At 53.9% G+C, this 72,089-nt stretch overlaps 1 protein-coding gene across 1 annotated transcript; it reads left to right on the forward strand.

The window, feature by feature from the left end:
* Nucleotides 1–3,920: 3,920 nt before the first annotated feature.
* LOC133358826 (probable helicase with zinc finger domain) lies at nucleotides 3,921–52,714 on the forward strand (the record flags this gene model as incomplete). Its single annotated transcript, XM_061577273.1, has 20 exons — nucleotides 3,921–4,233; nucleotides 7,696–7,722; nucleotides 10,881–10,917; nucleotides 17,666–17,741; nucleotides 19,323–19,548; nucleotides 22,037–22,144; nucleotides 22,827–23,283; nucleotides 23,721–24,027; nucleotides 25,718–26,309; nucleotides 27,757–27,887; nucleotides 29,457–29,636; nucleotides 30,126–30,227; nucleotides 31,293–31,471; nucleotides 32,669–32,787; nucleotides 38,843–38,988; nucleotides 42,338–42,485; nucleotides 48,725–48,908; nucleotides 50,661–50,940; nucleotides 52,452–52,664; nucleotide 52,714. Coding segments are annotated over exons 1-20 (3,774 nt in total), but the record flags the coding sequence as incomplete, so codon positions are not given.
* Between the last annotated feature and the right edge of the window lie 19,375 nt (nucleotides 52,715–72,089).

Genomic DNA, 72,089 nt, shown 5'->3' on the forward strand with positions numbered 1-72,089 from the left:
ATAAAATTATAACTTAAAGCACCTAATGACACTAACTTAAACTTCACGTGTTTACTTAAAGGCCACGTTACTCGACGCCTTTACACCACGTTACGCGCCGTCCGGCGACATCAGCTGATGTGGGGCATACTCTTTTTTGGTAAAGTCACGTAGGTAAAAATTAAAATTAATAAAAGTAAAATAAAAATAAAATAAAAATCACGACGTTTCGGAGGCAACACAAGCTTCCGTCTTCAGGTGGAACCGTCACAGCACGATAGCTGTATCAAGTACATCTTTACCGAAAAAACCTAACAATTATGAATCCTTGCAGTCGCGAAAGCTTCAAATCTAGAATTGATGTGGGTCACTTCACCGCTGACAGCGGTGTCTGCAGAAGAATATCCAGAGGCGGTGAAGTCACTGGCACTGGGGGCTCAATGCTGGTAGAACGCGGCTTAGGCCTGGGTGGCGGGGGCACGACTAGCCGCTCTCACGCGTTAATGCCGAAATTGGCCTGTTCGGTACAGAAATTCGGATTATGAATGCGCCGTGCAAGCCGAAAGCGCAGCCCTGTCGAATTAGCCCCGGTTACGAGGTGATCAAATACCGGCATAACGCGGTGTTTTACTCTGTATGCCTACTCACGCCCTACGTGAGGCTGAGCCCAGATTTCTTCGTAGGCTAGGGGCTACGATGAGGCGGCCGAAATTCTGGGTAACACGAAAAAACTGCACGCCGCAATGAAATCCAGCGCAAAGAATGGTAATCGATAACATATGCCACCACGTTCGTGGCCGCGCGGACCGTCGCACATATACGGGCCCTTGTGTCAATCACTGCTGGATGAGCGCCTCCCCGTGTGCGTGGCGGGTAGCGGGGGTTGTTTCGACCATACTTCACCACGCCGTGTTCCGTGCAAGCTGGCGAGAGCACACATCGTAGACCCGGAAACAGAGCCACAATGCACCTGGTTTGTACTCTGCTCGTGTTGTCTCTGTGTCTCTACTGTTGTCGCGTTTGTGTCTCTGCGCTGGTCGCGAAAAACTTCGCGACCTATAAACGTCGCCGTCGGGGTGAACTTGCGTGCGCGGGACGACCCGCCGGGAGCAGGGGGTGGGTGGGGTGCTCTTTAAACCTACCCGGCGCCCCCTTCCTTCCGTGCGTGCCCCGGCCGTGACCACCCATCGCCGGGCTGGTGGGGGGGGGTGGGCGGTGGTGGTGGCGGGGACGGGAGGTTTCGGTAAGGGGCGGGAGCCCGGTGGCTTGCGTGCGTTCCGGTGCAGCCTATTCGAACCGTTCAAAAGTTCACACTTTCTGCTGATGGTGTGGTTGGCCCTGTCGGCGGCGGGAGGCGGCGTTTCCTCCAAACTTTAAAAGCCTCGGGACCGGACGGGCTTACATTTTTTGTTTTAAGCTCCGTCAAAACCCACCCGCCCCCACAGCACGAAGCACGCGTGGCCTCTTCCCCGTTAAATCGGTAGGCCAGAAGTGAAATTATAGTTTAGTTTAGTTTTTCTCAGCGGCCCGGACAGTAGACATGAGGCCCGCGTCGTCGTTGAGACTAGTGCTAGTCGCCATTTACACAGCGGTGAAGAGTCCGCTCTTTGTTGGGATGTTCAGACACCGCCAGCGTGGGTTGTTAATGCGCACGTTTTAAAAATTCATCTTCTTGGTTCTTTCGGTAAAGTCACGTAGAAGGGAAATAAAACATAATAAAATACAATTCTCACGACGTTTCGGCCACAACGCAAGCAGCCGTCCTCAGGTGAAGAACAGGGCTGTCGGAAAGACAGCGTCTGAATGAACACCACCAAGCTTGGCAGTGTATATTTAAGCTGGGTTAGGGGAGGACACCTTTTTACCCAGCTTAAATATACGTTGCCAAGCTTGGTGGTGTTCATTCAGGCGCTGTCTTTCCAACAGACCTGTTCTTCACCTGAGGACGGCTGCTTGCGTTGTGGCCGAAAGGTCGTGAGAATTGTATTTTATTATGTTGCATTTTTTTTAATTATTTTCTTATTTCCCTTCTACGTGACTTTACCGAAAGAACCAAGAAGATGAATCCCTGCAGTCACGAAAGCTTTAAATCGAAATTTTAAAATTGTCAAAAAAAGTTTTTTCGTTAAGTTTGTCACGTGAACAGGACACGCCAGTTGGTTACGAGTACAGCACACCGGTGGGTTGGAGAGCACGTGACAAACCTTACTGGTTGGCTGTGTCGGGTGGTGGCCGGTTAAATGACGTATTTATATTTACGTGATCTAACCCAAAAAAACCGACATTATGCATGATATTGGTCGCGAAAGCCGACGTGTTGAACGTAATTTTCTTTGCCGGTCCCCGCTTTTAATCGGACGAGGATTCCGTTGGTAAATCTCTCGGAGCGGTGCAAAGCCCATCGCGGTTTCGCGAGCGGCCCACTGAAGCGGATATCGCAGAGCCACCTCTCAAGTCACTCCTCCTCCTGCTTCACGACGTGACCTCTGGTTCACACACAGAGTGGAGGGCGGCACTGCCCCACTCACTCTGACCGTCAAGTGAACGGTCGCGCCGATATTTTTAATTCGCGCGCTGGAAATGAGCCAAATTCAGTTGCGGAGCCAAATTTAATTTTGGCGGGTCCATTGCCTGAAGTCAGTCTTTGGTGATTCGGCTGCGACAATTAACTCACCGCATCGAAAACCCAGTTTTAATCACAACTTTGCCCGTGTGGTTCTGCGGATCTCCGCATGAGTGTGTGGGTCTCTGTGTGTCTCTGTGGGTCTCTGTGGGTCTCCGCATGAGTGTGGGTCTCTGTGGGTCTCCGCATGAGTGCGTGGGTCTCCACGTCAGAGGTCGCAAAACGGGTTTTGATTCTTTACCCGTACCCGTACCCGGCCGCACCAGGGTCGCAAACGGGTACCCGTACCCTACCCGATACCCGGCTACCCGTACCCGGCCGGGTATCGGGTAGGGTACGGGATTGCGACCTCTGGGATGAAGCCATGTTGCAGGCGCGGGTGGGTTGATTCTGGGAACTTGAATTGTGAGAAGAGACAAGACGTTGGGAAATGAGTGACAAACAGTTACTCACCAGTGACTCACGACCTACCCGTACCCGGCCGCACCAGGGTCGCAAACGGGTACCCGTACCCGGCCATGTACGGGTAGCCGGGTATCGGGTAGGGTACGGTATCGGGTACCCGATTGCGACCTCTGCTCCACGTCAGTCTATGTGCCTTCGCGAAAACTACGGCTCTCTGTCCGAGTCAACGGTGGCCGGGTTGAGACCTTCATCAGCTCGCTCCACCTGCGGTTACCCCGTTCTAACCACGGGCAGCCGAAAAACCGTGACTTGAATCCTTGATCGCAGTCAGCGGTGGCAGCGGCTCGGCATTGCCTATCTGATTCTCATATTCACAGTCCCACTTGCAGCATGTGCAACGCGTCCAATCAAATGTCAGGGATTATAAGTTAATGCTTCTTGAGCTTGGTGGTGGTTGCCAGGTGGTGGGAGTTTGAGTTTGATCCAAGGCCGCTGCATGCCGCAGTACACCTCTTAATGGACGTGTACGTGTGTCTTTCCACGACGCTGCACACGCACAGCCCCGTGGTCTATCCACTGCTGGGTGAGGGCCTCTCCACGCCTTCCACAACTGCGGGGGGTGGTTTGACCGTTCTCGGATCGCGCAGGGCATTGTGGGCCGTGTGAAATGAACTCGTGGGCCTTGCATGGCCCGTGGGCGATGTGAAATGAATTAATTGGCCTTATCTGGCCCGATGGCCATGTGAAATGAAGTAGTGGGCCTTATCTGGCCCATGGGCTGTATTAAATTATGAAGTATAGGACTTCATCTGGCCCATAGACCATATTAAATGATGAAGTAGTGAACTTGAACTTGAACGTGCTGCCCCCCCACCCTCCCCCACCACCACCCTCCCTGCCTCCCCTCCAGGGTCGCGCGTGTTCGCTTCCGGGGTGGAGGGGCCGGCGTGTGACCCCGCCCCGCGATGGCGCACCGGCTCTCGGCCCGCGCTGGCCGGGCAGCGGCGTGCTGGGGAGACAGCCAGCGGGGGGCCCGGGGACACGGAGGCCACGGGGGCCACGGGGGCTCCGGCGGCGGCGGTGGCGGCGGTAGCGGCGGCGGTAGCCCCCCGCCGCCAGCGTCGCCCGTTCTGTCCTCCGCGGCGGCCGCTTCCCTGGCCTTGATGGCTGCGGACGACAAAGCGATCGTCTTCGACTTCAAGACGATGGCTGGCGGCCACCTGCAGGTTGGTGGGGAGGGGGGTGGGGGGGGTGACGAGTTTGCGCGGCACGACTGGTTACCACCATCGGTTTGGCGCGTCGTAGGCTCTCGCGACCGATGTTATTCACGGTAAACGGTGATTTTTTTCACGATAAACGGTGATTTTTTTCACGATAAACGGTGATTTTTTTCACGATGAAGGTGAATTTTTTTTACAATCAGAATATTTCTTGTACAGCCCATTGGTCAGATAAGGCCCCACTACGTCATTCCATATGTCCCATGGGCCACAAGAGGCCCACGAGTTCGTTTCACACGGCCCACAATGCCCTGTGCGATCGAGTACGTTCAAGCCACCCCCCCCCCCACCGCGGTCATGGAAGATGTCATAGTGCAGGAATCCGATGAGCTATGAAGTTCCTTTTCACAGATGTCCGGTTCGGGGCACGGGGTAAGAATGTTACAACAAGAAACAATAGGAGTGCACAGTACAAGAAATGTGAACAAATCACCCAAACGCATACAAATGCAACACTGAACCATCCCCATCCGCTTAAGAATAAATACGTCAAGTCACTTAGAAGGGAAATAATAAATAAATTAATATAAAATAAATATAAAAACAATAAAAATTCTCCAGCAAGAAAATTTTCTTGCTGTGGATTTTACCTCTTGATGATGATTGCTTGTGTTGCAGTCGAAACGTCGCGAGAATTTGTATTGTTTAATATTAATATTATTTTATTATTTCCCTTCTACGTGATTTTACCGAAAGAACCAAGAATATGAATCCCTGCAGTCACGAAAGCTTTAAATCAAAATATAAATACGTCGCTAAACCCGCCACAATCCGATACGTGCGCAAAACATGCCGATTGGTTATTTCCGCTCACCGGTCGCGTGTTGGTGAGAGTAAATCCACGACATTAACAATTTGAGGACGACGTTTCGCCAATAATTACAGCTGGCATCAGGCGGCAGCCAGACGCGTGGAGTTCTCAAATAACGACACGTTTATATTTACACGATCTCACCCAACAAAAGCCTCTTGATGGATATTGGTCGCGAAAGCCTCCGTGTGAAACTTTACATCCTCGGTTATCGTCAAGGGGCCCATATAAGTCCCAGTGAAGTTATCATTTATCAGCCATGCTCCATCCACTGCTGGATGAAAGGCTGGCGCACCACGTGGTTCAGTATTTGAGCAAACTGGTGTAGGCCAATCAGTTTTAAAGACGATGCGTCATATCTTCTTGGTTCTTTCGGTAAAGTCACGTAGAAGGGAAATAATAAAATAATACAAATAAAACATAATAACATAAAATTCTCACGACGTTTCGGCCACAACGCAAGCAGCCGTCCTCAGGTAAAGAACAGGTCTGTCGGAAAGACAGCGTCTGAATGTCTTTCCGACAGACCTGTTCTTCACCTGAGGATGGCTGCTTGCGTTGTGGCCGAAACGTCGTGAAAATTATTTTATCATGTTTTATTTTTATTATTTTATTACTTCCCTTCTACGTGACTTTACCGAAAGAACCATGAAGATGAATCCCTGCAGTCACGAAAGAAGCTTTAAATCGAGATGCGTCATATGTTGTCTGAGCATGTTTGTGTTTTGCATGTTCACCACTGGTACCGTGTGTGGTTAATGCAGTCACTTGATGCCTCGCAAAAGCTCTCTTATTCGGTGCTTGAACATCTTTACCCGACCTTCTGTTTTATTCCCAGAAAGGGTAAAACTTATTCTTGTTTTTCACGAGATAGACAAACATGATAGACAAACAACTGCTTCACCACCACCGCCACCACCACCGCACGAGAAATCTAAAAGCAGTGCACAGATTTAAATCGGTGATGCGTAATAAGTTCCGTGTGGTGCGGGTTGGCTTGGGCAGACTCATTATTTTTTTCTTTTTAAGGATGATCGTCGTCCCAATTTTAATTCTGGTTATCGGAATGATTAAACGGATACACGGTGACCATTGCACCCGTGCCTGAACGGACACAGATTCATGGCAAAGTCTCGCCCGCAATCGCTCGCGTGGACGTAGGTTGAACATGTTTTTCACCGTGCGTAGCCATCCGCGAGTATCAGAGGTGCTGGGAGGGTAGAAGGTCAACAAACTAAACACAACAAGGAGCTGGGAAGAAATTATTTTTCAATCTAGGCGATTTAAAAGTCCATAGCTCCAGTGGCTTCCTAACAACGCTATAGTGTATAGTAGTTAATCAAAGAGTCGTGTAGTGTACTGGTAGGAACCCACTGGTTCCACCAGCCCACAGGGGATTATTGTGTCCGTCCGTCGTGCAGGGAGGGGCTGGGTGGGGAGGGAGGGGCTGGGTGGGGAGGGGAGGGTGGGGCTGGGTGGGGAGGGTGGGGCTGGGTGGAGGGTGGGAGGGGTGGGGCTGGGTGGGGAGGGTGGGGAGGGGCTGGGTGGGGAGGGTGGGGCTGGGTGGGGTGTGGGAGGGGTGGGGCTGGGTGGGGAGGGGCTGGTCACCCCGTGGTGCCCTTATAAAACTCAACGTTTAACCTACTCACGCCGGCTTGTGCCCGCCCTCACAGTCGGGCATATTTGCGGAATACACCACGCCGCCGTTGACCCTGCAGGCCATTGACCGAGCAACCCAACGTTCCTACCAGCTCCCTCCGCAGGAATGTGTTATAGTGTAGTGTATAATAGTGTAGCGTATAGGAGTTTGCATGTATATCAGACTTCTTTCGCACCGTACGTAGCCAACCGCCCTGATCGGCGGTGCGGGGGAAGGACAACAAACTAAACACAACAACAACAACAAGCAGTTGTAGAGAAATGAGTTCTCGCTCGAGATCAAGGGTCGGAAAACCTGCGACTCGTGATCCGGCGTGGAACCTGTCAGCGACGTGACTGGTTAAGGGACCGCCACCGTCTCCTGTTCACCACGCGGCATCGCGGCTCCTCTCCTGCTGTTGGCTTTTCCGACACGCTGACGTTGACCACCTTGAAAGTGCCGCTGCTCCGGTGGCCTCCTGACGCACGCCGGGAGGCCAGAGCGGCGTTCCAGACGGCCGCGTGGAGCGGCGCGCCGTCTGCCGGCGTGCGGCGTGGCGTGCCCCCCTTCTCCCCCCCCGGCCGGACTGCAGCAGCAGCTGCAGGAGGAGCGTTTGGAGCGAGTGAGATGAGAGCGGCGACGCGAGTCGCCGATGCGTTTACGCCAGAGGTCGCAACCGGGTACCCGATACCCGTACCCTACCCGATACCCGGCTACCCGTACCCAGCCGGGTACGGGTACCCGTTTGCGACCCTGGTGCGGCCGGGTACGGGTAAGGAATCAAAACCCGTTTGCGACCTCTGGTTTACGCCAAAAAAAGCGCCGCTCTAGAATGCGTAGAACCTGGAAGAAACCGGGGGGAGGGGCGCTGGGGGTGGCAAGAAAGAAGTAACCCGTTGTTTACAGTGACCATTTATTTTAAATTAATCGTGTTGTGCTGTCTGTGCTGTCTGTGCAGGTGCTGCATACGGACACGAACATGAAGGTACACAGCACCGCACACTCAGGGCCCCGTTCTTAATCACTCCTCACGGCTCATGGCTGTGGCTCCCGGCTGTAGCTCACGGCTGTGGCTCACTGCTGTGGCTCACTGCTGTGGCTAACGGCTGTGACTCGTGACTGTGGCTCACGGCTGTGGCTCACGACTGTGGCTCGTGACTGTGGCTCACGGCTGTGACTCACTGCTGTCGCTCACTGCTGTGGCTCGTGACTGTGGCTCACGGCTGTGGCTCACGGCTGTGGCTCACGGCTGTGGCTCACTGCTGTGGCTCACGGCTGTGGCTCACGGCTGTGGCTCACGGCTGTGGCTCACTGCTGTCGCTCACTGCTGTGGCTCGTGACTGTGGCTCACGGCTGTGGCTCACGGCTGTGGCTCACGGCTGTGGCTCACTGCTGTGGCTCACGGCTGTGGCTCACGGCTGTGGCTCACGGCTGTGGCCCACTGCTGTGGCTCACGGCTGTGGCTCACGGCTGTGGCTCACGACTGTGGCCCACTGCTGTGGCTCACGGCTGTGGCTCACGGCTGTGGCTTACGGCTCTTGACTGTGGCCCACTGCTGTGGCTCACGGCTGTGGCTCACGGCTGTGGCTCACGGCTGTGGCTCACGGCTGTGGCTCACGGCTGTGGCTCACGGCTCGTGACTGGCTCACGGCTGTGGCTCACGGCTGTGGCTCACGGCTCGTGACTGGCTCACGGCTGTGGCTCACGGCTGTGGCTCACGGCTCGTGACTGTGGCTCACTGCTGTGGCTCACGGCTCTAACCGCAGCCCATGCTCAAGCCCCTCGTTGGCTCCCAAAGGCGCGTGGGGGCAGGGGGTTGGCCGCCCGCGGCTGCTGCGAGAGCCGTGCTTGCGTGCGCCTCCTTAGCAAGGAACCTCTTCGTGACGTCAGTTACTCGAAGCGAACCGCCACCTTTTCGTCGTGTTCACGTCGCACCTTGCGGCTCTTGAGATGTTGAGGTTTTTTCTGGGCGGAATTCGAACACAAACTAATTGGCTCCTCTTGTTGATTTGGTAGCCGATGCCTTTCTAAAGCGGTGGGGGGGGGGGTGCTCGGGTAGAACGCGTCCCGGCAATGGTGGTGGCCAGCGCTAAGCCACGACGGAGGACGTTCACGGTGCGGAGATGGGAGCGATGAAATCGGCAACGTAGCAGTCGCTCGCTCACTCGCTCACACACCGCTCAGTCGCTCGACTCACTCGCTCACACACTCGCTCAGTCGCTCGCTCACACGCTCGCTCACAGACTGCGCTCACACACTCGCCTCAGTCACTCGCTCGCTCACTCGCTCACACACTCGCTCAGTCGCTCGCTCACTCGCTCACACACTCGCTCGGTCGATCGCTCGCCCGCTCGCTCACACGCTCAGACACTCGCTCAGTCACTCGCTCAGTCGCTCACACACTCGCTCGGTCGCTCGCTCACTCGTTCACACACTTGCTCGGTCGCTTGCTCACACGCTCGCTCAGTCGCTCGCTCACACACTCGCACGCTTACTCAGTCTCTCGCTCACACACTCGACTCACACACTTGCTCGGTCGCTCGCTCACTTGCTCATACACTCGCTCGGTCGCTCGCTCACTTGCTCATACACTCGCTCGGTCGCTCGCTCAGACGCTCGCTCAGTCGCTCGCTCGCCACGCTCGCTCACACGCTCGCTCAGTGGCTCGCTCGCACGCTCGTTCTGATGCACGCCCCCTACACGGGCAGCAGCAGAGACATAACTGGGAGTTGACGAATGCTTTTTCTCGACCGAATTCGAACAAAAAATAAATTGTCTCTTCGTGTTATTTTTGGTTGCCGACCATCTGGCCTCATGGATATCCCGAGCATGGCTGGGATGAGGCTTGGAACCGGCTCGGGTTAAGCCTTTCTTGTTCCGATGACTGTACGTGCACGTCGCTCCAGACTTAGAATGAACGTCACGCGTTTAGAGTACAGTGATCCCTCGTTTATCGCGGTTAATGGGGACCGGAACCCCTCGCGATAGGTGAAAATCCGCGAAGTAGGATTGGCCCCCTAGGAATTTCCGTATATGTGTGTGTGGGTAGCAGAATGTTTAAAATATGTATATTTATACTTTATATATATATATTTTACTTAAATCTATTTAATTATAAAACCTTAATATTATACATTCACTCTCTCTCTCATACGATACGTATTATGGTGTTCTACACTCACCAATGACAGTAGTATCTTGAGACTTGACTCCAGTAATGATGACGACGACGATGACGATGACAATGACGACGACGACAGACCTGTGCAGTTCGATGAATGTGATGATGAATGATGATGATGATGGTGTTACTGCACAGGTATAATGAGGCCTTTAAATCAGTTCGAAAAATCCGCGATGCACTGAGGCCGCGAAACCTGAACCGCGAGGTGGCGAGGGATTACTGTATTTGGAAATGACACATTTCCACGTGATCCGCCGCTTCGTCAAGCTGTCATTTGTGATGGGCAGGTGTGAAAGAGAGCTGCTACATAGCTCAGTCGGCCTTTTACCGGTAAAATAAAACATCTTTTTTATTTTTTTTTATTTTTCGTGTTGTGCCGCTCTTTGTTGTTAGGCACGAGTTCTGACCAGCACCGGATTAAGCTAGTTTGGGGCCTGTAGCATGATGTTATAAAGGGGCCCTCAATTAAAACAAGAAACGTTAATATTAAAACACATTTTTTACTTGCATAGCGAAGTAAATGTATTGTTTAATTTGCTTTACAGCCAGATAATACGACAAATTGCCCAGTCGTTCATAAAAGTTGCAGGGCAGTATAGTACTATAGTAATAGAGCAAGTGCAGCATCACTGAACCGGAATTGATAGCTTGTAAGCATTTAGCGCGGGGCCTTTGAAAGTGCGTGGCCAGTAGCTACTACACATGTAGCTACTACACGTGTAGTAGCTACATAAGTAGTAGCTACTACACATGTAGCTACTACACGTGTAGTAGTAGCTACATGTGTAGCTACTTTAGCTACTGGGATCATCCGGCACTGGTTCTGATGTTTCGCGTGCCTGGGTAGCTCCTTCTGTCGGAGCTTCTTTGAGAATTTCCAGGAGAGGTTTTGTTTATTCGAGAAGGATGGTGTCCTCGTCCTAATTAGATGTTTTCTTGTTTTTTTTGTTTTTTTGCAGAAGGATGATTCGAAGTCGGAACTTGACTTTGCAAACAGTGAGTGCCCAATTCATTTCGTCCTTGTAAACGGCGTTACTTCCCGTTGTAGCATTTCGCTTCCGCTCCGAACGCGTTCCCTGTGCGGCCACCTGATCCACAAATGGTGAATCGAGTGTGGCCGCCACTCTCAAACGACCGACCCACGTTGCAAGCACTCCCCTCTCTTTGCTTCTTGCAAGGAGTAACCGGCGAAATCCACCCTGCGTCTGAACAGACAATTGAGTGGATAACAACATCTAAAATTTCCATTTGAAGCTTTCGTGACTGCAGGGATTCATATTCTTGGTTCTTTCGGTAAAGTCACGTAGAAGGGAAATAATAAAATAATAAAACATAATAATAATAATAAAATGATCATCTTCTTCTTTCGTATGGATTCATAGCAGCAGATTAAATACGTCATTTTAGATGCTTCGGTAAAGTCACGTAGAAGGGAAATAAGAAAATGAAAAATTGTAAAATAAAATAAAATCATCTTTTTCTTTCGTATGGATTCAAAGCAGCAGATTAAATGTAATTTTATTATGTTTCATTGTATTATTTTATTATTTCCCTTCTACGTGACTTGACCGAAACATCTAAAATGACGTATTTAATCTGCTGCTATGATTCCATACGAAAGAAAAAGATGATTGCGCTCCCTGCGTCGGACCCCCCCCCCCCCGCAGATCTTCGTTGCGCAAGATTTTATTCGTATTGCCGGGTGTCGCTCGCTTTGCCACGACAAAAACAGCCAACTTCCCCTTCCCGTGCACGGCTGGATGCATCGCAGCTCACAACTCTGTGTCTGTTCAGATTAGCTGACGACGAAACGCCTCCGGTTGACGCGCGCGCCGCCGGATTGTGGAGTGGTTCCCGTCGCCGCTCGGATGATTTCACGGCATTTAGTTCGTGGCTCGGGGCACGTCACGAAACATCGAACAAAGTCGGCGGCCGCATCGCGCGTCTTCAGATGCGCTTCCGTGGCCGGCCGGGACGCTCTTTCCTTACGATGTTAGGGAGCTGAAGCTTTCGTGACTGCAAGGATTCATACTCTTAGGTTTTTTCGGTAAAGTCACGTAGGTAAAAAATTAACCCGTAAAAACAAAGTTTTTCACTATAAATCCTTTATATGCGTGGCGGCTAGAGTCCTCTCGTCCTCTGGCTTGAGATGGCTGCCACCTATGGGTCAGATGATTGCCTGCCACCATTAAGCAATTGGTAATTAAATATAAAAAAAAAATTCCTAAAAAGTGTAAAGTTATGGAAATTTTTTTTCACGAAAATAAATTGTCACGCACAACGAGTCTGTGTGCAAAATGTCAGCTCGATTGGATCACGGGAAGTGGGTTAAAAAATTACCGAAAAATTTGCACGGTCATAAGCGCGCAAGCAAGCAAGTGAACTTAATATAAAGGATTTAAAAAAATTATAATGAAATGTAATAATAATAAATGAAAATAACTCGATTAAATCACGACGTTTCGGAGGCAACACAAGTCTCCGTCTTCAGGTGGGGGACCGTCACAGCCAAATTTACTGTATCAAGTGAAGAGAAATCCAAGAGACAAGATCTTATATATACTGGTTCAGGGGTGGGGGAGGAGCTTACCTCTCCCCCCACGTGACTGCCACATGTAGATAAGCTCCTCCCCCCTCCCCTGAACCATTATATAAGATCTTGTCTCTGGGATTTCTCTTCACTTGCTACAGTAAATTTGGCTGTGACGGTCCCACCTGAAGACGGAGACTTGTGTTGCCTCCGAAACGTCGTGATTTAATCGAGTTATTTTCATTTGTTATTATTTTATTATTTTTTTTTTTACCTACGTGACTTTACCGAAAAAACCTAAGAGGATGTTAGGAATCGACTAAATCATTAGGCCTCCTTTGCTAGTACCAAAATATAATAATAGAGGGTTTTCCACTTTTTTCTCGCAACAAAACTGAAACCTTTTTTTACGAGGATTCATGTCTGCATTAACCACAATACCTGCAGTCAAATGAAAACAAAAAACCCCTATTATTATATTTTGGTACTGGCAAATGAGGCCTAATGATGTAGATGCTCACCCCGAGCCGTCATTACTTTGATAGTGCATCGTCTTTGAGCTGTGGACGCCTTTTGGCGTTCTCTGGTCGAGCACCAATGGGGTCGAGGCTCAAAAGAAAGCCTTCCCTTGGCGTGGACCAATCAGTTTCAAGGACAATGCATATATTATTAAAGTGTGTTTTTGTTTGCATTTTGTCCGCAAGTATTGTGGTTAATGCACATATGAATCCTTGTAAAAAGGTTTACATTTTATTGCCAGAAAAAAGGGGAAAAACCCCCTATTATGTTAGGAAGAGAATTGAGCGATATACTTTTAAATAATCTCGATTGACGAACTAAAATCTTTAGAACCGCTTGTTGTTGTGTTTAGTTTGGTTGTCCTTTCCCCCGCACCTCCGATTATCAGGGTTGGCCACGTACGGTGCGAAAGAAGTCCAACATCCACACTTACAAGAATCTGCCGCGTCCTCTTCCCCCTTAAACGCTGTCGCTCGATTTCGAGTTTTGAGTTGGATTTGTTGAACCGGGTTGGAACTCGAAAGACCAGATAAGATCTCAACAGAAAGAGAGAGGGGCTGCCTTTAGCGTGATAAGGGTTTAGCAGACAACTATGTCTCTCCTGGGCGGGGTTCTAGCCCCAGGGGTGTGGTGTGTTTTCCTTGCGCTAATTAGGACTACCAAATACCTTCGGTAGACAACCAAACGTAAAGACAAAGATCCTCCGTATAGCCGTAACAGATTGTTGGGGCAAGTGCTTGTCGGCGGGCACCTATGAAGGCTGGCAAGGCAGCCTTTGTCTCCTCAGTGGCGATGTCTACGCACTGCACCAGGTACTGATTTGAGGCTGAGTTGACCTAGGGGAGGCCCAGGACCAGTTCAGATAATCACCAGTGTTCACCAGTGAGCATGGTGTGACACACTCACACCATGCACACTCACTCTCAGACTCGCTGACACACTAATATCATGCACACTCACTCGCTCACTCTCAGACTCACTGACACACTCACATCATGCACACTCACTCACTCACTCTCAGACTCACTGACACACACACATCATGCACACTCACTCACTCTCGGGGCTCACTGACACACTCACATCATGCACACTCACTCACTCGCTCACAGACTCACTGACGCACACACATCATGCACACTCACTCACTCACTCTCAGACTCACTGACACACATCATGCACACTCACTCACTCGCTCACAGACTCACTGACACACTCACATCATGCACACTCACTCACTCTCAGACTCACTGACGCACACACATCATGCACACTCACTCACTCTCAGACTCGCTGACACACTCGCATCATGCACACTCACTCACTCACTCTCAGACTCACTGACACACCCACATCATGCACACTCACTCACTCTCAGACTCACTGACACACTCACATCATGCACACTCACTCTCAGACTCACTGACACACTCACATCATGCACACTCACTCACTCACTCTCAGACTCACTGACACACCCACATCATGCACTCTCACTCACTCACAGACTCACTGACACACTCACATCATGCACACTCACTCTCAGACTCACTGACACACTCACATCATGCACACTCACTCACTCACTCTCAGACTCACTGACACACTCACATCATGCACACTCACTCACTCTCAGACTCACTGACACACACATCATGCACACTCACTCACTCTCAGACTCGCTCACACTCACATCATGCACACTCACTCACTCTCAGACTCACTCACACTCACATCATGCACACTCACTCACTCACTCTCAGACTCACTGACACACTCACATCATGCACACTTACTCACTCACTCTCAGACTCGCTGACACACTCACATCATGCACACTCACTCACTCTCAGACTCACTGACACACTCACATCATGCACACTCACTCACTCACTCTCAGACTCGCTCACACACTCACATCATGCACACTCACTCACTCACTCTCAGACTCACTGACACACTCACATCATGCACACTCACTCGCTCACTCTCAGACTCGCTGACACACTCACATCATGCACACTCACTCGCTCACTCTCAGGCTCACTGACGCACTCACATCATGCACACTCACTCACTCTCAGACTCACTGACACACACATCATGCACACTCACTCACTCTCAGACTCACTCACACTCACATCATGCACACTCACTCACTCACACTCAGACTCACTGACACACTCACATCATGCACACACACTCACTCACTCTCAGACTCACTGACACACTCACATCATGCACACTCACTCTCAGACTCACTGACACACTCACATCATGCACACTCACTCTCAGACTCACTGACACACTCACATCATGCACACTCACTCACTCACTCTCAGACTCGCTGACACACTCACATCATGCACACTCACTCTCAGACTCACTGACACACTCACATCATGCACACACACTCACTCTCAGACTCGCTGACACACTCACATCATGCACACTCACTCTCAGACTCACTGACACACTCACATCATGCACACTCACTCTCAGACTCACTGACACACTCACATCATGCACACACACTCACTCACTCTCAGACTCACTGACACACTCACATCATGCACACTCACTCTCACACTCACTGACACACTCACATCATGCACACTCACTCACTCGCTCTCAGACTCACTGACACACATCATGCACACTCACTCACTCACTCTGACTCGCTGACACACTCACATCATGCACACTCACTCACTCTCAGACTCACTGACACACTCACATCATGCACACTCACTCACTCGCTCTCAGACTCACTGACACACTCACATCATGCACACTCACTCACTCACTCTCAGACTCACTGACACACTCACATCATGCACACTCACTCACTCTCAGACTCACTGACACACACACATCATGCACACTCACTCACTCTCAGACTCACTCACACTCACATCATGCACACTCACTAGCTCACTCTCAGACTCGCTGACACACTCACATCATGCACACTCACTTGCTCACTCTCAGACTCACTGACGCACTCACATCATGCACATTCACTCACTCACTCTCACTGACACTCTAACATCATGCACATGCTCGCTCACTCTCAGACTCACTGACACACTCACATCATGCACACTCACTCACTCTCAGACTCGCTGACACACTCACATCATGCACACTCACTCACTCTCAGACTCACTGACACACACATCATGCACACTCACTCACTCTCAGACTCACTCACACTCACATCATGCACACTCACTCATTCACTCTCAGACTCACTGACACACTCACATCATGCACACTCACTCACTCACTCTCAGACTCGCTGACACACTCACATCATGCACACTGACTCACTCTCAGACTCACTGACACACTCACATCATGCACACTCACTCTCAGACTCACTGACACACTCACATCATGCACACTCACTCACTCGCTCTCAGACTCACTGACACACTCACATCATGCACACTCACTCACTCACTCTCAGACTCGCTGACACACTCACATCATGCACACTCACTCACTCTCAGACTCACTGACACACTCACATCATGCACACTCACTCACTCGCTCTCAGACTCACTGACACACTCACACTCACATCATGCACACTCACTCACTCAGACTCACTGACACACACACATCATGCACACTCACTCACTCTCAGACTCACTCACACTCACATCATGCACACTCACTCGCTCACTCTCAGACTCGCTGACACACTCACATCATGCACACTCACTCGCTCACTCTCAGACTCACTGACACACTCACATCATGCACACTCACTCACTCTCAGACTCACTGACACACTCACATCATGCACACTCACTCACTCACACTCAGACTCACTGACACACTCACATCATGCACACTCACTCACTCTCAGACTCGCTGACACACTCACATCATGCACACTCACTCGCTCACTCTCAGACTCACTGACACACTCACATCATGCACATGCTCGCTCACTCTCAGACTCACCGACACACTTTCTCACACGACTGGCACTCACACTCTGCAGAACAGGCGGAAACCAAACCGTATAAGCGCCATGCGAAAGGCGCCCGAGTCTGGATTCTAACCCAGACTGTTGTAGCTCTTGAGGCGCGAGTGTAACGCCGTTGGTACCGCCCGTACCTCTGGCGCCGCGTCGGTGTGACGCGGTTAGCGCTACGAACCTGGCGGACTCGAGTTCGATTCCCGCTCACGGCCAACACCGGCGACGATTATCCAAACCGGTCCTGGGCCTCCCCTAGGTCGACTCAGCCTCAAATGAGTACCTGGTGCTGTGTGTAAACATCGCCACTGGGGGAGACAAAGGGAGGGTGGGTGGGTGGACGCGATGCTCGGCTACCCACCCCCACCCCCTCGTTCAAGTTCAAGTTTCATGTATTAGGTGTAGCCTTGTGAGCCATTCGGCTCTTGAATCGGGTGCAACCGCAACAAACGAAAAACAAAAACACGAACAAAAAACATCTTAAAGTGACTATGTGACTGAGTGCAAACAGAAAATCCAAGAAAAGACAGCAAAATATTGCAGAAAAAACACCGTACACAAAAAAGTGCAAAAATCCTCGTGCGCCGTTCCAGCCTTCACCGGTGCTGTTACTCTCTTAACAGCACTTGCCCCCACAGGTCCGCGGAGGCTACGCCGGGGGGAGCTTTGCCTTCATCTTTGTCCCGCGTGCCCGCCCCTCGCAGGCAGCGAGTACGAGTGGAGGCACAGGCCGCCCCCAAGGGGCGTCAGCAACCCCGAGGACTACGCGCTGTGCCAGAGGTGAGCCCCAGCGGCAACGCTTCCATCACCCCCCCCACGCTTCACTCCCCGCCAGAGGTCGCAAACGGATTTTGATTCCTTACCCGTACCCGGCCGCACCAGGGTCGCAAACGGGTATCCGTACCCGTACCCGGCCGTACCCGTACCCTACCCGTACCCGGCCGGGTACGGGTAGTGTACGGGTATCGGGTACCCGATTGCGACCTCTGGGATGAAGCCATGTTGCAGGCGCGGGTAGGTTGATTCTAGGAACTTGAATTGTGAGAAGAGACAAGACGTTGGGAAATGAGTGACAAACGGTGACTCACCAGTGACTCACGGCCTACCCGTACCCGGCCGCACCAGGGTCGCAAACGGGTACCCGTACCAGGCCGGGTACGGGTAGCCGGGTATCGGGTAGGGTACGGGTATCGGGTACCCGGTTATGACCTCTGCTCCCCGCCCAACCGATTTGTCCTCCCTCTGCCTCCCGCCGACGCCGCAGGTGATAGCGGAGCTCGCACAATCGTGTGCGAGTTTCTGACGATCGGGGAGGTTGGTGTGGGGGATTTGTTTAACACGTAGCAGCAGGCTTTCGCGACCAATATTATTCATAATAAAGGTTTTTGGGTGAGATCGCGTTATTTGTAAATGTGTCTGAAAATCCTGGCTCCGCCATTGCCAGGGAGGTTTGTCACGTGAACAACGCGCCAATTAGTTACTGCTGGATCGGGGGCGGGGGGGTTTCGTGATGCCCGATCGCTCTTTCGCCCATCGCGATTTTTTAAAAACAAAATTACGATAAACAGCAACGATATTGATTAAAGTCAAAATTAAAGAATATAAATTACGTGTCAAATTCAAATATGCTGACGGCTGCCAACGGCCGGCTGACACTCTCGCGGCTATGACATCACGGCACCCATCTTGCATGGCGGTTGCCTTCCTGGCAGCCGATTGGCCGCTGGTGCGGCCAGAGTGATGACATCATACCCCGGCAACCGTTGCCACGCCCCTAGACTCTTGCGACTTTGTATATTTGCGTGAATTGTCTTCACATTCTGTCTTACGGCCTTCTGGAGCCGTGTACAATTGCAGCCGGTCCGATTTTACGAGCACTTCCTGTCCTCGAAGCACTGGGCGGTACGGTGAACTTCTTTTGCACCGTACGTAGCCAACCGTGCCAATCTGGGGAAGGACAACAAACTAAATACAAATATCAGTCCTAAAAACATGAGTTTTCACCCGAGATTTAAAAGTTTGGAAGTGTGAGGCTACAGAACACGATTGCTATGATTGTTATTATCATTAAGTGCGGCTTTTGTTTAAAATCCGTAGTTTTGGAACGCTTTGACGTCATCTGCCGGACCGAGCCGCCCCTTTACCCCGCAGCTCAGACGCTGAGAGCTACTCGCAGAACTTCTCAGCTTCTCGGCTTGATGGGCTTTTACTCGTAGAGCGCCAAAAGCAACTCCCGGAGATTCCTCTTTCGATTTAAAGCTTCTTTCGTGACTGAGTTCGTTCTTTGTCGGCCGTCGTCGCGATCGCGACCGTCCTTGCCTCTCCATGTCGTCATCGCTACACCCCCCCCCCCCCCCCCAGGTTCCTGGAGCTGGGCTGGTGCACGCTGGGGCCCCAGTGCGACTGCGCGCATTCGGAGGCCGAGCTGGGCGAGTGGAGGCGGCGGCACGCCATCCGTGCCGGCGCGCGCGGCGATGGTGGCGCCGGCGGCGGCGGCGAGATGCCGTGCGGGGGGCAGGAGGCGGCGCTCGGATACTCGGAGAGCCTCATCGAGCGCTGGATGACGGCGCCCAATCCCGAGGCGGTGGTGAGTGGGCCGTCGTCGTCATTGTGGTCGCCATTAATGTCGTCGTTGTTGTTATCGACGTCATCGTCGTCATCGTTGTCGCCATTATTGTCGTCATCGTAGTTGTCGTTGTTGTCGTCGTCGTCGTCATCGTCGTCGTCGTCATCGTTGTCGCCGTCATCGTTGTCGCCGTCATCGTTGTCGCCATTATTGTCATCATCGTCGTTGTTGTCGTCATCGTCATTGTTGTTATCGACGTCATCGTCGTCGTCATCGTTGTCGCCATTATTGTCGTCATCGTCGTTGTTATCGTCGTCATCGTCGTCGTCGTCGTCATCGTTGTCGTCATTGTTGTTGTTGTCGTCGTAGTCATTGTTGTTGTCATTGTTGTTGTTGTCGTCGTCGTCATCGTTGTCGTCATTGTTGTTGTTGTCGTCGTCGTCATTGTTGTTGTCATTGTTGTCGTCATTGTTGTTGTTGTCGTCGTAGTCATCGTTGTCGTCATTGTTGTTGTTGTCGTCGTCGTCATCGTTGTCGTCATTGTTGTTGTTGTCGTCGTTGTCATCGTTGTCGTCATTGTTGTTGTTGTCGTCGTCGTCATTGTTGTCGTCATTGTTGTCGTCATTGTTGTTGTTGTCGTCGTTGTCATCGTTGTCGTCATTGTTGTTGTTGTCGTCGTCGTCATTGTCGTAGTCATTGTTGTTGTCATTGTTGTTGTTGTCGTCGTAGTCATCGTTGTCGTCATTGTTGTTGTTGTCGTCGTCGTCATCGTTGTCGTCATTGTTGTTGTTGTCGTCGTTGTCATCGTTGTCGTCATTGTTGTTGTTGTCGTCGTCGTCATTGTTGTCGTCATTGTTGTCGTCATTGTTGTTGTTGTCGTCGTCGTCATTGTTGTCGTCATTATTGTTGTTGTCGTCATCGTCATTGTTGTCGTCATTGTTGTTGTTGTCGTCGTCGTCATTGTTGTCGTCATTGTTGTTGTTGTCGTCGTCGTCATTGTTGTCGTCATTGTTGTTGTTGTCGTCGTCGTCATTGTTGTCGTCATTGTTGTTGTTGTCGTCGTCGTCATTGTTGTCGTCATTGTTGTTGTTGTCGTCGTCGTCATTGTTGTCGTCATTGTTGTTGTTGTCGTCGTCGTCATTGTTGTCGTCATTGTTGTTGTTGTCGTCGTCGTCATTGTTGTCGTCATTGTTGTTGTTGTCGTCGTCGTCATTGTTGTCGTCATTGTTGTTGTTGTCGTCGTCGTCATTGTTGTCGTCATTGTTGTTGTTGTCGTCGTCGTCATTGTTGTCGTCATTGTTGTTGTTGTCGTCGTCGTCATTGTTGTCGCCATTATTGTCATCATTGTCATCATCGTCGTTGTTGTCGTCGTCGTCGTTATCATCGGTAACTCCCTCGCCTGGTATGCAGGAAGCCGTGGGTTCGATCCCGACCCTGACGACCCCTGCTGTACATCTGGAGTTTGCGTGTCTCTCTCCCCGCGGTTGCGTGCGTACGTGTGTCTGTGTGTGGGTGCTCCTTTACAGCACTTGCCCCAACAGTCTGTTTGGGCTCTACGGGGGATCTTTGTCTTTGTGTGTGTGAACATTCCTCGAATTCGATTCACGCAATAACCGTGGCGAATATCTGAACGGGTCCCGGGGGGCCCTCCCCTAGGTCGACTCGGCATCAAATGAGTACCTGGTGCGGTGTGTTGGGGCGGGAAGGGGGAGTCACAAGGCGGTCGGGTCGGTGTGGTGCTGGCCGCCCAACCCCTCGTGGGTGTACTTAACTTGGAGCTTTCGTGACTGCAGGAATTACTCTGTGGTTCTTTCGGTAAAGTCACGTGTAAAGAGAATAATAAATTAAATACTAGCATACGACGTTTCGATTGCAACACAAGCAATCATCATCAGGTATAAATGAAATAGAAACACAAATCTAGTACACTTAGAAATGTGATACAACCGAGAGTCGGATAACATAACAGTCAATACCCTACCTGGTTGATTACGTTCTTCCCGAGAATGCTAAATTTGAGAGAGAGATACAACACAGAACCAGAGACATATAGACAGACATATAAGCAGAGACAGATATCACAGAGATACATTGAGAGAGAGACGTACATAGGCACACAGAGAATAACAGTCAACACCCTACCTGGTTGATTACGTTCTTCCTGAGAATGCAAAATTTGAGAGAGAGATAAAACACAGAACCAGAGACATATAGACAGACATATAAGCAGAGACAGATATCACAGAGATACATAGAGAGAGAGAGAGACGTACATAGGCACACAGAGGCGTGGTTTCTCTCTGTGCCTTGTGGTGAACATTCAAACAAATATGTTCTGATGATATATGCATTGTCTGTGAAACCGATTGGCATACACCAGAGACATCCTTCTTTATGGCCTTGTCTCACCTCTGTCTGTGTGTGTGCCACGGCATTCCGGCGAAGGCTGCGCGAGGTGGTGAGGGCGCATGGGTGAATCTGTCTCCTCTGCGTGTGTGTGCGTTCCCAGCTGAGCGAGTTTGTGGACGGGGTGGACGTGAGCCACTCGCAGGACCTGACGCTTGCTGTGAGCAGCAAGAGATTCAGCGCCACCTGGGAGTTCGCGCTCGCGTGCAAGGTAGTGGGGGGGGGGCACGTCCTACACCGCCGTCGCCGCCCTCGGGATCATTCCGCTGCTGGAACGCCGCCTCCGTTCTCTTGTCACCCACCCCTAACACTCCACGTCATCTTCTTGGTTCTTTCGGTAAAGTCGCGTAGAAGGGAAATAATAAAATAATAAAAATAAAACATGATGAAATACAATTCTCACGACGTTTCGGCCACAACGCAAGCAGCCGTCCTCAGATGAAGAACAGGTCTGTCGGAAAGACAGTGTCCATTCAAACACTGTCTTAGTCTTATTATGTTCATTCAGACGCTGTCTTTTCGACAGACCTGTTCTTCACCTGAGGACAGCTGCTTGCGTTGTGGCCGAAACGTCGTGACAATTGTATTTTATTATGTTTTATTTTTATTATTTTATTATTTCCCTTCTACGCTCATCTACTTCTGCGTCCTCTCTTTCTCTGTCCTCCCTCTTCCCTGTGCCCAATCGCCGTTTTTGTTATCAGCAGCGGCAGCAGCGTCATCGTTATCGCTGTTATCATCATCAACATCGCCGTCGTCATTATCGCCGTTATTGATATCATCGTCAGCACCCTCGTCATCGTCGTTATCGCTGTTATCATCATCAACATCGCCGTTATCGTTATCATCGTCATCGTCGTCGTCGTCATCGCTGTCTCCGTGTCCCTCTCCAGCCGCCGCGCTCCCTGCAGCGCGTGGTGCTGCTCTACGACTCGCACCGCCCGCACTTCCACGTCGCCTCCGTGGTGCCGCGCGACGACTCCGGCTCAGACGCCGCCCCCCCGGGCGACTCTGGCCGCCCTCCGACCCCGTGCGGCGGCGGCGACGACGCCGACTCGTCCGCCGCCCTCCACCGGCCCCCCAGCGGCCCCTCCGAGGCCTCGCAGGGCCCGGGGCGGCGACCGGACAGGGCGGCCGACGGCGTCGCGTCCGGAGCGGCGGGAGGCAGGCAGGAGTGGGCGGCGGGCGACGGCGATGACGGAGGAGGAGGAGGAGCGAGGGGAGCGTACCGCGTGAGCGTGGAGTTCTCCACGGATGTGTACGGCACGTTCCGCCAGACGGTGGTGTTCGACTTTGGCTGCTGGCCCGTGCTGGCGCGCAGCCTCACTGTGCACACGGCCGACACGCTGGGTGAGCAGCCGCGGGTTCTTTCATTTGATGAGTTTTTGTGTTTTCGGTTACCACGTGTGTCCCCCCCCCCACCACCACCACCCCGTGACATCCCCGTGTGTCGCTGTGTGTGCCCCCTTGCATCCCTCACGAATTTCCGTACGCACCCATGTGTCACTCATCTCCCCACTCCTCATCTCCCCGCTCATCTCCCCGCCCCTCATCTCCCCACTCATTTCTCCACTCATTTCTCCACTCATTTCTCCACTCATCTCCCCACTCATCTCCCCACTCCTCATCTCCCCACTCCTCATCTCCCCACTCATTTCCCCGCCCCTCATCTCCCCACTCATCTCCCACTCATCTCCCACTCATCTCCCCACTCATCTCCCCACCCCTCATCTCCCCGCCCCTTATCTCCCCACTCCTCATCTCCCCCCCCCCCCCAACTCCCACAGTGCCGAGCGCCGAGGAAGACCTGCAGCTGCTGTCGTGCGACTGGTGGGACGCCGGCAACCCGTCGGTGACCATCGTGGAGTTCGGCGTGCCCGTCGGGGTGCCCGCCGCGTTGATCCCCGCCGCGGGCTCCGCCGAGGAGGAGGGCGGCGTGCCGGGCCCCACCCAGCTGTACCGCGTGCCGGAGCTGCCGCTCGGCCTCTTCTCCAGCCCGGCGCTGCAGCGGCCGCTGCGCGCCGAGAACTACCGCCGGCGCTTCCACGACCTGCTCTACATCGAGGAGCTGGCGCAGTACAAGGAGATCAGCCGGTAGGGCGCGGATGCGTGGCACGTAGCGGCGGTGGTGGTGGTGGTGGGGGTCGGTGGTGGTGGGGGTCGGTGGTGGATGGAGGTGGTTTGGTCGGTGGTGGTAGCGGTGGCGGTGGTTTTAGTAGTGGTGGTGGTAGCGGCGGCGGCAGTGAAGGCGGCAATGGTGGAAGTGGCGGAGATGGCGGCGGTGGTGGCTGCGATGGCAGAGGTGGCAGCGGTGGTGGTGGTGGAGGCGGTGGTGGTGGTGGCAGCAGTGGTGGTGGAGGTGGCGGCGGTGGTGGTGGAGGCGGTGGAGGTGGTGGAGGTGTTGATGGTGGCGGCGGTGATGGTGGCGGCGGTGGTGATGGTGGAGGTGGTGGAGGTGTTGATGGTGGTGGAGGTGTTGATGGTGGTGAAGGTGGCGGTGGTGGTGGTGGTGGTGGAGGCGGCGGTGCTGGCACCTCGGGCTAGGCAGGGACTCGCGTTGTCACTTGTTGGTGGTGCTCGTGGCAAGGAGTTTGAGCCATCGCCACGCAAACTCCGCTCATCCTCGCGGCAGCAGCAGCACCACAGGCGGCAAACAAAGATGGCGGTCTCCGCATCATGGCGCGGCGCTTTCGGAGAAGCGCTTGTGCTGCCGTCTGAAATGCCGCTCTTCCTTCCGATATTGAGACTCACTGGAGCTACGTACTTTGAAATCATCATCTACATTGAAATCTCATTTCTTCTGAATTGCTTTTTTGTGCTTAGCGTGTGTGTGTGTGTGCGTGCGCTCGTACGCACAAGTTGGCGCAGTAGGAGGTACAGGTGGTGCATCGGCCAGTCATCTCGGTCAACCCGTGGCACCTGCTGGGTCTGTCCTGTGACCTCCTGCCAGCGGGCGTTTGACACTTCACGTGGCCTTAACGTGCACATAGCCTGGCACAAGTGCTGTAGTGACGTCACCGCCACCTAGTGGCGAATGGTGGTTGTAGTTGTACACGCGTGTGTGTGTTTGTGTGCGCGTTCACGTGTGTGTGTTTGTGTGTGTGTGCGTGTGTGTGTCTGCGTCTGTGACCAACTTCGATCTCGGGAGCTAAGCACGGCCGAACCTGGGCCGACCGTCATGCACAACAAGCCATTAGCACGCCATTAGAGCTGTGCACTTTTAAATAATCCAGAGTGACAAACTAATTTCTTTAGAACAGCTTTTGTGTTTAGTTTGTTGTCCTTCCCCCCGCACATCCGATTAGCGTGGTCGGCTAAGTGCGGTGCGAAAGAATTTCAACGTACACACACACACAGCACGGGTTGGCTACGTATGGTGTGAAAGAAGTTCAACATACACACACACACGTCCCCGGCAAGCGCGCACTTCTGTTGGCTGTGAACCGTGATCACCGCCATCGTCATCATCACGGTCCACGGGGCAGACAGACCCCGCTATTCGTTCGTTTCTGCTCCCCTTGGCCCCCCCCCCCCCCCCCCACACGATGCGCAGATCGAAATCCAATCGGCCCCTTCGCTGCGTCTTGCCGGTTAGAAACGTGCCCCGCGCCAACAGGCGGCACTTGTATCTGTGTCGCCGACGCAAAGGGCGGGCGGACGGACGGACGCGGCCGCCGTCGCAGGCGTGGCCGCACGACGGGGCTCAGCGCTCCCTCGCCGGCCGCGCGTGACGATCGAACGGGCCAATAGCCGCGACACCCTCCTGCCGCCCCCGTGTCCCCAGGTTCAACATCCGCGCCGACCTGCAGCTGGTGCGCAGCTACATGCTCACGGGCACCTCGGGCGGCGCCAAGTTTGCGCAGGGCGGCGAGCTCTTCGCCCGCTTCCGCCTGGGCCGCAGCCTGTCGGAGGACACGGCGCACGGCCGCCTGCTCACCACCAGCGTGGGCACCGTGCTCCTGAGGCCCGTGTCGGTGGCGCGGCCCGGCGCCGCCGGCGCCACCGCCGCCATCGCCACGGACACGACGGAGGACCACGACGCGGCCGCTCGGCGGCTGAGCGAGGACGGCTCGCTGGAGATTGAGGAGGTCGTCCGGCACCATCACCACCTGCAGCAGCAGCATCTGCTGCAGCTGCAGCAGCAGCAGCAGCAGCAGAGGCAGCAGATGAACGACAGGGGCTGGCTGGAGAAGGCGGCGGCGGTGCCGGCGATGGTGCCGGCGATGGTGGAGGATGAGGAGAGCAGGCGGGCGAGGCGCTTGGGGCTCAAGGTGTACCAGGCGATGATCGAGGAGAAGACCAAGGAATACGTGTTCCTGCGCATCTCGCGCCAGTGCTGCCAGGAGCTGGGGCTGCGCGCCGACCAGCAGATCAAGGTGGGAGCGGCGACGGTGGGCGGGGGGCTGAGCGAGAGAGAGATAGAGGGGGGGCGGGGGGGGGGCGGGGGGGGGGGGGGGCACGGGCACCCCCCCCCCCCCCCCAGAAGCTTCGATAATGCAGAGGCGGTGTCTGTCGGTGGGATTACCGCTGCACCGTTCACATTTAGTTCTTTTGAGCCGGTGGTGTGGATAAGGCTGAGAGCTTTTGTACATGCCATGTGCCGTTCCGGTCTGTTTGTTTGGGACTTTTGCATTCGTTTGTTTCGCGTCGATTTTGTCGAGCCCGGCTACCCGAGTTCGATTCACACTCACGGCCAACACCGGTGACGGTTATCTGAACCGGTCAGCCTCAAATGAGTACCTTGTGCAGTGTGTAAACATCGCCACTGGGGAGACAAAGGCGGCCGGGCGTGGTGTTGCCCACCCACCCCCTCGTGTGCCGTGCCGGCCTTCATAGGTGCTGCTCGCTAACAGCACTTGCCCCTACAGTCTGTTAAGGCTACACGGGGGATCTTTGTCTTCGCGGTCCCAACGTCGGAGGGCATAGGAGCGACGCTCACAACAATAAGCGGAGCGCCGGGCGGCTAAAACACAGCAAGTTGACATACTATGGGGTCACGGCCGGTGCATCTGCGAGTCATCTCAGTCGGTCGACCCATGGCACCTGCTGGGGTCTGTCCCGTGACCTCCGACGTGCACACAGCCTGGCACGAGCGCCGCGGTGACGGCCACTGAGCGGTGGTGAATGGCGGCCGCCGCTGTTGTAGTACGGAGTTAGACTGATGGCCTTAATCTAAGTTGTCTTGTGGTTGTTGTTGTTGGTTTGACTTGCATCCCACTGGGATTTTTGCACACAGCGTTGGTGTGCGGTGCTTTTCCTGCAATATTTTGCTGTCTTCTCTTGGATTTTCTGTTTGCATTTAGTCACATAGTCACTTTAAGATGTTTTCTTGTTCATGTTTTTTGTTTGTTGCGGTTGCACCCGATTCAAGAGCCGAATGGCTCACAGGGCTATCTCCAGATATATATAAAAGGCAAAGTTGTGATTATGTGTGTCTATTAGAAAAGTTTAGCGTACTTCCCGACATGCAACAAACTGGAAATTTGCCATGTGGGTATTTTCCAGACTGCACGGCAAGTGAGCTGTGACGTCACATCTGTCATGTGACCTGCTCACGTGGAAGCGTAACGCATTGTAGTGTAGCGGTCAGCGCGCCGCGCTACGAATCCGGCGACCCGAGTTCGATTCCCGCTCACGGACAACACCGGTGACGGTTATCTGAACCGGTCCTGGGCCTCTCCTAGGTCGACTCAACCTCAAACGAGTAACTCGTGCGGTGTGCGAACATCGCCGGGCGAAGCCGGGTAGTACAGCCAGTAGCTAATCAATTAAAACTGAAAACTGAAGCGAACTGAAAGCTGTCGTCCCGCTGTGTGCCCGCAGGTGGAGCTGCAGTTCCAGCTGAACCGGCTGCCGCTGTGCGAGATGCACTACGCCGTGGATCGCATCCCGGAGCCCGCTCTGCTCTTCCCCGTCGTCGCCACCCCGCCTGTCATCCCCTGGGGCCCACACAGGTCGCCACCCCCCCCCCCCCCCCTCTTTTAGATTTCTGCTCACCACCCCCGCCCCCGCCCCCCCCCTCCGAGCGCGTCGCGGTCACTGCCCCGCAGATCGACGCAACGACGCTGTCGCTCCGTCTCCGCAGTGGACGTGCCTGCTCCTCTGCTTGCTCCTACTCCACCTCCTCCTCCTCCCTCTCCTCCTCCACCCCCCCCCCTCCTCCACCTCCTCCTCCTCCTCCACCTCCTCCTCCCTCCCTCCCTCCCTCCCTCCTCCTCCACCTCCTCCTCCTCCACCACCACCACCTCCTCCTCCTCCTCCTCCTCCTCCTCCACCACCTCCTCCCTCTCCTCCTCCTCCTCCTCCACCACCTCCTCCCTCTCCTCCTCCCTCCCTCCCTCCTCCACCACCTCCTCCCTCTCCTCCTCCTCCTCCTCCTCCTCCTCCTCCTCCTCCTCCTCCTCCTCCTCCTCCTCCTCCTCCTCCACCACCACCTCCTCCCTCTCCTCCTCCCCCTCCCCTCCCCTCCCCTCCCCTCCCTCCCTCCCTCCCTCCCTCCTCCACCTCCTCCTCCTCCTCCTCCTCCTCCTCCTCCTCCTCCACCACCACCTCCTCCCTCTCCTCCTCCTTCTCCTCCACCACCTCCTCCCTCTCCTCCTCCTCCTCCTTCGACTGCCGCTCCGTCGTTAGTCTCGACCGCCGGCCGTTGTTCCTTTCCGGCCGCTACGCGATGTGCCCCCCCCCCCAATCCCGGCTCAGTCTTCCTAATTAGTTGTGATGGTGTCCTCTAGAACCCCACCCGTGTTTGTTTTCTAGTTCTCACACACACGCAGTTCTTAAGAAATTAGTTCTCGATGGAGATAAAAAAATCACGCTTCTCTCTCTCCACGCACCTTTGAATCCTTTGTTCGTCGTTCGTCATTGAAGCGACCGTGCTTCTGAACCCCTCACGCCGTCGCCAGAGTTATAACGGCGGTCAATTTTAACGCGCTGTCACGGCGGCGAGATGTTAACTACCTCGCCTGGTGTACAGGAGGGCGTGGGTTCGATCCCGACCCTGACACCTGCTGCTGTATATTTGGCGTCTGCGTGTCTCTTTCATCATCATCACGGTGGCTCGGAGATTTAGATTTAAAGCTTTTGTGACTGCAGGGATTCATCTTCTTGGTTCTTTCGGTAAAGTCACGTAGAAGGGAAGTAATAAAATAAAAAAAATTAAACAGAATAATTACTTTATTACATAATAAGTATTTTATTATGTTTTATTTTTATTATTTTATTATTTCCCTTCTACGTGACTTTACCGAAAGAACCAAGAAGATGGCTATGAGATGTTAACTACCTCGCCTGGTGTACAGGAGGTCGTGGGTTCGATCCCGACCCCTGACGCCTGCTGCTGTATATTTGGAGTCTGTGTGTCTCTCCCTCCGTGGTCGCGTGGATTGTTGTTCCGGGCCCTCCGGTTTACAACCTCCGCATTCCGAATCAACGTCACGGCGTTCGGAGTTGTTTGTCTGCTGCTCAACATTTGCGCACGACGTTGACGATAAGCCCCCCCCCCCCCCCCCCCCCCCCGAGCGCAGGCAGTGGGACGACCAGCTGGACCCGCGTCTCAACGCCAAGCAGAAGGAGGCCGTCCTGGCGGCGACGTCGCCGCTCGCCGTGCCCCTGCCGCCCGTGCTGCTGCTGGGCCCCTACGGCACGGGCAAGACGTTCGCGCTGGCGCAGGCCACCAAGCAGGCGCTCAGGCAGCAGCACACGCGGTACGTACCTCTGTACGTGTGGTACGCGGCACGTACGTATGTCTGTACGTGTGGTACGCGGTACGTACGTATGGTACGCGGTACGTACGAACGTCTGTACGTGTGGTACGCGGTACGTACGTACCTCTGTACGTGTGGTACGTGGTACGTACGTACGTCTGTACGTGTGGTACGTGGTACGTACGTCTGTACGTATGGTACGCGGTACGTACGTACGTCTCTACGTATGGTACGTGGTACGTACGTCTGTACGTATCGTACGTGGTACGTACGTCTGTATGTCTCAGAAGTGGCTCTACGACATCCGCTTCCGTGACGTCGTTCTCGTAGCACGTTTTTCCTGCGACAGATCCGAACCGATTCCGCGTCTCGTTTGACGACCCCGACGCCGCCGCGCTGCGGCCGCGGAGAGAGGTGTCACACTTTTTTAAATGCCCGTGTGCCGTCTCCCGCTCTCGCTCACCGCCGCCAAACCTGTCCGCCCCGCAGGATACTCATCTGCACGCATTCCAACAGCGCGGCCGACCTGTACATCAAGGACTACCTCCACCCGCACGTCGAGAGTGGTAATCCCGAGGCCAGACCGCTCAGGTACGGCAATCCACTGGGCGCAAGTGCGGGGAATCTGCGGCCCCGCGGCCAAGGCTTCGTACGGCCCGCGATGTGGATTTGAGCAGCCCGAGTATGCGCAGAGCGCTGGCCTGCAAAATGAGCACGATTGCAATCTGTGTTGCTGTATGGTGAGCACGTGTGGCGAAGCGATGTCCTTCTGTGTGTGTTTACAAGAGCGGGAGCGCCACGCGGCTGAAATGCAGCAAGTTGGCATAGTCGGGGGTGCAGCTGGTGGTGCATCTTCTTAGTTCTTTCGGTAAAGTCACGTAGGTAAAAAATGAAATGAAAATTAATAAAAATAAAATTATTGATTTTAATTTCATTTTTTACCTCCGTGACTTTACCTGAAAGAACTAAGAATATGAATCCTTGCAGTCACGAAAGCTTCAAATCTAGAATTGGTGGTGCATCTACCGGTCATCTCAGTCAGTCGAATCAGGGCACCTGCTGGGTCTGTCCCGTGACCTCCTCCTGCACCTAGCCTGGCACAGCAGGGGGGGGTACAGCTGGTTGTGCATCTACCGGTCATCTCAGTCAGCTGAACCATAGCACCTGCAGGGTCTGTCTCGTGACCTCCTCCTGCACCTAGCCTGGCACGGTAGGGGGTACAGCTGGTGGTGCATCTACCAGTGGTCATCTCAGTCAGTCGAACCAGGGCACCTGCTGGGTCTGTCCCGTGGCCTCCTGTCAGCGAGCCTTCGACACTTCACGTGATAACCTCAAAGTGCACCTGGCCTGGCACAGGCGCCGTGGTGACGTCACCGTCACTTGGTGGCGAATGGCGGGTTTTGGTATTATTACTGGTGTATCGGTATTGGCACAGTGTATCTGCGTTGCTACGCATGTGTACGCGTGTACACGTGGCGAACCTACGTTGCTATGTGTGTGTGTACACGTGGTGTATCTGCGTTGCAGTGTGTGTGTGTGTACACGTGGTGTATCTGCGTTGCAGTGTGTGTGTGTACACGTGATGTTCCTACGTTGCTACGCGTGTGTACACGCGGTGTACCTGCGTTGATGCGCTGGTGCGCGTGCTGTGTGCAGGGTGTACTACCGTCACCGCTGGGTGAAGAGCGTGCACCCGGTGGTGCAGCAGTACTGCCTCATGTCGCCCTCGCGCTCCGAGTTCCTGCCGCCCGTGCAGGAGGACGTCCTCAAGAGCCGCGTGGTCGTCACCACGCTCAGCACGTCACGCACGCTGTGCCAGCTCAACCTGCCCGCGGGTACACACACACACGCACACACACACACACACTTACACACACGTACACACACACGCACACACACACACAGACACACGCACACACGCACACACACACTGTGCCAGCTCAACCTGCCCGCGGGTACACGCACACACACAGACACGCACGCACACACGCACTCACGTACACACGTACAAACGTACACACACACGCTCAGCACGTCACGCCCACACGCACACACACACACACACGCTCAGCACGTCACGCACCCTGTGCCAGCTCAACCTGCCCGCAGGTACACACACACACGCACACACACAGACACGCACACACGCACTCACGTACACATGTACAAACGTACACACACACGCTCAGCACGTCACGCACACACGCACACACACACACACGTACACGTACACACAGACACGCACACACACACGTACACACACGGACACGCACGCACACACTTACACACACGTACACACACACGCTCAGCACGTCACGCACGCTGTGCCAGCTCAACCTGCCCGCGGGTACACGCACACACACGCACTCACGCACGCACACACGCACACGCACGCACACACGCACACACGCACACACACGCACTCACGCACGCACACACGCACACGCACGCACACACGCACACACGCACACACACGCACTCACGCACACACGCACACGCACGCACACACGCACACACGCACACACACGCACTCACGCACGCGCACACACACGCACTCACACACACACACACACACGCTCTGCCAGCTCAATTTGCCCGCAGGAAACCACAAAAAGAAAAAGATCCCCCGTATAACCTCAACAGACTGTAGGGGCAAGTGCTGTTAGCGAGCAGCACCTGTGAAGGCCGGCACGGCACACGAGGGGGTGGGTGGCCAGCACCACGCCTGGCCACCTTTGTCTCCCCAGTGGCGATGATTACACACCGCACCAGGTACTCATTTGAGGCCGAGTCGACCTAGGGGAGATCGCAGGGACCCGGCTCATGACGATCGTCACCGGCGTTGGCCGCGAGCGGGAACGGAACTCGGGCCGCCGGGTTCGTAGCGCGGCGTGGCGCTAACCGCTGCGCCGCCGCTCCCCCCCCCCCACCACACAGCTCAGGCTCGCGGGGGACCTCGTGTCTCACCCCCCCCTCCCCCCCCCTCCCCCCTCCCCCCTCCCCCCCCCATCCCCCCCCCCCCCGCGGCGCAGGCTTCTTCACGCACATCCTCATCGACGAGGCGGCGCAGGCGATGGAATGCGAGACCATCATGGCGCTCGCCCTCGCCACGTGCGACACGCGCATCGTGCTCGCCGGGGACCACATGCAAGTGCGTGACCTCGCGTGACCTCGTGTGACCTCACGTGACCTCCTGACCCCCCACTGCCCTCTCAAACCCCCCCTCTCCCTACCCCCCGCTCCCTCCCCCCCTCCCCATGTCCACTCCCGACTCTGTGCGTCTTATTCTTTCCGCGACCTCCGACCTGTCCCACCTTGGGGTTCCGCGTGTTTGCTGTGTTGCAAGCCCAGTCACGTGCCCTGCAGGTGCACTTGGGTGCAGAGGGCAGTGGAGTGAGGTGAGAGGGGAGAGGCAGGAGAGTGCGTGGAGGGGAGTAGAGCGAGATGAGAGGGGAGAGGCAGGGGAGTGCGTGGAGGGGAGTGGAGTGAGGTGAGAGGGGAGAGGCATGGGAGTGCGTGGAGGGGAGTGGAGTGAGGTGAGAGGGGAGAGGTAGGAGAGTGCGTGGAGGGGAGTAGAGCGAGATGAGAGGGGAGAGGCAGGGGAGTGCGTGGAGGGGAGTGGAGTGAGGTGAGAGGGGAGAGGCAGGGGAGTGCGTGGAGGGGAGTGGAGTGAGATGAGAGGGGAGAGGTAGGAGAGTGCGTGGAGGGGAGTGGAGTGAGGTGAGAGGGGAGAGGTAGGAGAGTGCGTGGAGGGGAGTGGAGTGAGATGAGAGGGGAGAGGCAGGGGAGTGCGTGGAGGGGAGTAGAGTGAGATGAGAGGGGAGAGGTAGGAGAGTGCGTGGAGGGGAGTGGAGCGAGATGAGAGGGGAGAGGCAGGAGAGTGCGTGGAGTGGAGGGGAGTGAGATGAGAGGGGAGAGGTAGGAGAGTACGTGGAGGGGAGTGGAGTGAGATGAGAGGGGAGAGGTAGGAGAGTGCGTGGAGGGGAGTGGAGTGAGATGAGAGGGGAGAGGCAGGAGAGTGCGTGGAGGGGAGTGGAGTGAGGTGAGAGGGGAGAGGCAGGAGAGTGCGTGGAGGGGAGGGGAGTGAGATGAGAGGGGAGAGGTAGGAGAGTGCGTGGAGGGGAGGGGAGTGAGATGAGAGGGGGAGGTAGGAGAGTGCGTGGAGGGGAGGGGAGTGAGATGAGAGGGGAGAGGTAGGAGAGTGCGTGGAGGGGAGTGGAGTGAGGTGAGAGGGGAGAGGCAGGAGAGTGCGTGGAGGGGAGTGGAGTGAGGTGAGAGGGGAGAGGCAGGAGAGTGCGTGGAGGGGAGGGGAGTGAGATGAGAGGGGGGAGGTAGGAGAGTGCGTGGAGGGGAGTGGAGTGAGGTGAGAGGGGAGAGGCAGGGGAGTGCGTGGAGGGGAGTGGAGTGAGATGAGAGGGGAGAGGTAGGAGAGTGCGTGGAGGGGAGTGGAGTGAGATGAGAGGGGAGAGGTAGGAGAGTACGTGGAGGGGAGTAGAATGAGATGAGAGGGGAGATGTAGGAGAGTGCGTGGAGGGGAGTGGAGTGAGATGAGAGGGAGATGTAGGAGAGTGCGTGGAGGGGAGTGAGATGAGAGGGGAGAGGCAGGAGAGTGCGTGGAGGGGAGTAGAGTGAGACGAGAGTGGAGAGGCAGGAGAGTGCGTGGAGGGGAGGGAGGGGAGTGAGATGAGAGGGGAGAGGTAGGAGAGTGCGTGGAGTGAGGTGAGAGGGGAGAGGCAGGAGAGTGCGTGGAGGGGAGTGGAGTGAGGTGAGAGGGGAGAGGCAGGAGAGTGCGTGGAGGGGAGTGGAGTGAGATGAGAGGGGAGAGGTAGGAGAGTGCGTGAAGGGGAGTGGAGTGAGGTGAGAGGGGAGAGGCAGGAGAGTGCGTGGAGGGGAGTGGAGTGAGGTGAGAGGGGAGAGGTAGGAGAGTGCGTGGAGGGGAGTGGAGTGAGGTGAGAGGGGAGAGGTAGGAGAGTGCGTGGAGGGGAGTGGAGTGAGGTGAGAGGGGAGAGGCAGGGGAGTGCGTGGAGGGGAGTGGAGTGAGGTGAGAGGGGAGAGGTAGGAGAGTGCGTGGAGGGGAGTGGAGTGAGGTGAGAGGGGAGAGGTAGGAGAGTGCGTGGAGGGGAGTGGAGTGAGGTGAGAGGGGAGAGGTAGGAGAGTGCGTGGAGGGGAGTGGAGTGAGGTGAGAGGGGAGAGGTAGGAGAGTGCGTGGAGGGGAGTGGAGTGAGATGAGAGGGGAGAGGCAGGAGAGTGCATGTGATTCTTCGTGCCTGAAAGCTTCCCGGATTTTCACGATTATTTTCTCGACGCTCCTTACTTTGGGCTGTGTGGCCACAGCTTTGGAACGAGATGTCGCAATCACCACGATGCGCACATCCCTGCAAGTCCATCCTCGCAGCCTTTGCTTCAAATGCGCCCCTCCCCTCCCCCCCCAAATCTTCAGAATCCGGTCAAGGGACTTGGTGATTCCTCTTGTCGTGCGGCGTCTGCCCCTCTTGTCGTGCAGCGTCTGCCCCTCTTGTCGTGCAGCGTCTGCCCCTCTTGTCGTGCGTCGTCTGCCCCTCTTGTCGTGCAGCGTCTGCCCCTCTTGTCGTGCGTCGTCTGCCCCTCTTGTCGTGCAGCGTCTGCCCCTCTTGTCGTGCATCGTCTGCCCCTCTTGTCGTGCAGCGTCTGCCCCTCTTGTCGTGCGTCGTCTGCCCCTCTTGTCGTGCAGCGTCTGCCCCTCTTGTCGTGCGTCGTCTGCCCCTCTTGTCGTGCAGCGTCTGCCCCTCTTGTCGTGCGTCGTCTGCCCCTCTTGTCGTGCAGCGTCTGCCCCTCTTGTCGTGCGTCGTCTGCCCCTCTTGTCGTGCAGCGTCTGCCCCTCTTGTCGTGCGTCGTCTGCCCCTCTTGTCGTGCAGCGTCTGCCCCTCTTGTCGTGCGGCGTCTGCCCCTCTTGTCGTGCAGCGTCTGCCCCTCTTGTCGTGCGACGTCTGCTCCAGCGATTTGACAAAATGTTCCGTCGGCGGCATTCCCAAAGCCTCTTTCGGTTTTGAACGCCGCAATTTTTCAGCCCTTCGCCAAATTGCTATCGAATTGCTCCGAACGGCGGGACGTACCCCCCCGATGCATCTTCGTACTCGCTGATGGCAAACGACAAAGACAAAGATCCCCCGTGTAGCCTGAACGGACTGTTGGGGCAAGGGCTGTTAGCGAGTCGCACCTGTGAAGGCCGACACGCCCGGCCGCCTTTGTCTCCCCTGTGGCGATGTTTACACACTGCACCCAGGTACTCATTTGAGGCTGAGTCGACCTAGGGGATGCCCAGGACCGGTTTAGATAATCGTCACCGGTGTTGGTGGCCGTGAGCGGGAATCGAACTCGGGTCGCCGGGTTCGATTCCCGCTCACGGCCACCAGCACCGGTGACGATTATCTGAACCGGAGTCAACCTGAAACGCCATGAGGGAGACAAAGGCGGCCGGGCGTGGTGCTGGCCACCCACCCCCTCGTGTGCCGTGCCGGCCTTCACAGCTGCTACTCGCTAACAGCACTTGCCCCAACAGCCTGCCACAGGCTATACGGGGGGTCTCTGTCTCTGTCCCCGCAAACGCGCACGCGCGCGCGCGTCACAACAATGTTTTTTTGTTTTTTCCGCCGTTGAAGCCGCTGAATGCCTTTTAGCGGGACACTCACGAAATGCGAAAACGACTTCTGTTTTGAAAAATTGGGGAACGAAGAGCGGGGGGTGGGTGGGGGGGAACGTCGTCGTTGTCGTCGCTGAAAAAGCAAAAAAAACAAATAAAAATAATGTTTGTGTCGAGCGTCGTGGTGGCGCACGGTGGCCGGCGGGGGTGGGGGGGGGACGGGGGCTGCGGGGGGGAAGTTCGATCCCCGCTTGTCCGTGGCCGCGAGCGCTGATTACACGACCGCCACGTCAGCCGCGGCAGTCGCGACGTGCCGGTTCCCGTGCCCGTGGAATTGGGGCCACCGCCATCGCCACCACCACCACCACTCCCACCGCCACCGCCACCCCCACCCCCACCCCCACCGCCACCGCACCCTTCGATGACGCCCACTCCACCTTCACCGCCACTGCCACCACCGCCACCACCACCGCCACCACCACCCCCGCCTCCACCGCCACCTTTACCTCCACCACCACCTCCACCGCCACCCCCACCTCCACCGCCACCGCCACCGCCACCACCACCACCACCCCCACCGCCACCCCCACCGCCACCGCCACCACCACCACCACCACCGCCACCGCCACCTCCACCGCCACCACCACCACCACCGCCTCCGCCACCTCCACCGCCACCGCCACCGCCTCTTCCGCCCCCACCGCCACCTCCACCGCCACCGCCACCGCACCCTTCGATGACGCCCACTCCACCTTCACCGCCACCACCACCACCGCCACCACCGCCACCACCACCCCCGCCTCCACCGCCACCGCCACCTCCACCTCCACCACCACCTCCACCGCCACCGCCACCACCACCACCGCCCCCGCCACCGCCACCTCCACCGCCACCACCACCTCCACCACCACCACCACTACCACCGCCACCTCCACCGCCACCTCCACCGCCACCACCGCCACCGCCACCGCCACCACCACCACCACCACCACCACCCCCACCGCCACCCCCACCGCCACCCCCACCGCCACCGCCACCACCACCACCCCCACCGCCACCGCCCCCGCCACCGCCACCGCCACCACCACCACCCCCACCGCTACCACCACCTCCACCGCCACCACCACCTCCACCACCACCACCACTACCACCGCCACCTCCACCGCCACCTCCACCGCCACCACCACCGCCACCACCACCACCACCACCGCCACCCCCACCGCCACCTCCACCGCCACCGCCACCACCACCACCCCCACCGCCACCGCCCCCGCCACCGCCACCTCCACCGCCACCACCACCACCCCCACCGCCATCGCCACCTCCACCGCCACCACCACCACCCCCACCGCCTCCGCCACCTCCACCGCCACCTCCACCGCCACCGCCACCACCTCCACCGCCACCTCCACTGCCACCTCCACCGCCACCACCACCACCACCGCGCCCTTCACCGACGCCCACTCCACGTTCTCAAGATGGCGCTCGACGTCCTAAAGAACGTCCTCCGTGAACTCGCTCGACCCACATGGCCTCCCTCCCCTCGTCATCTCCCTTCCACGCACTCCTCTGTTTGGTCACGGAATGAGTGGAGAAGTGCAGTGCGTCTGTGCGTGTGCGTGTACACGCGTGCGTGCGTGTGCGTGCGTGCGTGTGCGTGTATACGCGTGCGTGCGTGCATGTGCGTGTACACGCGTGCGTGTGCGTGCGTGTGCGTGTACACGCGTGCGTGCGTGTGCGTGTGTGCGTGCGTGCGTGTGTGCGTGCGTGTGTGTGTACACGTGTGCGTGCATTCTTGTGCGTGTGCCACTTGCAGTTGTCTCCCCGGTAGTGCATAGCCAGTTTGCGCGTGCGACTGTCCACGTTGGTGGACAGCCGGTTTGCGCGTGTGTTTACATTCGCATGTGTCTCTGTGTGTGTGTGTCTTTGTGTGTGTCTCTGCGTGCGTGTGTCTCTGCGTGTGTCTCTGCGTGTGTCTCTGTGTGTGTCTCTGTGTGTGTCTCTGTGTGTGTCTCTGTGCGTGTGTCTGTGTGTCTCTGTGTGTGTGTCTGCGTGTGTCTCCGCGTGTGTCTCTGCGTGTGTCTCTGCGCGTGTCTCTGCGTGTGTCTCTGCGTGTCTCTGCGTGTCTCTGCGTGTGTCTCTGCGCGTGTCTCTGCGTGTGTCTCTGCGTGCGTCTGCGTGCGTCTCTGCGTGTGTCTCTGCGTGTGTCTCTGCGTGCGTCTCTGCGTGCGTCTCTGCGTGTGTCTCTGCGTGTGTCTCTGCGTGTGTCTCTGCGTGTGTCTCTGCGTGCGTCTCTGTGTGTGTCTCCGCGTGTGTCTCTGCGTGTGTCTCTGCGTGTGTCTCTGCGTGTGTCTCTGCATGCGTCTCTGTGTGTGTCTCTGTGCGTGTGTCTGTGCTGCGTCTCTGCGTGTGTCTCTGCGTGTGTCTCTGTGTCTCTGCGTGCGTCTCTGCGTGTGTCTCTGTGTGTGTCTCCATGTGTATCTCTGTGTGTGTCTCTGTGCGTGTGTCTGTGTGTCTGTGTGTCTCTGTGTGTGTCTCTGTGTGTGTCTCTGCGTGTGTCTCTGCGTGTGTCTCCGCGTGCGTGCAGCTGTCCCCGGTGGTGCACAGCCGGTTTGCGCGCAAGAAGGGGCTCCACCTGTCGCTGCTGGAGCGCCTCTACGAGCTCTACCCGCCGGCCTTCCCGTGCCGCGTGCTGCTCTGCGAGAACTACCGCTCGCACACCGACATCGTCAGGTAGCCGGCGCCCCGTGGCGCCCGCGATCGGCACCGCGGCTTGCCAGCGGGAGTTCGGCGCGCGGAGCGATCCTCCGCCGGCAACGGGTGGCGCGGCGACGGCGACGCTCGCGACTCGCGGCGGTGGTTACGTTGGAGCGCACATCGGTGTCTCTGTCTGTGTCTCTGTCTGTGTCTCTGTGTCTCTGTGTCTCTGTCGGTGTCTCTGTGTCTCTGTGTCTCTGTCTGTGTCTCTGTGTCTCTGTAGGTGTCTCTGTCGGTGTCTCTGTCGGTGTCTCTGTGTCTGTGTGTCTGTGTCTCGGTGTCTCTGTCGGAGTCTCTGTCGGAGTCTCTGTCGGTGTCTCTGTCTGTGTCTCTGTCTGTGTCTCTGTGTCTTTGTCGGTACCTCTGTGTCTCTGTCTGTGTCTCTGTCGGTGTCTCTGTGTCTCTGTCGGTGTCTCTGTCGGTGTCTCTGTGTCTCTGTGTCTCTGTCGGTGTCTCTGTGTCTCTGTGTCTGTGTCTCTGTCGGTGTCTCGGTGTCTCTGTCGGTGTCTCTGTGTCTCTGTCGGTGTCTCTGTGTCTCTGTGTCTCTGTCGGTGTCTCTGTGTCTCTGTCTGTGTGTCTGTGTCTCGGTGTCTCTGTGTCTCTGTGTCTCTGTCGGTGTCTCTTTGTCTCTGTGTCTCTGTCGGTGTCTCTGTGTCTCTGTCTGTGTGTCTGTGTCTGTGTCTCGGTGTCTCTGTGTCTCTGTGTCTCTGTCTGTGTCTCTGTCGGTGTCTCTGTGTCTCTATCGGTGTTTCTGTGTCTCTGTCGGTGTCTCTGTCTGTGTCTCTGTCGGTGTCTCTGTGTCTCTATCGGTGTCTCTGTGTCTCTGTGTCTCTGTCGGTGTCTCTGTGTCCCTGTCTGTCTCTGTGTGTGTCTCTGTGTGTGTCTCTGTGTGTGTCTCTGTGTCTCTGTCGGTTTCTCTGTGTCTCTGTCTGTGTCTCTGTGTCTCTGTCGGTGTCTCGGTCTCCCCTAGGTCGACTCAGCCTCAAATGAGTACCCGGTGCGGTGCGTAGTAAAACATCGCCACTGGAGAGACAAAGGCGGCCGGCCGTGGTGCTGGCCACCCACCCCCTCGTGTGCCACAGTGGCGGCCGGCACAGGCGCTGCTACTCGCTAACAGCACTTGCCCCAGCAGCCTGTTAAGGCTATACGGGGGATCTTTGTCTTTGCGTGTCCGGGGAGCGGCAGCGTAACAGCTGCCGCGCTCCGCTACAAAATCCGACGACCAGAGTTTCGATTCCCACTCGCGGTCGAGAATATTTGAAACCTGGGCCCTCCCCTAGGTCGACTCAGCCATGAGCGCGTACGGCGGCCGGGCGTGGTGTCGGTCATGCGCCTTGGAGGCCTTAGTTGGTGCTCGCTCACAAAACTTGTCCTGCGAAGGCTGTACGGAGGGTGGGGGTCTTTGTCTTTGCGTGCCGCGTGCATCCGAGACATTTCCATCTCGTGCGCCGCTGCTGCTCATTTGCACTGCGGGCTGCTCTTTGAACCGGGGCTGTGGGCCGGCGTGGCTTGATGGCGCTCGTGCGTGATGGATGGGGCGAGCCTTTGAAAAGATTATTCTCGTTCTTTCCGCTGGCAGCGTCGCGGAATTAAATGTCAGCAAACGAACGGGGGGGGGGGGGGGGGGCGGGCGGGCCGGGAGGGGGGAGGGCACCTTCGTCGCGAAAGTGAAAGAGCGACGCGTGAAATGCAAGGGAGGTTCTTTTTTAGTTTTTACCGCCGTTTCGGCTGTGGGCACGCGAGCTCGCGAGCGGTCGGCAAACGGGTGACATCACCGCGGCAAGGGGGAACGGGGGGGGGGGGGGGGGCGTCACGCGGGTCTCCGACGGCGCGTTGGCGACACCCGTGCCGAACCGGGGATGCTTGTTCCTGCCCGGTTAGACTCCCGACTCGGGGGGGGGGGGGGGGGGAGGTGTGATTGGCACGACGCTCGAGATGGAAAAACCAGGACCATCAATTCCCTTGCGTCCGATTCCCGCCTTTCGCCGATACTCCTCCTCCTGCTGCTGTTCCTCCTCTTCCTCCTCCTCATCTGTCGTCGTCGTCTTCGTCCTGATGTTGCGGTCGGAGTTCACGGTGACCTTCACCTCCCCGCCGGGGAGGAGGAGGAGGGTTACACGGCGGCAGCTTGGGCCATGTCGTCTGCGTGCGCCAAATAAAACGAAACGATGAAAACTTTATTTCAAATGTTACCCAGGTCAGGGCCCACTGAGCTGTATGTTATAGCTCAGGGGTCGGGAACCTTTTTGACTGGGAGAGCCATAAAAGCCAAATATTTCTAAATATATTTCATTGAGAGCCATATAGTAATTTTAACGTATAATAAATTAAATATGTCTTACTTTTAATGCGACTTCTGGTGCTGCATGGTTTTGCTGATGGCCTTGTAGTCTGGTTCGTACGTGGTGAGGTTGAGCTTCGTGCAGGCATTGAGGCCCCGTGAAATTTATCTTCAAAACTAATTTCTGTTTACTTTAAAATGGCACAGTATTATTAAACAATATCACAAGTATTTTAAAATCAGTTCCAAACTGATTTTTTATTTTTTTATTATTTTTTTTTCAACTCAAAATTGTCTGGGAGCCATATGCCGTAACTGGAAGAGCCATATATGGCTCGCGAGCCATAGGTTCCCGACCGCTGTTATAGCTCCTTTACAGAAGCGACCTGGCCACTCACGAATGATCGCCTCACGAAGTCGAGGCTTGTCATCACCACGTGGACATTTGCAGCAGCGGCCAAATTCTCCAAATGCACTTTGATTGTAAATGTGGAGCGGGAAAAAACCGGAGGTCCCGGAGAAAATTCCACGCGAGCCCCGGGGAAAGAGAGAGAGAGGGAGAGACACACAAACTCCAAATATAGAGCAAGCGTCAGGGTGCGGAACGAACCCACGACCTCCTGCATACATGGTGAGGTAGTTAACATCTCATAGCTACTATTGCACCCATTTTCATGGTAGAAGGGCTGTAGTTGCTGATGATCACTAATTGGAGCAAAGTTCAAATATGCATTCTAGATTTGAAGCTTTCGTGACTGCAAGGATTCATATTAGGTTTTTTCGGTAAAGTCACGTGACTTTACCGAAAAAACCTAAGAATTCAAATATGCAGCAGGCATCAGCGTCATTATTGAACTGACGATCTCCTGCACACCAGGCGAGGTAGTCAACATCCCCCAGCCACCGTGGCGCCCGTTCTCGCGGGACGACGTCGGGCGGTTCGCGGATGTGACGCCTCCACCCCACCGTCGCGCTCGACGCTAACGACGGCAACACAAACGTCGTGGTTTTGAAGTTTTTGTTGTTGATCTGGCCGCCCCGCAGCCTCACGTCGGAGCTGTTCTACGAGGGGAAGCTGGCGGCCAGCGGGCGTCAGCCGGCGCACGGCGAGCTGCAGCCGCTGGCGTTCTACACGGCGCGCGGGGAGGCGGTGCAGGACAAGAACAGCACCGCCTTCTACAACAACGCCGAGGCAAGGCACACGGCCCTCCCGCCCGCTAGGCAGGGGGGTGGTGGCGGTGGTGGGGGTGGTGGTGGTGATTGTGGTGGTGGGGATTGTGGTGGTGGGAATCGTGGTGGTGGTGGTGGGGGTGGTGGTGGTGATTGTGGTGGTGGTGATTGTGGTGGTGGGGATCGTGGTGGTGGTAGGGATTGTGGTGGTGGTGTTGATCGTGGTGGTGGTGGGGATTGTGGTGGTGGTGATCGTGGTGGTGGTGGGGATTTTGGTGGTGGTGTTGATTGTGGTGGTGGTGGGATTGTGGTGGTGGTGGTGGGATTGTGGTGGTGGTGGTGGTGATCTTGGTGGTGGTTGAGATCGTGGTAGTGGTGGTGGTGGTGATCGTGGTGGTGGTGGCGATCGTGGTGGGTCTTGGTGGTGATGATTGTGGGGATTGTGATGGTGATCGTGGTGGTGGAGATTGTGGTGGTGGTGGTGATCGTGGTGGTGGTGGTGATCTTGGTGGCGATCGCGGTGGGGAAGCGTTGTCGCAGCAGTCGGAGCGCTGCGCTGTGAACCCGGCGACCCGACTTCGATTCCCGCTCACGGCCAACGACGGTGATGAATATCTGAACCGGTCCCGGGCCTCCCCTACGTAGACTCGGCCTCAAACCATTCCCTGGCGCGGTGTGTAAACATCGCTAGCACTGGGGAGACAAAGGCGGCCGGGCGTGGTGCTGGCCACCCACCCCCTCGTGTGTGCCGTGCCGGCCTTCATAGGCGCCGCTCGCTAACAGCACTTGCCCCAAGAGGGGGATGTTTAAGGGGGGTTATTTGTCTTCTTGGTTCTTTCGGTAAAGTCACGTAGAATGGAAACAATGAAAATAATAAAATAAAACATAATAAAAGAATTCTCAAGACGTTTCGGCCACAACGCAAGCAGCCGTCATCAGGTGAAGACCAGGTCTGTCGAGGAGACAGCGTCTGAATGAAACACCACAATGCTTGGAGCGTATATTTAAGCTGGGTTGGAAGGGGGGGGGAGGGCGCCTTGACAAAATAATTTGCATATCAAGAGGAATTTAGCATATTTATGGGCATATTTATGGGAAATGCAGGTATGTGATTAGTACTACTTATGCCCGTGCATTATGCAGGGCTGATGAAGGTGATGGTATAAAGGTGGCAGCCGTCGCTGGGGGCGGCTGTCGTAGCCGGGGCGGACTGTCGTAGCCGCAGAGCGCAACACCCCATTGGAGGGGGCTATTCTTGGCTGCCCCCCTAAAGCCGCGCTCGCGTCAACGACGCCGGCAAGAAGCGGACGCGACGCTGACGCCGCGTCTCGGAAAAAAATCTGATTGATTTCCCCCCCCCCTCCCCCCCCCCGCTCTGCGCGTTAGCTCCCGTCGCCTCCCGGCGTGATTGCGGACTGCGATCGCTCCCCCGCGTCTCCCTCTCCGCTTCGCTCCCCTCGGCTCGCTAGCGCGGCGCACCCCTTCACCTCGGGGTTTGATTCCGCTGTTCGATTACTTTTCTCGGGTTTCAGATCGCGCGAGTTGGATGTTTTTTGTCGTGAACTCCCCCTCCCCCTCCTCCTCCGCCTCCCCCTCCCCCCCCCCCCCCCTCCTCCTCCCCGCTCCCCCCGTCCCCCCTCCGCTCTTCCACCCGACACGGGCGATTTTAATGAAGGCGGCGGCGCCACCGTCACCGTCGTCGTTGTTGGAAAGCGATGCAACGCACGGCACCGGCGATGACGCCGGTCGCCGTGAAAGCCGCGACCGCGTTCAGTCGCGGAGCCCCTCGGCACCCGTCGCGATCGCCGATCTCCCTCCCGTGACGGACTCACGTCAACTTCCGCGCCGGGAAGATCGGATCAAAGCACAGGCGCCACGGTGGCTAGGAGATGTTAACTACCTCACCTGGTATGCAGGAGGTCGTGGGTTCAATCCCGACCTTGACTCCTGCTGCTGTATATTTGTAGTTTCCGTGTCTCTCTCTCATCGTCATCACGGTGGCTAGGAGATGTTAACTACCTCGCCTGGTGTACAGGAGGTCGTGGGTTCGATCACGACCTTGACTCCTGCTGCTGTATATTTGGAGTTTGCGTCTCTCTCTCCCTCCCCGCGGTCACGTGGATTTTTGTCCGGGTCCTCCGTTTTTTCCCCTTCACATTTAGAACCGAACGTGCGTTCAGGGTTATTTGTCCGCGATACGTTTCCACGTGATGATGATGATAATGGGCCACTTCGTTGGGGCTAGCATTTGTTCCGGCCCAGGTCGCTTCTGAATAAGTGCCACTCCATAGCCCAGTGGGCTTTCCCTGGGTAAGATAAAAAGTTTTTAGTTGAAACCCCCATCGACCTCTGAATCGCAAGTCCGGCACGTACCGTGCAGACGTTTAAATAACGAACGCCGTCGCCCGCTAATTGCATTCTGGCCTAATCCCCCCCCTCCCCACCCCTCCCCACCCCTCCCCACCCCTCCCACCTTCCGCGCGTCCCACCATGACGGGGCGACCCACTCTGCCAAGACGCATCGCGCTCGCCCGTAAACACGTCGGCTTCATTAACATGTTTACGGTGGCAGCGGTGAGCTTAAGTGCACTCCGCCTTGACATTGCGTGGGCGGTGACGGAGCGGCAAATTAATGGTTTGGGAACGGGCCGGGCGAGAGAGAGAGCAGCCCGGCGGACACGAGAGCTGTGAGGTGGTGGTGGGGGGGGAGGAGGCTCCTAAACCTGCCACTATCCGGGGCTGACTCGCCCGCCCGCTCGCCCGCCCGCTCGCTCAACAAAGCGATGGCCTCTCAAAGGACGGCTCGGCTCAATGGCTTCTCAGTTTGTTTGTTCATGCTCCCCGTCCGCTTCAGCGATGTTTTAATTTTACTTCTTGGTTCTTTCGGTAAAGTCACGTAGAACGGAAATAATAAAATAATAATAAAATATAATAAAATAATATAATGAAATAACATATTATGTTTTATTTTTATTATTATTCTTATTTTATTATTTCCATTCTACGTGATGACTTTACCGAAAGAACCAAGAAGATGAATCCCTGCAGTCACGAAAGCTTTAAATCGAAGTTTTAATTTTTGGATAATCACCCTCCCTCGCCGCCGCCGCCGCGACGGTGTGCCGCTCGTGTGTCGCGATTCACACCGGAGGAATCCGATGAGCTATTAAGCTCTTTTTCACAGATGTATCCGGGTTCAGCGCGGTGGGCTAGATATGCCCGGGGGGAGGCGGGGTATCTGAGTAGTCTGTGTGTCTCCGCGTGGGTCTCTGTGTGAGGAATCTATAGATCTGTGTGAGTCTATGGGTCTCTGTGTGAGGAGTCTATAGATCTGTGTGAGTCTATGGGTCTCTGTGTGAGGAGTCTAAGGGTCTCTGTGTGAGGAGTCTGGGTCTCTGTGTGAGGAATCTATAGGTCTGTGTGAGTCTATGGGTCTCTGTGTGAGTCTGGGTCTCTGTGTGTCTCTTTGTGGGTCTCTGTGTGAAGAATTTATAGGTCTGTGTGAGTCTGGGTCTCTGTGTGAGTCTGGGTCTCTGTGTGTCTCTTTGTGGGTCTCTGTGTGAGGAATCTATAAGTCTGTGTGAGTCTGGGTCTCTGTGTGAGTCTGGGTCTCTGTGTGTCTCTTTGTGGGTCTCTGTGTGAAGAATCTATAGGTCTGTGTGAGTCTGGGTCTCTGTGTGAATCTGGGTCTCTGTGGTAGTCTATGGGTCTCTGTGTGTGCCTATGGGTCTCTGTGTGAGTCTGGGTCTCTGTGTGAGTCTGTGGGTCTCTGCGTGAGTCTGTAGGTCTCTGTGTGAATCTGGGTCTCTGTGTAGTCTGTGGGTCTCTGTGGTAGTCTATGGGTCTCTGTGTGTGCCTATGGGTCTCTGTGTGAGTCTGGGTCTCTGTGTGAGTCTGTGGGTCTCTGTGTAGTCTGTGGGTCTCTGTGTGAGGAGTCTATGGGTCTCTGCGTGATGCCTTTTGGGTCTCTGTGTGAGGAATCTATGGGTCTGTGTGAGTCTATGGGTCTCTCTGTGTGCTTATGGGTCTCTGTGTGAGGAGTCTGGGTCTCTGTGTGAGTATGGGTCTCTGTGTGAGGAGTCTATGGGTCTCTGTGTGTGCCTATGGGTCTCTCTGTGAGGTGTCTATGGGTTTCTGTGTGTGAAGTCTGTGGGTCTCTGTGTGAGGAATCTATATGTCTGTGTGAATCTGGGTCTCTGTGTGAGTCTGGGTCTCTGTGTGAATCTATGGGTCTCTGTGTAGTTTGTGGGTCTCTTTGTGAGTCTATGGGTCCATGTGTGAGGAGTCTATGGGTCTCTGCGCGGGAAGTCGGTGGGTCTCTGTGTGTGCGAATCTGTGGGGTATCGGTGCTCCAATGCTACGCTTGAGGACCTGGTCTAATCGCTGTGGTTGGGTGGCTGGCACCTGCCTTCGAACCCCGGTCCTCAGCGGGACCCGGCACAACCCTTTGGCTTTCCGAGCAGCTCGGCCACCTCGACACGACCCCACGGAGGTGGAGCAATGGGGTCGACCTCCCACCATCAACGCCATCAACACCACCAAAGACTAAAGATCCCCACGTGTAGCCTTAACAGAGTGTAGGGGCAAGTGCTGTTAGCGAGCACCTATGAAGGCCGGCACTGTGGCGCACGAGGGGGTGGGTGGCCAGCACCACGCCCCGACCGCCTTTGTCTCCCCAGTGCCGATGTTTACACACCGCACCAGGTACTCATTTGAGGTTGAGTCGACCTAGGGGTGGCCCAGGTACCGGTTCAGATAATCGTCACCGGTGTTGACCGTGAGCGGGAATCGAACTCGGGGCGCCGGATTCGGAGTGCAGCGCTGACCGCTACGCTACCACTCCTCACGAGCACCACCAACAGCGCCACCAACAGCGCCACCAACAGCACCACCAACACCGCCACCAACAGCGCCACCAACAGCGCCACCAACAGCACCACCAACAGCACCACCAACAGCGCCACCAACAGCATCACCAACAGCGCCACCAACAGCATCACCAACAGCGCCACCAACACCACCACCAACAGCGCCACCAACACCACCACCAACAGCGCCACCAACAGCACCACTAACAGCACCACCAACAGCGCCACCAACACCACCACCAACAGCGCCACCAACAGCATCACCAACAGCGCCACCAACAGCACCACCAACAGCACCACCAACAGCGCCACCAACAGCGCCACCAACAGCGCCACCAACAGCGCCACCAACAGCACCACCAACAGCACCACCAACAGCGCCACCAACACCACCACCAACAGCGCCACCAACAGCGCCACCAACAGCGCCACCAACAGCACCACCAACAACCGCCATTTGCCACTAAGTGGCGGTGACGTCACCACGACGCTTGTGCCAGGCCATGTGCACCTTGAGGCTACCACTTGAAGTGTCGAACGCCCGCTGGCAGGAGGTCACGGGGCAGACCCAGCAGGTGCCACAGGTCGACTGACTGAGATGACCGAGATGACTGGCTGATGCACCACCTGTGCCCCCTACTGTGCCAACTTGTTGTGCTTTAGCCACCCGGCGCTTCGCTCGTTGTTGTGAGCGTTGTTGTTGGAGGGCGACTGCCTCCAACTGCCCAGTAGCGTCCTTCACGAGCCTCCTCCACAGAGGCCGATCTTGACACCACCAATAGCACCACCAACAGCACCACCAACAGCACCACCACCAGCACCAACATCCATCATCACGATGACCAACAGGAACTGCGCCGCCAGCAGGATTGTCGTTAACCTTGTCTCTGTGTGTGCGTCTCTGCGTGTGTGTGTCTCTGTGTGTGTGTGCGTCTCTGTGTGTGCGTGTCTCTGTGCGTGTCTCTGCGTGTGCGTCTCTGTGTGCGTGTGCGTCTCTGTGTGCGTCTCTGCGTGTGTGTGTCTCTGTGTGTGTGCGTCTCTGCGTGTGTGTGTGCGTCTCTGCGTGTGTGTCTCTGTGTGTGTGCGTCTCTGTGTGAGTGTGTGCGTCTCTGTGTGTGCGTGTCTCTGTGTGTATGCGTCTCTGTGTGTGTGTGTGTGCGTCTCTGCGTGTGTGCATCTCTGCGTCCCTGCGTTGCGTGCGTGTGTGCGTGCGTCTGTGTGTGTCTGTGCGTGCGTCTGTGTGTGTGTGCGTCTGCGTGCGTCTGTGCGTGCGTCTGTGCGTGCGTCTGTGCGTGCGTCTGTGTGTGTCTGTGCCTGCGTGCGTCTGTGCGTGCGTCTGTGCGTGCGTCTGTGCGTGCGTGCGTGTGTGCGTGTGTGCGTGTGCGTGTGGCAGGTGTTTGAGCTGGTGGAGCGCGTGGAGGAGGTGTGCCGCAAGTGGCCCGTGGCGTGGGGGAAGCTGGGCGAGGGCAGCGTGGGGGTCGTGACCCCGTACGCTGACCAGGTGTTCCGCATCCGCTCGCAGCTGCGCAAGAAGCGGCTGTACGACGTCAGCGTCGAGCGCGTCCTCAACGTGCAAGGTGGGTGCGGCGACGGCCTCGCGGTCGTCGCGGCGACGTCCTCGTGGTCGTCGCGGCGACGGTTTCGTGGTCGTCGCGGCGACGGCCTCGCGGTCGTCGCGGCGACGGCCTCGTGGTCGTCGCGGCGACGTCCTCGTGGTCGTCGTGGCGACGGTTTCGTGGTCGTCGCGGCGACGGCCTCGCGGTCGTCGCGGCGACAAGGGTCCCAGGTCCGACTCCCGACTCGAATCTCCTTCTGCGCGTAGTTTTTGCGTTGTCTTTTGCCGTTATTCTCTGGTCTGACTGACGCTGGTGGTGAGACTCGGCCATACAGAAGGTTGTCTCTGGCGTAGACCAGTCGGTTTCCAAGACGATGCATCATACGTCATTGTCAGGGCGCGTTTGTGTGCATGTTTACTAAAAGTGCCGTGTTAGCGGTTAACGCAGGAACTTGCAAAAAGCTATTTATTTGGTGTTTGAACATCTTAACACAACTCTAGAAAGGATAAAGCCTATTCTTATTGTACACCGTGCGTGAGTGAGTGAGGGAGCGGTGGTGCAGGGGTTGGCGTGCTGCGCTGCGAACCTGGCGACCCGAGTTCGGTCCCTGTTCACGGCCTACACCGGTGACTGTTATTTTACCTCTTCTTGGTTCTTTCGGTAAAGTCACGTAGAAGGGAAGTAATAAAATAATAAAAATAAAACATAATAAAACAATTCTCACGACGTTTCGGCCACAACGCAAGCAGCCGTCCTCAGGTGAAAACCAGGTCCGTCGAGGCGACAGAGTCTGAATGAAACAGCACACGAGCTTGGAGCATATATATAAGCTGGGCGCATTGACAAAGGAATTTGCATATCAAAAGGAATTTAGCATATTTATGGGAAATGCAGGAATGTGATTAGTACTGCATATGCATGTGCATTATGCAGGATTAACAGCATCAAAGGGAGCTGCAGTTACTGCTGCTGCAGCAGTTGCTGCTGCAGTTTCTGCTGCTGCTGCAGTTGCTGCTGCTGCTGCAGTTGCTGCTGCTGCTGCACTTGCTGCTGCTGCTGCACTTGCTGCTGCTGCTGCACTTGCTGCTGCTGCTGCACTTGCTGCCTTATTCATTTTAATATAACACTATGTATTATTCTACCCACCCTAATGTGTATCATACTGCTATATGTTTACTGTACAATTACGACACCATACATTACTCTGCACACTGCACCATGCCAGTGAGTGGAACGTGGTCTGAAAGTCACCGTAAACGTGAACACAATCAGTTAAGATCCGAAATGGTTTATTACGTCCTTCCAATGATTGCTAAGCCATAATGATAAAAAGAGGGCCTGTCCCTGGCTCCTATCCCCTCAACCTGTCTATATACGGGGTAGGATCTCTTGGAATTTCTCATTTACTTGATACAGCTATCGTGCTGTGACGGTTCCACCTGAAGACGGAAGCTTGTGTTGCCTCCGAAACGTGATTTTTATTTTATTTTTATTTTATTTTACTTTTAATTAAAATGTTTTACCTACGTGACTTTACCGAAAAAACCCAAGAATATGACTGTCATCTTCACAAGTCCCGGGGCCCTCCCATAGGTTGGCTCGGCCTGATCCGCGTACCCGGTGCGATGTGTAATCATCGCCACTGGGGAGACAAAGGCGGCCGGGCGTTCTACCGGCCACCCACCCCCTCGTGCGCCGTGCCGAAATTCCTCGGCGCTTGCCCCGACAGTCCTGGCTCTACATGGGATCTTTGCCTCTTGCGCGCGCTCGCAGGCAAGCAGTTCCGCGTGCTCTTCCTGAGCACGGTACGCACGCGGCACACGCGGCGCCACGGCACGGACACCGGCTCCGTCGCCGTCGCGCCGGCGCTCGCCGTCACGGCGACGGGGGAGGGCGCCGCCGCTTCCGCCGAGCAGTGCCGGGACCCGCTGGACGACCTGGACCTGGGCTTCCTGTCCGACCCCAAGCTGCTCAACACGGCCATCACGCGGGCACAGTCGCTCCTCGCCGTCGTGGGCGACCCCGTGGCGCTCTGCTCGCTCGGGAAGTGCAGGTAATGGCCCCCCCTCCCCCGGCGGAGGATGATGGTGGTGGTGGTGGTGATGGCGGTGGTGGCGGTGGGTGATGAGGTTGGTGGCGGTGGTGGTGGCGGTGGTGGCGGTGGTGCTGATGATGATGATGCTGCTGGTGGTGCCGGTGATGGTACTGGTCGTGAGAGTCGTGGTGAAGGTGCTGGTGATGGTGGGTGGCGGCGATGATGAAAGTCGTGGTGGTGGCGGTGGTGGCGGTGGTGGTGGCGGTGGTGGTGGTGGTGGCGGTGATGGCGGTGGTGGTGGCGGTGGTGGCGGTGGTGCTGATGATGATGATGCTGCTGGTGGTGCCGGTGATGGTACTGGTCGTGTGAGTCGTGGTGAAGGTGCTGGTGATGGTGGGTGGCGGCGATGATGAATGTCGTGGTGGTGGTGGTGGCGGTGATGATGAAAGTCGTGGTGGTGGTGGTGGATGCTGGTGAGAGTGACGGTGAACAGCGGGTGGTGCTGGTTGCCGGTGGGGTGACGGCGCTGCTGGCTGAAGGGGTTCTGACGGGGCTTTGGGGTTGATGGCGGGGGGGGGGGGGGGGCGCTGGTGGTACCGGCGGTATTATCGGCGATATTTCCACAACGCAGAGTTTTTCAGGAACACAACTACCCCACCGTGTAGTCGGTGATGTTGGTGGCAAGGTCAGAATTCCGTGTCCATAATAGGGGGGGGGGGGGGGGGGGGCGGCACGGGTTAAGAGCGTTCCAACAACAAGCAGCAGTACAAACCACGATAGTAGTGCGGCAGAGTACGACAAAGGCAAACGAATCGCACCAACGCACACAAATAACAACACGAAACCATTCCCATCCTACCAGGCGAAACCCACGACATTTCTCAGAAGCGGCCTGCCCGCAGACGATCGCTCAACAAAGTGGGCCCCGTCGTTTGGACACGCGGTCGGGCCAACGGGTTGCTGAGTTAAATTTCGATTTAAAGCTTCTTTCGTGACTGCAGGGATTCATCTTCTTGGTTCTTTTGGTAAAGTCACGTAGAAGGGAAATAATAAAATAATAAAAATAAAACATAATAAAAGAATATAATAAAATAACGCGATAAAATAAAATAATTAAATAATTGGTCTGTGTTCTGGAAGAATATCGTGTAATAATATAATAAAATAATAGAATAACATCATTTAATAAAATAATACTTTCATTTTTCGATTTAAAGCTTTCGTGACTGCAGGGATTCATCTTCTTGGTTCTTTCGGTAAAGTCACGTAGAAGGGAAGTAATAAAATAATAAAAATAAAACATAATAAAATACAATTCTCACGACGTTTCGGCCACAACGCAAGCAGCCGTCCTCAGGTGAAGACCAGGTCTGTCGGGGAGACAGCGTCTGAATGCAGCCGTCCTCAGGTGAATACCAGGTCTGTCGAGGAGACAGCGTCTGAGCGTCTGCCACTCCCCCCCCTCCACTCCCCCCCCCTCCACCACCGTCACCACCACCACCACCACCACGTTCCATCGCCGGCGGCAGGAAGCTGTGGGAGCGCTTCATCGGCGCGTGCCACGACAGCGGCAGCCTGCAGGGCACCACGCTGGAGCAGATCCGCGCGGAGCTGGACGGCGTGGAGCTCAAGAAGTCGTACGTGCTCAACCCGCTCGCGCCCGAGTTCGTGCCGCGGGCGCTGCGGGCCGCCGCCGCCGCCGCGGCCGCCACTTACTTCCCCTCCTCGCCCTCCGCCGGGAGCGGTGGCGGCGGTGGAGGAGGAGGTGGTGGAGGAGGAGGTGGAGGAGGTGGAGGAGGTGGAGGAGGAGGTCAGCACGCGTGGGAGCAGCTGCACGGAGGACTGCCCGACGTGATCACGCACAAGCCGCACTCGCCCTCACAGGTGCCGCCCCCGTGCCCACTTCCTCCCCCTCCTCCTCTTCCTCTTCCAACGCCTCCTGCTCCTCCTGACCTCCTCATCCTTCTCCCACTCCTCCTCCTCCCACTCGTACCTCCTGATCCTCCGCATCCTCCTTCCACTCCTCATCCTCTTCATTCTCCTATCCTCCTGTTCCTCCTCTCCTCTTACAAATCCTCCTCCTCCTGACCTCCTCATCCTCCTCATCCTCTTCCAACTCCTCCTGCTCCTTCTCATCCTCCTCCCACTCCGCATCCTCCTCCCACTCCTCCCACTCCTCATTCTCCCACTCCTCCTCCTGAACTCCTCATCCTCCTCCCATTCCTTCTCCTCTTCATCCTCCTCCCACTCGTACCCCCTCATTCTCCGCATCCTCCTCCCACTCCTCCTCATCCGCCTTGCCGCCGCCGCTCGGCGATTCTGTCTTGTGCGCCGTGCGTTGACGCGGCGACGTGTCCCGGTGGCCGCCTGGCCTGGCCGCCTACGTTGCGATGGTAGGTAAGACGTGGCCCGCTGGCTCGGAGGTCAGAGACGCTCGCTCGCCTCCGCTGAGATCCCGGGTTTAGAATCCAGGTTGCAGCCGCCCGAGGTCAAGTTGGGTTCTTCACGTGCAGTGAGTTGATGGTTTTGGCGCGGTCACCTGTGACTCGCGCAGAGAGCCGTACGTTCTCACAGAGACATATAGAAACCCGTAGACTCACGTAGACACAAATAGACTCACAGAGAGACCCGTAGACTCACATAGAGACCCGTAGACTCACATAGAGACCTGTAGACTCACATAGAGACCTGTAGACTCACATAGAGACACCAGTAGACTCACATAGACACCAATAGACTCACATAGAGACCCGTAGACTCACATAGAGACACCAGTAGACTCGTGTAGAGACCTGGAGACTCACATAGAGACCCGTAGACTCACATAGAGACCCACAGACTCACGTAGACACCAATAGACTCACATAGAGACCCGTAGACTCACATAGACACTAATAGACTCACATAGAGACCCGTAGACTCACGTAGACCCGTAGACTCACGTAGACACCAATACTCGCATAGAGACCCGTAGACTCGCATAGAGACACGTAGATACACACACAGACACCCGTAGTCTCACATAGACACCAATAGACGCAAAGAGACCTGTAGACTCACATAGAGACCCGTAGATACACGTAAGACCGAATTCAAAGGGGTCTCGGGGGTAGCTCCGGGAGATCCGCTTCCGTGGGACGTTCTGGAGCGCAGAAGCTTTGCGAACGCTCCGCGAGATCTGAAGCAGACGGTCCATCTCGTCGCCGGCTCCGGCGGTTGGCAAAGTTCGGATGGAAATGGGCAACGGCTTCCCGGTGAACCTGGACCGGGGCGGGAGGGGGGGGGTGGGAGGGGGTGGGACGGTGGGGACGTTGGGGGGGGGGGGGTGGGGGGGGGCACGTGAGGTCAGCGGCAGAGGTCGCAAACGGGTTTTGATTCCGTACCCGTACCCGGCCGCACCAGGGTCGCAAACGGGTACCCGTACCCGGCCGGGTACGGGTAGCCGGGTATCGGGTAGGGTACGGGTATCGGGTACCCGGTTGCAACCTCTGGGAAGCGATGGGTCCTTGATGAAATCTCAGCTCGGATGCAAATGGTCCTTTACCCGGCGGATCGACCCTCGCCCGGGGGGGTCCCTCCCTCCCCAAGACGCCCGCCGCCGCATCCCCGTGGCGTTGAGGCCCGTCTCCCTCCGTACTGACGTGGGGCCGGGCCCCCGGGGGATCGGCCCCCCCCCCCATCCTCGCCTGCGCTTGCGGAGACTGAGCGAGATTGGGGGGGATGGGGGCGTAGTGATGGAGAAGAGGCCTTTGGCAGTGGTTGCGAGGAGTCGTCAAAGTTATTCAGTTCAGTTCATGTATTAGGTGTGACCCTTACACCATTGCCAGTAAAAAATATGATAATTGTTTTTTTACCCTTCTATCTGGCAACACAACTGACTGTCTCGGGTGTGGACCAATCAACTTCAGGGACAGTGCACATTATCAGAGTTATGTTTCTGTTTGCATTATGACTGCAGGTATTGTGGTCTATGCAAACATGACTCCTTGTAAAAAAGGTGTCAGTTTTGTTGCCAGATGGAAGGGTAAAAAATAATTATCAGGTATGGCCCTGTGAGCCATGCGGCTCTTGACTCGGGTGCAACCGCAACAAACAAAAAACATGAACAAGAAACGTCTTAAAGTGACTAAGCGCATACTCTTAGGTTTTTTCGGTCAAGTCACGTAGATAAAAATAAATAATAAAAATAATAGATATAAAATAATAATTCGGAGGCTACACAAGTCTCCGTCATCAGGTGGGACCGTCACAGCCAGATTTACTGTATCAACTTTGATATGATTTAAATTTTTATTTTTTACCTACGTGACTTTACCGAAACAACCTAAGAGTATGAATCCTTGCAGTCACGAAAGCTTCAAATCTAGAATGACTACGCACGATAGAAAAATCCTGGAAAAAACAGCAAAGTCTTCCAGAAAAAGCACCGTTTATCAACGCTGTGTGCAAAAATCCCAGTGAGATGCAAGTCAAACAATAACAACCATAAGACAATTTAGATTAAAGTTATCAGGCTAACTGTACTACAATATGGCTAAACCAAAACGTTTTCGAAATCGCCAAAAATAAAGCGACAAAAACAACGTAACAGTGATCATAGGAACTGTGATTGAAATTTAACAATAAGCGATGTAATAAACGATGTACGTGAAATGTCGTCTCGTTTGGTGAGGAGGGAGCCCCGGGGTGGCTCGGGAGGTCAGGAGGGTCAGAGACGCAGAGCCCGGCACCGCTGAGGGTCTGGGTTCGAATCCAGGTATCATGGAGACCCGTACACAGAAACCCATACATTCCCATAGAGACCCGTATACTCGCACAGAGCCCCCCCCATACGTTGCCATAGATCCCGATAGCGTCGCACAGACTGGGTTGTGATTGAACTGCGTTCTCTAGCGTGGTGAGTTAAGGGTCCCAGGCCAGTCACCGCTTGGTACACACGGGAAGAACGTGTGCTTACGATCGGACGTAGGATGGAGAGTCTTGAGCGAAACATAATGTGATCGCAAATCGAATATCGGAAATGCACGTCGGAGGCTTAATTAGCTAAATCACGACGTTTCGATCGCAACACAAGCGATCGTCCTCAGGCGGGAAAAATTAATCCAGCAGTGGAACTGCTGAACCACGTGACTTTACCGAAAGAATCAGAGTGTAGGGATTCCTGCAGTCACGAAAGCTTCAAATCAAAGTCGCTTAATTAGCTCTTTCGTCTCAAATTGGTGCTAGAGGCTCAAAAGAAAGCTGTCTCTGGTGTGGACCAATCAGCTTCAAGGACAATGCATATAATATTATAGTGCGTTTTTTGTTTGCATTTTGACCACAAGTATTGTGGTTAATGCAGACGCGATTCCTTGTAAAAAGGTTTTAGTTTTGTTGCCAGAAAAAAGGGGAAAAACCCTACTTTTGTAATAGTAATAGGTTTTTACCCTTTCAACTGGTACAACAACTGACACCTTTATACAAGGAATCATGTTTGCAATAACCACAACACAAGCAGTCAAAATGCAAACAAAAAGAAACAACTCTGATGATGATAATGATATGCACTGTCCTTGAAGTTGATTTGTCCACACCCGAGACAGCTTTTCTTAGAGCCTAGTCTCCATTGGTGTTGGATCAGATGACGCCAAAAGGCGTACAACTCAAAGACAGCGCACCATCAGAGTATTGAGAGCTCGGGGTAAGCATTTACGCTATGAGACCTTCTTTACCAGTGGCAAAATATAGTGATAGGTTTTTACCCTTTCAACTGGTATAAAAACTGACACCTTTATATTATCAGAGTTGTTTCTTTTTGTTTGCATTTTGACTGCTTGTGTTGTGGTTATTGCAAACATGATGCCTTGTATAAAGGTGTCAGTTTTTCGATTTAAAGCTTTCGTGACTGCAGGGATTCATCTTCTTGTTTTATTTTTATTATTTTATTACTTCCCTTCTACGTGACTTTACCGAAAAAACCAAGAAGGTGTCAGTTTTTGTACCAGTTGAAAGGGAAATCACTTGATGCAGCTAATCTGGCTGTGACAGTTTCACCTGATGACGGAGACTTGTGTTGCCTCCGAAACGTCGTGATTTTAATTATTTTATTTTTATTAATTTTAAGTTCATTTTTTACCTACGTGACTTTACCGAAAAGAGTATGAATCCTTGCACTCACGAAAGTTTCAAATCTAGAAAGGATAAAACCTATTACTATATTATTGCCACTGGTAAAGGAGGTCTCACAGTGTAAACTCTACCATTGTTGTTGTTGTTTTAAGTTGCCCAATTAAAGGGCTTCGTCCCCGCTTGTGCGGGCCGTCTCCCCGCTGATAACAGAGGCGCGGCAATACCAGCAGCTCCCTCTTTAAAAAAAAAAAACTTCACGGCTCCGTGATTACAAATTGCCGGGCGCTCGCAAAGCGATGACGGACTGACGCTGCAGATTTCTGCGCGAATGTCTGTGCGTGCATGCGTGGTGGTGAATGTGTGAATATTAATGTGTGCCCGGCTGTGGTGCGGGGAGCGGCGGTGGCGTTAGCGATCGGCGCGCTGCGCTCTGCGCCGCGAACCCGGCGACCCGAGTTCGATTCCCGCTCGTCGGCCGCGAATATCTGAACCGGTCCCGAGCCTTTCCCCAGCTAGCGTCTGATGCGCTGTGTGAACATCGCCACTGGGGAGACAAAGGCGGCCGGGCGTGGTGCTGGCCACCCACCCCCTCGTGTGCCTTGCTGACCTTCATAGGCGCTCGCTCACAGCACTTGCCCCTACAGTCTGTTAAGTCTTTAAGTCCATCCATCCTACGTGTTAAAGTCTTTAAGTCTATACGGGGATCGTTGTGTGTGCTGTGCGGGTGTCTGTTCGCGACGTGTAAACATTTTGGTGGTGTCTGCCCTTCTCCCCCTTGCCCACTCGCACACAAAGACAGATCACCGGAATAGCCTTAACAGACTGTTGGGGCAAGTGCAGACATCGCACGAGGTACTCATTGGAAGGCCGAGTTGACCTAGGGGTTGCCCAGGACCAGTTCAGATAATCGTCACCGGTGTTTGCCGTGAGCGGGAATCGAACCCGGGTGGCCAGGTTCGTAGCGCAGCATAGCACTAACCTGCTGCACTACCGCACACACACAGACACTCAGCCCCAAATACACGGAAATCCACACATACCCACGCACACGCACACACTCCGCTTATCTGTTTCGCCGATCTAGTTCAGACCGACTTTGCCACATATCTCACCTCGGCACATTGGCGACCGGTTGGATTTAAATTGCAAACCTTGCGCTTACGAATGCTCCTATTCGAGTACGACCGTCTGCTTTGGCAAACGCCAACTTTGAAGGTTCGCCGGGGCGGTATCGACGCCCTGAGATGGAACTCAAGTCCATCGCTCTCTTCCCCGCCAGGCGTTGCGCTAACTGCTGCGTCACTGCTCCCCAAAGACAAAGATCCCCCGTGTAGCCTTAACAGACTGTAGGGGCAAGTGCTGTTAGCGAGCAGCACCTATGAAGGCCGGCACGGCGCACGAGGCGGTGGGTGGCCAGCACCACGCCCGGCCGACCTTTCTCTCCCCAGTGGCGATGTTTACACACCGCACCAGGTACTCATTTGAGGCTGAGTCGTCCTAGGGGAGACCGAGGCCCAGGACGGGTTCAGATAATCGTCGGCCGTGAGCGGGAATCGAACTCGGGTGGCCCGGATTCGTAGCGCAGCGCGCTAACCGCTACTGCACCACCGTTCCCCAAACGCACACACACACAAGCGCGCGCGTGTTCAAATCTAAATGCAAAGCTCCTCCGTGTCCGAGTTAATCGAATGCGACGAGGGACAGCTTGTGGCATCGGGTCTGTCGGCCCCGGGGTCTGCAGCTGTTTGCACCGCCTCCTGCTCCTGCGCTTTTGTGTGGCGCAAACGTCGTCGCGGCGTTGTGGAACAGACGGATACTAAAACTTCGATGTAAAGCTTCTTTCGTGACGGCAGCAGGGATTCATCTTCTTGGTTCTTTCGGTGAAGTCACGTAGAATGGAAATAATAAAATAATAAAACATAATAAGATAATTCTCACGACGTTTCGGCCACAACGCAAGCAGCCGTCCTCAGGTGAAGAACAGATTCATTCAGACGCTGTCTTTCCGACAGACCTGTTGTTCACCTGAGGACGGCTGCTTGCGTTGTGGCCGAAACGTCGTGAGAATTGTATTTTAGAATGTTTTTTATTTATTATTTTATTATTTCCCTTCTACGTGACTTTACCGAAAGAACCAAGAAGAAGATACTAAAACTGTTCGCTCTTTTTTGTTTCTTTTCCCGGGTCAGGCCCACCAAGCTACGAAGCGAACCTGGCCACGAACGGTTAGCTCAGCATCGTGGCTCAACATCGCGCAGGATGCCACCGTAGCCAAATAACTCGGGAACGCGCGACGTTGATTCTGAACGTGGAGGGGAAAACCGGAAAACCCGGAGAACAATTCGCGCGACCACAGGGATGGAGAGACAGAGAGAGACACGCAAACTCCAAATATACAGGGGTTCGGGATGGAACCCACGACCCTCCTGTGTATTCTAGATTTGAAGCTTTCGTGACTGCAAGCATTCATATTCTTGAATTTTTTCGGTAAAGTCACGTAGGTAAAAAACCATCCCGTGTATACCCGGAGGGAACCCGGAGGTAGCCCGCACAGGACAGGGGAGAAGGCCGACACAAATGGCGCGCAGGGAAATGGGCTCCACAGTCGGGTATTGAACCCGAGGTCCTTTTGTTGGTGTGAGCCAGCGCGACCGTTGCCACCGTCCTCCCACCCACCGCTGTTCTTATTTGCATGCAGTGGCAGGATTGGTTTATTGATCTGCGTGGGGGTTGTTAGCAAGGCACTGTCATGCAAGGTGGAAGTTGCACTATTTTTAATTTTTTACCAGGTAAGAACGCCGTAGGAGGAGAGCAGTCGGTGGTTATCGCACCGCGCTGCAGACCGAGCAGAGGTCGCAACCGGGTACCCCCCGATACCCGTACCCTACCCGATACCCGGTACCCGTACCCTACCCGATACCCGTACCCTACCCGATACCCGTACCCTATCCGATACCCGTACCCGATACCCGGCTACCCGTACCCGATACCCGTACCCTACCCGATACCCGGCTACCCTACCCGATACCCGGCCGGGTACGGGTACCTGTTTGCGACCCTGGTGCGGCCGGGTACGGGTACGGGTAGACCGTGAGTCACTGGTGAGTAACTGTTTGTCACTCATTTCCCAACGTCTTGTCTCTTCTCACAATTCAAGTTCCTAGAATCAACCCACCCGTGCCTACAATATGGCTTCATCCCAGAGGTCGCAATCGGGTACCCGATACCCGTACCCTTACCCGGCCAGGTACGGGTAGGGTACAGGTACGGCCGGGTACGGGTACCCGTTTGCGACCCTGGTGCGGCCGGGTACGGGTAAGGAATCAAAACCCGTTTGCGACCTCTGAGACCGAGCCACCTGAGTTATATTCCCGGGCCACGGCTGACATCCGTGCGTGCGATGTGTTTCGTGGAGCTGCACAGGAACGGGTGTGACCCGTAGGCTCGCGTGGAAATCCTTACTCATGCCGAGACTCACAGCCTCGCAATAGTGAGCCATAGACCCGTGGTACGTTGTGTATTTCATACGTCGGTTAAAAATGAGACCGCATCTCAAGATGCTGTATGTAAACAGTGGGTATCGTTCAGAGGATTCTGTGAGTCTGTGGGTCTCTCTGTGTGAGTCTGTGGGTCTCTGTGTGTGCCTATGGGTCTCTGTGTGAGGAATCTATGGGTCTGTGCGAGTCTATGGGTCTCTGCGTCAGAAGTCTGTGGGTCTCTGTGTCTGCCTATGGGTCTCTGTGTGAGGAATCTATGGGTCTGTGTGAGTCTGTGGGTCTCTGAGTCTGAGTCTCCATGTGACTATATGGGTCTCTATGAGAGTATGGTTCTGTATATTTATCTATGGGTATTTGTATCACTCTGGGTCTCCAAGTGAGTTTATAGGTCTCTGCGCGTGAGTCTGTGGGTCTCAGTGTAAGTCTGTGGGTCTCGGTGTGAGAGAATGAGTTTCTGTTAGTCTGGCAGTCTCCGTAAGTCTATGGCTCTCTGTGTAAGTTGATGTGAGTTTATGGGTATCCATGCGAGCATGTGAGTCTCCATGTGAGTATATGAGAGGGTTATGAGTATATGAGTTTCTGGGTCTAAGTATCACTCTGTGGGTCGCAATGTGAGTGTGTGGGTCTCACTGTTGAGTCTTTGGGGTCTCTGTGAGTGTCTATGGGAGAGAAAAACAGTCGGTCATAGTCAGATGAAAGAGGAAGATCTTGAACCTGGTGCTTGAACAGGGGCAGGCAACTCTGACAGCTCGAATGGCTGGGCAGCAGAGGAGAATCAAATCGCCATGGTGGTGAGATGTTAACAACCTCGCCTGGTGTACAGGAGGTCGTGGGTTCGATCCCGAACCTGACGCCTGCTGCTGTATATTTGGAGTTTGCGTGTCTCTCTCTCATCATCATCACGGTGGCTATGAGATGTTAACAACCTCGCCTGGTATACAGGAGGTCGTGGGTTCGATCCCGACCCTGACGCCTGCTGTATATTTGGAGTTTGCGTGTCTCTCTCTCTCTCATCATCACGGTGGCTATGAGATGTTAACAACCTCGCCTGGTATACAGGACGTCGTGGGTTCGATCCCGACCCTCGAAGCCTGCTGCAAATTTTGAGTTTGCGTGGATTTTTCTCCCGAGTTTGCCGGTTTTTCCCTCCACATTTACAGTCTGTGTGCGTTTAGAGTTATTTGGCTCCTGCGAATGTCCACCGTGATGAGAAGCCACTTCGTTGAGCTATCACTTGTGATCGCCCCGGTCGCTTGTGATCAAGAACTGTGGGCATTACCCGGTAGAACAGCGGTCGGGAACCTATGGCTCGCGAGCCATATATGGCTCTTCCAGTGACAGCATATGGCTCCCAGACAATTTTGAGTTGAAAAAAATAAAAAAAATAAAAAAATAAAAAATCAGTTTGGAACTGATTTTAAAATACTTGTGATATTGTTTAATAATACTGTGTCATTTTAAAGTAAACAGAAATTAGTTTTGAAGATAAATTTCACGGGTCACGCCTGCACGAAGCTCAACCTCACCACGTACGAAGCAGACTACAAGGCCATCAGCAAAACCACGCAGCACCAGAAGTCGCATTAAAAGTAAGACATATTTAATTTATTATACGTTAAAAATACTATATGGCTCTCAATGAAATATATTTAGAAATATTTGGCTTTTATGGCTCTCCCAGTCAAAAAGGTTCCCAACCCCTTGCGGTAGAATAATGAAAATAGTTTATAGTTCAGTTTCTGAGTTTTTCAACATTCAGTGTTGCGTGATATCTGCACCGACCCGTCATCTGACAAGCTTGGTGAAGTGTGCGTCCAACAACCCCCCCTCCCTCCGCCCACGAGCGACGTGGTTTGCGAGGCCTTTATCCGGCAGCCCATTGATGGCAGTCCTGTAAATTTCCACTCCCCCCCCCCCATGAATGTTTAAACGGAATCTTAATCGTGGGATTCGTGCGGGCTGGGCTGAGCGGGCTGGGCGGGTGGGCGGGACACATGGGGGGAGCCAGGAATTGTGGGCCGTGTACTGGGCGTGGCTTGCACAGGGCTAGGGGCCTCCTCGCCTCTGATTAACAGCGGGCGACCATAAATCTTGAACCAATAAAAACACCTGAGCTATTTACTTGCGGTCCGTCCGGGGGGGGAAACGTTTTAACGGTTCGCCCAGATGATGCATTGTCCGGGAGCTCTTAAAGGCTGGCATCCTCTTAGGAGTTGGCATACCACTGGCCGTCCTTGAAAATGTAAAAAAAAAATTCGAATCTTTTTCTTGGGCCAAGGTGGCTGGGTGGCTTGGAGGTCAGAGAGTTGAGCTGGCACTGCGAAGATCCTTGGGTTTGGATCTGGGGAGGGGTCAGCTGCCCGACCGTGATTAAACCGGGTCCTTATGTGAAGTGGTGAGATGTTGACTACCTCGCCTGGTATACAGGATGTCCTGGTGTTTGATCCCGACTCTGACGCCTGCTGTATGTTTGGAGTTTGCGTCTCTCTCTCTCTCTCTCATCGTCACGGTGGCTAGGAGATGTTAACTACCTCACCTGGTGTACAGGAGATTGTGGGTTCGATCCCGACCCTGACGCCTGCTGTATGTTTGGAGTCTGCGTGTCTCTCTCTCATCATCATCATCATCACGGTGGCTAGGAGATGTTAACTACCTCACCTGGTGTACAGGAGGTCGTGGGTTCGATCCCGACTCTGACACCTGCTGCTGTAAATTCGGAGTTTGCGTGTCTCTCTCCCCGTGGCCACGTGGATTTTTCCCAGGGTCCCTCCGTGTTTTCCCTCCACATTTAGCAATGTGCGTTTAGAGAATTTGGCTGCTATAAATGTCCCCGTGAATAAGCCGCTTCGTTGAGCCGTCATTTGCGATAGCCAGGTCGCTCTTGAAAAAGAGCTCCATAGCTCAGGGTGCCTCACCTGTTAAAAAACCCCACTTTTGTTTCGCTGAAAAATTTAGTCTCAGGCCAGCTACCACTGAATCACGTAGAGATGTACAGACTCACGCTGTGACCCACGCACTCACATAGAGACCCATAGACTCACATAGAGACCCACAGACTCACATAGAGACCCACAGACTCACACAGAGACCCATAGACTCACATAGAGACCCACAGACTCACATAGAGACCCACAGACTCACATAGAGACCCACAGACTTGCATAGAGACCCACAGACTCACATAGAGACCCACACACTCACATAGAGACCCGTAGACTTACATAGAGACCCACAGACTCACATAGAGATTCACAGACTCGCATAGAGACCCATAGACTCGCATAGAGACCCCCAGACTCACATAGAGACTCACAGACTCGCATAGAGACCCACAGACTCACATAGAGACCCACAGACTCCCATAGAGACCCACAGACTCACATAGAGACCCACAGACTCACATAGAGACCCACAGACCTGCATAGAGACCCGTAGGCATTCATAGAGATCCGTAGACTGACATACAGAGCCATGGACTCTGATATAAACTGAATTTGTAGTTTAACCAGGTTCTCATACTCGATTCGAAGCTTTCGTGAGTGCAGGAATTACTCTTTAGTTCTTTCGGTAAAGTCACGTAGAAAATCAAATCAAATAATAGAATAATACGACCTTTCGGTTGCAACACAAGCAACCATCATCAGGTAAGAATGAACGATAAACCACAGACACGGGGACAGCAGAGGCAGACACACGTGCAGAGAGAGACACACACACAACGACACACATCACCAAGACAAACAGAAGCCGTGTTTGTCTCGGTGATGCTTGCTTGTGTTGCAAACGAAACGTCGAGTTATATTATCGTTTGATTTTTATTTAGTTTTCTACGTGACTTTAGCAGGCTCTCGTGTCTAGTGAGGTAATGGTCTCAGCCGAGTGACCAATGACCGCATAACCCCCCCCCCGCCGCCCCCCAATGATGTTATTGCTTAAATCCCAACCGAGAGAATAAAAAAGATCGGTTTGGCTGCCACGCTACGAACGTCGGTGGTCACAGCGGCGGCAGGGTGGGTGGGAACGTGCCGCCCACCACCCCCGTGACACTGCAGGAGTTCGCTCGAAGGAAGGACCAGGGGGGAAGGGGGGGGGGAGGGTAGTTCTGCAATGTCCACTTCCGCGGGCGCCGTTCTCGAACCGTGAGTCGGTCGCCCGCCGCTCGCCGCTCGGTTGGGTTCCTTCCGGGAGGAAGCTCCCACGCCGCGTGGAGCGACGCTCGGAGAACGGAATGAAAGGAAGGGGTTTGGGTGGGGGGATGGAAGGTGCTGTGGGGGGGGGGGCACGCACGGGCAAGTGAGCCCCCCTGAGGCTCGCTTAAGTCGTGCGTATTGAGCAGCTTGCTGAGCAGCTTGCTGAGCAAAGCCAACCCTCTTGGCTGGCCATCGGGCACAAGACGGTCACTCGCAGTCGCTCGTCCCTTTCAGATGCGTCGCGTCTGCGGCCGTGTCCGGAACGCTGTTCCTTCCGATATCAGGAAGCCGCTGGGAGCTGCGATGCACTTTTTTAGTGTTTGTCAAATATTTTTTAGAAGTTTTTTTGTTTGTTGCCGGTACGCAAGAACGAAAGGGCCCGGGGCATGTTTCTTTTACCTGGTAAGGCCCACCAAGCTATAAAGCGAACCTGGCCACGAACGGTAGCTCAGCATCGCGGCTCAACGTCGCGCTGAATGCCACCGTAGCCAAATAACTCGGGAACGCGCGACTGTTGATTCTGAATGTGGAGGGGAAAACCGGAAAACCCGGAGAACAATCCGCGCGGCCACAGGCATGGAGAGACAGAGGCCGCATGTACCCGTCGCGTCCTGATTGATGGGGGGGTACAGACAACACGGGGAAAGCGATGCACTTGCAAATCATCTTCACCGACAAACTAATTTCTTTAAAATTGCTTTTACTGCGTTTAATTTGTCCTTCCCACCCTCCACCTAGTCCCCCCCCACGCGCGCACCTTCGATTAGCCGCGGTCGGCCACGTACGGTGCGAAAGAAGTTGGGCGTACGTACACGTACGTGTGCGTACACGTACGTGCGCGTACACATAAGTGTGCGTACACGTACGTGTGCGTACACGTATGTGTGCGTACACATAAGTGTGCGTACACGTATGTGTGCGTACACATAAGTGTGCGTACACGTACGTGTGCGTACACATAAGTGTGCGTACACGTACGTGTGCGTACACGTACGTGTGCGTATACGTACGTGTGCGTACACGTACGTGTGCGTACACGTATGTGCGTATACGTACGTGTACGTTCACGTACGTGTGCGTACACGTATGTGCGTATACGTACGTGTGCGTATACGTACGTGTGCGTACACGTAAGTGCGTATACGTACGTGTGCGTATACATACGTGTGCGTACACGTATGTGCGTACACGTACGTGTGCGTACACGTATGTGCGTATACGTACGTGTACGTTCACGTACGTGTGCGTACACGTGCGTGTGCATACACGTATGTGTGCGTACACGTACGTGTGCGTACACGTGTGCGTACACGTGTGCGTACACGTACGTGTGCGTACACGTGCGTGTGCGTGCGTACGATCCGCACGCACTTTATTTCATTTCTCCAGCGGAGGCGTACCGCACGGCGGTCGTAAACGCGCGCGGTGATAACTTGCCCGCGCGCGGTGGCGTTATTCCCGCGCCAACAAAGCGGCGAGTGATGGTCAATCGTAGCTCATTGTTATTGGCGGCTCGATCAACCGACGGTGAAATTGTTGGCGCGTAAGCCCCGGTGCGTCCGTCTGCGAGCGGTGCGTTGGGTGCGAGTTGAGTGGGGTAGATTTTCTTGAAAACTATTTTATTTATCTTCTTGGTTCTTTCGGTAAAGTCACGTAGAAGGGAAGTAATAAAATAATAAAAATAAAACATAATAAAATCATTCTCACCACGTTTCGGCCATAACGCAAGCAGCCGTCCTCAGGTGAAGAACAGGTCTGTCGAGAAGACAGCGTCTGAATGACGCTCTCTTTCCTGAATGACGCTTTCTTTCCAACAGCTCTGTTCTTCACCTGAGGACGGCTGCTTGCGTTGTGGCCAAAACTTCGTGAGAATTATTTTATTATGTTTTGTTTTTATTATTTTATTATTCCCCTTCTACGTGACTTTACCGAAAGAACCAAGAAGATGAATCCCTGCAGTCACGAAAGCTTTAAATCGATATTTTATTGTTATTTTACCAGGTGAGGCCCCCCCCTCCTCCCGCCCACTGTGAGCTCCACAAAAACGATGGCTCGACAAAGTGGCTTGTCATTATCTCGCGTACATTTATAGCAGTGGCCAAATACTCTGAACACGCGACGTCCATTCTAAATGTGGAGGGGAAAACAAGTATAACCCATAAAAACAAAGTTTTTAACTATAAATCCTTTATATGCGTGGCGGCTAGAGTCCTCTCGTCCTCTGGCTTGAGATGGCTGCCACCTATGGGTCAGATGATTGCATGGCAGCATTAAGCAATTGGTAATTAAATATCATATTTTTGTCCTAAAAAGTGTAAAATTTTGGAAAAAAATTTTCACGAACATTAATTGTCACGCACAACGAGTCTGTGTGGAAAATGTCAGCTCCATTGGATCACGGGAAGTGGGTTAAAAAACGACCGAAAGATTTGCACGGTCCTAAGCAAGCAAGCAAGTGAACTTAATATAAAGGATTTAAAAACGGAGGATCCAGAGAAAAATCCACGCGACCACGGGAGGAGACAGAGCGAGAGACACGTAAACTCCAAATTTACAGCAGCAGGCGTCAGGTTCGGGATCGAACCCGCGACCTCCTGTGCACCAGGCGAAGTAGTTAACATCTCCTAGCCACCCTGATGATGATTAGAGAGAGAGAGAGACACGCAAACTCCAAATATACAGCAGGAGTCAGGTTCTGGATCAAACCCGCGACCTCCTGCGTACCAGGCGAGGTAGTTAACATCTCCTAGCCACCGTAGCCCCCATGTGAGAACTCAAGAGACCAGGATAGGAGTCTCAACTAAAATACAGTCCAGGGACTCCTCTACTTATGAACATTGGACTTACAACCTTTCAGAGATACGAACAAACCTGTCCCTGTATGTCGAGTGGCGTGTTCGGACAGAGAGTCGTAAGTTCAATCGAGTCGCAATAGACGGCGGTGGTGGCATCTACATCTGCAGAACGTGAAGAACCAGTGGCATCTACATCTGCAGAACGTGAAGAACCAGTGGCATTTATATCTGCAGAACGTGAAGAACCAGTGGCATCTACATCTGCAGAACGTGAAGAACCAGTGGCATCTACATCTGCAGAACGTGAAGAACCAGTGGCATCCACATCTGCAGAACGTGAAGAACCAGTGGCATTTATATCTGCAGAACGTGAAGAACCAGTGGCATCCACATCTGCAGAACGTGAAGAACCAGTGGCATCTACATCTGCAGAACGTGAAGAACCAGTGGCATTTATATCTGCAGAACGTGAAGAACCAGTGGCATCTACATCTGCAGAACGTGAAGAACCAGTGGCATCTACATCTGCAGAACGTGAAGAACCAGTGGCATCCACATCTGCAGAACGTGAAGAACCAGTGGCATCTACATCTGCAGAACGTGAATAACCAGTGGCATTTATATCTGCAGAACGTGAAGAACCAGTGGCATCTACATCTGCAGAACGTGAAGAACCAGTGGCATCTACATCTGCAGAACGTGAAGAACCAGTGGCATCTACATCTGCAGAACGTGAAGAACCAGTGGCATCTACATCTGCAGATCACGAAGAACCAGTGGCATCTACATCTGCAGAAGATGAAGAACTGGTGGCATCTACATCTGCAGAACGTGAAAAACCAGTGGCATCTACATCTTAACAACGTGAAGAACCAGTGGCATCTACATCTGCAGATCACGAAGAACCAGTGGCATCTACATCTGTAGAACGTGAAGAACCGGTGGCATCTACATCTGCAGAACGTGAAGAACCAGTGGCATCTACATCTGCAGAACGTGAAGAACCAGTGGCATCTACATCTGCAGAACGTGAAGAACCAGTGGCATCTACATCTGCAGAACGTGAAGAACCAGTGGCATCTACATCTGCAGATCACGAAGAACCAGTGGCATCTACATCTGCAGAAGATGAAGAACTGGTGGCATCTACATCTGCAGAACGTGAAAAACCAGTGGCATCTACATCTTAACAACGTGAAGAACCAGTGGCATCTACATCTGCAGATCACGAAGAACCAGTGGCATCTACATCTGTAGAACCTGAAGAACCGGTGGCATCTACATCTGCAGAACGTGAAGAACCAGTGGCATCGACATCTGCAGAACGTGAAGAACCAGTGGCATCTACATCTGCAGAACATGAAGAACTAGTGGTGTCTACATCTGCAGAACATGAAGAACCAGTGGCATCTACATCTGCAGGAGATTATACAACTTCTAAAGCCATTCCCCGTGTTTAGTGTACACGCCATTGAACACGTTTGGAATCGACAGGAGTAAAGTTGGACTTACGAATTAATCGACTTATGAACAGACCTTTGGAACTTAACTTGTTTGTGAGTAGAGGAGTCCCTGTACAGTGATGGAAGCGAATAAAAGATTTAAAAAGACCAAGCGAAAGCAACTGTGTTGTATGAGAAAATGAACGTATAGAACAAAAACGTAAATCGACGCTAATGTAGTCATTTCCCTCCAGCGTAAGTCGTCTGGCGGGGACTAATATTGAAACCGATCGTAGCATGGAATGCAATACGTTACAGAAACATTAAACAGATGTAGGGCAACTATGTAGCACTCGTGTAAAAGTTACAAAGGATGGATTCTAGATTTGAAGCTTTCGTGACTGCAAGGATTCATACTCTTAGGTTTTTTCGGCAAAGTCACGTAGGTAAAAAATAAAATTAAAAGTTAATAAAAGTAATAATGGAAGTAAAATAAAATAATAAATCACGACGTTTCGGAGGCAACACAAGTCTCCGTCATCAGGTGGGACCGTCACAGTTAAAATTATTGCATCAAGTGAGGAAAATTCCAAAAGACCAGCACTTAAATACAAGTTAGGGGGGAGGGGCTTCTCTGAATGTTGTGACCAGGGAATGGAACGTGGGGGTGGTGGGTGGGGCTACAAGAGCAATTGGTCAACGTCGTCAATGTGTGCAAGAAAACAATCGGTGTACCTCGACATAATCCGATGTTGGTTGAGAATCCAAATAAAAAAAAGCAGTTCTGTTAAACGCTGGGGATGTCAACACTCGGTAAAGTAGAAAAGTACCTGTCAAATAAGATAGTACAAATGTGTAGTTAAATCTTTTTTTACATGGTTAATAGCATCTTTCCAATGATGGATGTGAAAAGTCATTGCGAGTGAAAGTTGTGAAATATTGTGCAGCTCGGCATCAAATTGTCATTTAGATGGGAGGGTGACCCATGGACACATGTCTGTCTGTGTTTGTGTTTGTGGTGATGGAATTCCTGGGGTGTAAAGTCGAGCATGTGTGTGTGTGTGTGTCAGGGGAGCGGTTGTGGAGTCGATCTCGCGCTGCGCCACGAACCCGGGGACCCGAGTTCGATTCCCGTTCGTGGCCGATAATAACAGCGGCGAATACGTGAAGCGGTCGCAGGCCCACCATTAGGTTGACTCGGCCTCAAATGAGTATCTGGTGGGGGGGTGTAAACATCGCTGCCCGGGGGAGACACAGGTGTTAATTCTAGATTTGAAGCTTTCGTGACTGCAAGGATTCATATTCTTAGGTTTTTTCGGTAAAGTCACGTAGGTAAAAAAATAAAATTAATAAAAGTAAAATAAAAATAAAATAAAAATCACGACGTTTCGGAGGCAACACAAGCTTCCGTCTTCAGGTGGAACCGTCACAGCACGATAGCTGTATAAAATATTTTTATTTCACTGTTATTAATTTAAATTTTTTACCTACGTGACTTTACCGAAAAAAACCTAAGAATATGAGACTAAGGTGGGCGAGCGTGGTGCTGGCCACCCCAACCTCTCGTGTGCCGTGCCGGCCTTCGTAGATGCTTTAACAACACGGACGCTTTCGCGACCAATATCATCCATAATGCAGGTTTTTTGGGTTCGATCGCGTAAAAATATAAATGTGTCGTTAAAACCCACCACCATCCGACACAGCCTACTCGTAAGGTTTTTTCGCGTAATCAGATTTGTGGAGAAATCTTCCTGTTTCGTTCCAAGGATTTTTCCTCAAATCTGGCTGTCGCCTGATGAAGCATGTTGTAATTACTGGCGAAACGTCGTGCTCCGATTGTAAATGTTGTGGCTTGGCTCTCAAACACACCGGTGTGCTGTACTAGTACACTACACTATACACTACACTATACACTACATTACACACTACACTATACACTACTATACACTACACTATACACTACATTACTATACACTACACTATTAAACACTACACTACTATACACTACATTACTATACACTACACTACTATACACTACACTACTATACACTACACTACTATACACTACACTACTATACACTACACTATACACTACACTATACACTACACTATACACTACACAACTATACACTACACTACTGTATACTACACTATACACTACACTACTATACACTACACTACTATACACTACACTATACACTACACTATACACTACACTACTATACACTACACTATACACTACACTATACACTACACTACTATACACTACACTATACACTACACTATACACTACACTATACACTACTATACACTACACTATACACTACACTATACACTACACAACTATACACTACACAACTATACACTACACTACTGTATACTACACTATACACTACACTATACACTACACTACTATACACTACACTATACACTACACTATACACTACACTACTATACACTATACACTACACTATACACTACACTATACACTACACTACTATACACTACACTATACACTACTATACACTACACTATACACTACACTATACACTACACTATACACTACACTACTATACACTACACTATACACTACACTACTATACACTACACTATACTACTATATACTACACTACTATACACTATACACTACACTATACACTACACTATACACTACACTATACACTACACTATACACTACACTATACACTACACTATACACTACACTCTACACTACACTATACACTACACTATACACTACACTATACACTAGTGTTGTACTAGTAACAAATTGACACGTTCTGTTTACGAATTGGCTGTGTCAGGTGATGGTGGGTTTTCATGGCACATTTTCATATTTTTGCCATCCAACCCAAAAAACGGAATTACGGTTCATCGGTGCTGCTCGCAACAGCACTTGACCCCAACAGTCTGTCAAGGATGCTATATGGTGGGGTGGCAGGGGGGGATGGTCTTTGTGTTTTGTTCCAATGTGGGGAGTTGGGTAGTGTGACGAGATAGGAATGACAGGGAATGTCACGATTTGTCCGCGTGCGGTTTAGCCGATTTGTGGATTAACCGCACACCTGTGATTTTGACATTTAATGGAACAAACTCATGGATCACCATTGGAGAACC

Source organism: Lethenteron reissneri, chromosome 63 (assembly GCF_015708825.2).
Source record: "Lethenteron reissneri isolate LAM-NWPU_2019-01 chromosome 63, ASM1570882v1, whole genome shotgun sequence".
Classification (NCBI taxonomy): Eukaryota; Metazoa; Chordata; class Hyperoartia; order Petromyzontiformes; family Petromyzontidae; genus Lethenteron; species Lethenteron reissneri.